General features: G+C 39.5%; 1 protein-coding gene across 1 annotated transcript; it reads left to right on the forward strand.

Moving 5' to 3' along the window:
• Positions 1–30,883: 30,883 nt before the first annotated feature.
• Positions 30,884–31,656, forward strand: LOC126608196 (transcriptional regulator SUPERMAN-like). Its single transcript, XM_050276030.1, has one exon. The coding sequence runs from the start codon at positions 30,884–30,886 to the stop codon at positions 31,631–31,633; it is 750 nt and encodes a 249-aa protein (XP_050131987.1). The 3' UTR covers positions 31,634–31,656.
• The last annotated feature ends 24,419 nt before the right edge of the window (positions 31,657–56,075 follow it).

Here is a 56,075-nt window from a genome sequence, read left to right on the forward strand (position 1 = left end):
CCTCAAGGCCCAATGGGCTTCAAATGTCAAGTCCAATAACTCAAGTTATATGACAACTTGAAAACACAAAGGGCATGAAAGCCCTATGAACCCACATGGTCGGCCATAGAGAGTATGAGGGAGAATTGGTTTTAATTTCAATTATGCCAATCAATGTAAGTGGCTATAAAAAGGAAATTATAGCCCATTCCCTCATTAGGGTTTTCTAAAGAGAGAAAAGAGAAAAACACAAAAAACTCTCTTCTTAGGAGGCTGGCCACCCTAGGAAGAATGGACTAGCATCCATTTCTTCCTAGGTCACTCATCTCTTCCTCAATGCTCCCCTTGGTGTGGAAACTTAGAGGTTCCCTTTCTTGGGAACTTGGATAATCCATTCCTTCATCCATATCCAAGAAGTCATGGAGCCAAGAAGCAAAGTTTCTCCATCCACATCCATGGAGCCAAGGAGCAAGGAGACTAAGGAAAGAAGTCCCTCACATGGGTGAATATCCTTTCCTAAGCAAAGAGGTGCTTCAAAGGTATAAAAGTTTCTCAACTCTCTTCTTTAAGATTTGAGTTGAGTCTTGGTTCACCACAGCTACTAGGCCTTGAATTCCATGGGTAATGTTTTGTTTTTTGAGTGCACAAGCATGATTCCGCCTTTAATTGTTAATTGTATGCATAGATGTTGCTCAAATTAACTTGTTTTCACAAAATTTTCCCTTACCCATAAACATGGGGATTCCAAGATAACGATGATGGAAAGGAACCCGAGGCATATTCAGACAATTTGCCAATAACTGGCCATCATATTCGGTTAAGTTACAGTTAAACGCTACACAACTCTTTGAATAGTTAAGAGGTTGCACCAAGACATCTTCGTCGATTTTTAGTAATTGCTTTACGTGTAAGCATTTTTGGTACTACGAGAAAAAATGAAACTATCATCCACAAACAATAAATGGTTCACGGACGGGGCATCCTTGCATACTTTCACCCCATAATTCGGTTCTGATTTTTCCAAGCATCAAATAGGGCCGAAAGCCCCTCCGCATATAATACATATAGAAACGAAGAAAAGGGGTCTCCTTGCCTAATACCTCATTTTGGAAAAACATATCCCACCGGCTCACCATTTAATTTGAAAGAATATGAAACAATAGACACACATGCCATCACCAGATTAATCCACCTTTCCGCAACACCCAATTTTTCCATTATTTTCTAAAGAAAATTCCACTCAATACGATCATATGCTTTAAATCAAAATGTATCATATTCTTATGAGGTTTATTGTATATTTTTGGCCTCTTTTGTACCAAAATCATCAAGAAAAACCATATAAACCGGTGTTGGCATCTGGTAATCTACTCATATAGTTTTCTAGGTAATATTATTTCTTAAATATAAACTTTTAAGATCAAATTTCAAAAATCTCTCTAATTGAATGCTACATTTAACCAAAGTTCTAAAAGACGTTAGGTACTAGTTGGGCAGTGGGCTAGGACCTAGCGCCTAGGCGTACTAGGCGGATTTAATAAATGTATTATATTTCATGTAAATAAATGTCTGCTTATACTTGAAATATATATAATTTCACCATAAACTAATAAACAGAATGACATATATATTATGAAGTATTGGAACATAATGAAAATATGGGAAACAAGGATATAATGTGTGTTTATTTAAGTATGTAACAAGTCTCTTACAATTTATTGAAACTAATAAAATGCAGAATGAAAGTTATCTATTTTCTGTCTAAGTGAGTCGTAACCTAGGCAGGTGCCTAGGCGAGTCTGGACAGGCTAGACGGGTGCCTAGGTGGTCTAGGCGGGCACCTTAGGAAGTCCAGGAGCCATTTTTTAATTTTCAAAAGCCTAGGTATTAATCGAGACGGTAACCAGCCGCCTAGGCGAGAATTTTTAGAACAATGCATTTAACTCATTTTTATACTACATTTTATATCACAATATGTGGCATTATGTGATGTATTGAATTTAATATTCAATGAGAGAGAACGAACATTAAATGAGATAAAATCACAAATTGATTGTTACAATCCATTTATTACAAAATGTTGTATGAATATCATTATTCCTCTAAATCTCAACATTCTTTTTCTTTTCTTTTTCCAAAAATGGTAGCCAATTTTCATCTTCATATAAATGAAATGTGAGTGCACAAAGAAACTAATTTGAACCTATTCTAATCCTAACACATCACCCCACTACCCTCAGGCAAGCCTAATAACTTTGTTATACCACTTGAACTAACTACCCATGATCAGCTAGTTTTATCATTGAACAAGTCAGAAGTGAAAATTCATCGAGAGCGGCCTTGACCCAAACTAATTGGCAAGAGATTAAGCTCCAGTTTCAGTTTACTCGAACACGTGATAGAAACATGGTTTCCGAAGGATGAAGAAATTTTGTCAATTAGATCTTTGATAAAACACACAGGCATAAAACTACGCCTTCAAATTAATTCCAATCAAGAAAGCCAAAACACTTTTGTTCGGGCCAGATTGTCCCTCACACAACTCCTCTTGTCTTGCTTGTCAGGCAAGGTTTGCTGGTTGGTTTACTGCAACATAAGTTTAAAATTAGTTTGAAAGGTGTCTTTGTGGGGTCTTTATTAAGCCTTTTGGCTCAAATCAAGACTAACATAAATCCGAGCATGCCATTGTTACCTTTATTTAATAGATTGTCCTTTTAGCTATTAGATTAATTGATTACTTGCGCCACAAGTCACTTAGACTTCTTGGCTCGATTGGATTGTTTACAGATGGGTTAAGTATGTATTAAGTTCTTTTGCTTGCCTTGTAAACAAGACTTTTATTCAAATATCATATGTCTGGTTATAGGAAAGTTCCTTTTTTTTAAGTGCTTTCTTTAATGGCCAACTTGGGTTAACAACAAGGAAATAAGAGTTATTAGTTTGATAGGATTAAACATACAAAAAAACCTCAAAGTAAGCAATGGAAAATGACCTTGAGACTAAGTACGATGCATCAAAGTCAGATCTACTTTACACAAATGCAAATAAAGGAAAATCGGGCAAGGTTACAACCTTGGTGGGCAAGGTTTGTCTCCTCGCAAACCATTTCTCCTTGTGTTTTTACAAAAGCAAGCACTTCTATTGAATAGAATAACAACAAGGGTCTACAAAAGGGATTTGACGGTACAAAAGGGAATATGTAGCATAGCTTCTAAAACTGACAAAAGAAAGCCTTTCTATGGTCGAAATATAACTGGAAAGAGGGCAGACAAAACAAAACTATTTGGTTTCACTACTACGTTTAACTATTTACACAACGAACAAAAGTTGGTCGCGCAAAGTGTCATTCTGTCACACAAATGTATGCGCGATGGAAACTTCGTCGTGTAGAATTCTTCGCACAAAGATTGTGAAGAAAGACTTTGCGCGACGAACAATAGCATTGGTCGCAAAAACACAGTGCGGCGGTTTAGCCTTCGTTGCACAAAATTTATAGGAACAAATGTGTTCATCGCACAAAATACCAGGATACAAATGTGGGACGACTAGTATTCGTCTCTCGAAATTTTGCGCAATAACAGTTTACAGTTGTGCGACGAAACCTTGTTAATCGCTATAATATTGATAGACGAAGGTATTTGTCGAGCAAAAATAAATTTTTTTATTTTTTTTAAATTTAATTTTTTGTTCTGTTTTTTTTTTATTTTGTAATAAAATTAAATTGCAATTAAAAAATGTAATGAAGAGAAAAATAATTTATTTAAATAAATATAAATGTATGTATAAGGAAAATGTTTAAAAAGTAAAGGAGTACAAAACTAAGAAAATAATGCGGCATAATCAACGGGGTCGTCATTCACAGGCGGTTGGAAGGTCTCAAGGTTGGGGACGGGCTTGGAGGTCGAAGGGGCAGAGTTATGGGCGTGCTCGGGTTGGAAGGGCTCAGACGTTAACGGCAGATGAAGATCCAGGAAACGAATGCCGGATTGGCTGAGGGCCTGTACAATCTGTGACATCTGGCTCTTATACGAGGCCAGCTCAGTCCTAAGGTCAGCCACCTTTGCTATCAAAGCTGTCACCTGGCTCTTTGACTGCGATGATGAAGAGGCTCTATGTTCCCGTTGCTGGCCATTCCCCATCCCACTACAATACGTCCCCGACCTCCTCTCGAGAGTCTAATCCAAGGTCTCTGTAAGGATCTGAAACCCCACATCTTTTGGGGGATCCATAAACTGGAGCGGAGTCTCAGGAGGAGGCTGGGAGTCGGACTCCTGAAGAACCAATTGCCTCTTCTCCATCATCGTCACTTGTGTAATATAACATGAAAATATTAATAATAACATTCAAATAATAACCATGATACTTGAATGCGTAAGATAGTAATTACAATTGAAGAATACTTACATGAAGTGACTCGACCAACTCATCATTGGGTCAAACATAAACGTCGCTGAATGCATCAATCTTCGGGGATTTTGAACCCCCCCCCCCCCGAATAGAACAAGATACGAAAATTGTTAGTACGAAAAAAAAATTAGTATTATTGACAAATTAAAAATTGAATATGAAAAATTTTATCATTACCTGCCACCGTGCCTCCATCCTACATGAGAAGGCCCTCGAACCGGAATGATGGAGAAGAGTCTTCTTCTCCCGATTGCTCTTGTTAGCTTTCGCCTTCTTCTGTTATACAAAAAACAAACGTATTAGTTCTAATTTAAATGAAATATAAAAAAATTCAATAAACATTGGTAAGAAATGTATAATGCTTTTAAACTTAATATAAAAAACGTACCACATAGCCAAGCTCCTGAAAATGACTGCATAGCCACACCCAATTATCTTCCCAATCCTCAAACTCCTTCGGGCAACCTTCCTCAACAGTGACCTACGGATCATCAAATGTCTCAAAATATTGGTGCAGGTCGTTCTTCCACTGCTTGTATCGTTCAATGAAGTGCATGTTGATGTACGCCAACATATCATCATTGATGTCTTCGAAATTGTAGTTCGTCTGCAACGTAACAAATTAATTACATACATTAAGTAATATAAATATATAAAATTTGAAGAAAAAATAATTAAAAGGTAGGATACTTATCGACAACTGTGTGCGCACCTTCGTCCTCACCTCGTCCAGCATCGCCTTCTAAGACTTCCATTGCATAGGGCAATAGGTTCAAACGACGTGACCAATGTCGTCAGCCAATGTGCTATGCTGCTCCGCTGTTGGTGTAGCCCGATGCCGAGCGTCATATCCGATCGTGATACGTCTGTTGGTCACTTGAGTGACCTTTGCCGTCTTTAACTAGTGACAAGGTCCCTGGGTATTTTTCTTTGCTGAAAATAAAAAATAAAAAACATTTAAACACAACAAATAAAACCAAAATTCCGGCAAAATATTTATGGAAATGTGCCCTAAAACCAATCATATGATGCTACTTTACGGACATTTCACATGTTAAACTAATCTAGTTTAATATAAAGGGTAAAGATTATTGTTTGAAGCCGTCTCATATAAATGTTATATGCTTAAACGATAAGTCCCAGGAATATGTAATTGGGAGAATATGATCTAAAGAACTTAGATTCATGAGACCATTCTCTTTCGTATACATATCCTAAACGTTTCTGATCTAGGATTGCCAACTGGGCATTGACAGTCCGTTAAGATCAGCACGTGTTATGTCTTCTCTTAGGGAGAGTGACTGGTTTCAAGTCATTGGTGTGACTAACACCAAGACAAGTACGTAGGTGCCCAATAGAGAATGAGTCCACTGAACACGATCAACAAGGAGTTCTCATACTTATCTCACATGAGAACTCATGGTTGGGATAATGCAAAGTAGTCCTTGAACCTGAGGCATCATAGTTGTCTTGTGGTTACGTCCTTGATCTTTGACTATGTCAAAGTCACTCCATCAGAGGGTGTCCATGGCATAGTTGGGGTTAAGCCACTTAGCCATGGAGGCAAGTGAATGCGTAGCAAGGGATCTCTAAACTTCAAACCGTTTGAGGGAGAATACTCTATGATATGATTAAGAATCTCTGGCCAAAGTATGAATGAGATTTAGGAATTCGTTCCAAATCACATTCAAGGTAATCATATAAGTAAGAGAATCACATTGGATAGTAGACATTAATAAACTATAAAATCAAACAATGTAGTAAAGAGTATTGTTTTAGGGAAAGACTGTATCGTATTGTAATCCTAAACTGAATAGGTTCCCCACCTCTTCTGTTTAGCTTAAGTGGCCATGACATATTGCTAGGTGTCACTCATGGTTTGTGGAAGCCCTAAAGGTGAGTAATCACTAAAGGGAGAATTGAAAGTATGTTTCAATTCACAATCAATCGTTAAGAGTAACAATCGCCCACTGCCTCGCTAAAAGGAACCTAATGGATTGTACACCGAGTAAGTTAGCGATTAAAGAAACAACAGAGATGAGTAAGGATAATTAAATGGTTTAATTATTTATGGCTAGGATTAATTAATATGTTAATTAATCAAATGAATATGTTCGTTATAGACCTCGGGTTAGTTTTGGGCCTCAAAGCCCAAAGAACCTAATATGGCCGGCTATAAGAGTCAGGGGTAGGCCCAATGGGATTTGAATGTTAAGCCCATTAACTCAAGTTGTATGACAACTTGAAACACAAAGGGCCTCAAAGCCCAAAGAACCCAATATGGCCAGCCATAAGAGTCAGGGGTAGTAAACTTGGCTTAATTGCAAGTTTGCCACTCCATTGTGAGGTGGAATAAAGGCAACTTTATAGCCATTTTATCCTTAGGGTTTCTTTCGGAGAAAAAGATGGAACACAAGCTCTCATTTTCTCTATGAGGCCGGCCACCCTAGGGAGAGATTACTACCATCTATCTCTTCCTAAGTCACTCATCTCTTCATCAATGCTCTTCCTAGTGTGGAGACTTAGAGGTTCTCTATTTTGGGAACTTGGAGAATCCATTCATCCATCCTCCACCAAGAAATCCATGGAGCTAAGAAGTAAGGAATGAAGGCCCTTTCTCTTGGATGATTAGCCTTTGCTTATGCAAAGAGGCATCAACAAAGGTATAATATTTCTCAACTTACTTTGTTCTTGAGTTGAGTCTTGGTTCACCCAACTACTAGGTTTTGAATTTCATGGGTAAAGTTTTGTTTTTAAGTGCATACAAGCATGATTCTGCCTTTAATTGTTAATTGCATGTTGTAGATGTTGCCCAAATGAACTTTGTTTGTACCATACTTGACCAATCCTGAAACTACTGAGCACCGGTCAACGTTATACCGTCAAGGACCTAGAAGAGTTTCCCTCCAACCAGGAGGCCAATCACAACGTGACACGTGTCGACATCAGAAGCCAATCATAGCGCGACACGTGTCAATATCAGAAGCCAATCACAACACGACACGTGTCAATGTCTGAATGAAACTAGAAACTCTCTTCTATAAATAGAGATCATTCTCTCACAATATTTCCTAATGTCATTTGTACTAAATCATTCACTTGTACTCACTAAAGGAGAGCTTGAACCTATGTACTTATGTAAACCCTTTACAATTAATGAGAACTTCTCTACTCCATGGACGTAGCCAATCTGGGTGAACCACGTACATCTTGTGCTTGCTTCCCTGTCCCTATCCATTTACATACTTATCCACACTAGTGATCGGAGCAATCTAGCGAAGGTCACAAACTTAACACTTTCTGTTGTACCAAAGTACCTTTCACCGATTTTGTGCATCAACATTTGGCGTTGTCCATGGGATCGACACTTATTCCCATTCTCTTCAACTTTGTCAAGCTGGTTTCCACCATTCATACACTTTTTTTTTATCAGGCATCCCTCTCCAACATGGGGAGCGAAAGAAGCCACAACACACATAATGACACCCCTCTTGCACCTAGTGTGAAGCAACGAAAGAAGGAAGGAAAGAGGGTTTCTCTTCAAGCTAAAGTCAATGAGCTAGAAGCTCAAAACAACAAGATAGCAATGAAGAATGAGGTCCTCCAAAAGCAGTATGAGAAGCTCCTTGAGATGCTCCACAAAACTATGCGTACTCAAACATGCGAGCTTGTTGCCCTTGTGGACAACAACCATCATCTGGGTGCCCCCCAATATGGAGGGTCACCTTCATTCGACATGGGTATCCCTGATGAGGAGCAAGCTAATCATCAAAACACTGATCAACATTAGACTTCTCTCAACCTAGCTGCTTCGACCCGAAGCAAGAGAAGTGGAGGAAGACACCTCCTTGCAGAAGGGTTGGAAGGATCGAAAGCCGTTTATAGTGACTGCTGAGACTTTCTAAAGCAACGTCGAGAGAATCCCCTCCACATATGCTCGAAGATCAATGACCCAAAGGTTTCTGAAAGACTCGATCCCCTCCCACGACCCAGGCCAGCTGCTAATCTAGGGAAGGAACGACAAGTCCCAGAGGAAAATGAAGGTACAGGAGACTCTGAGGTATTCCGACAGACTTGCCCTAGAAGTCAGTACGGCGAGTCCAAGGAAAAATCACACGCCCTTACTCAAACTTTCCTACTTCCAAGAGGCGATGGAGACTTACGAAAGAAAATCTCAGTGGTACATGACTCCACTTAGGACCCCCTTGTCCTATAGCTCCTTGAGGAAGTAAATAAGTTGAAGGCCGAACATCAAGCCGAGATACCTGATTCGAACCAACCCAGGCCTGGCCCTCTCACAAGAAGGATCCTTGAGACCTTCTTCAAGCGAAGACAAAACAAAAGCTTGGTTTACAACTCTATACTGGAAGAGAGGACCCAATTGAACACCTTAATCTCTTTGAGTCCACCATGGCATATCAGATGCACACCGACGAAGAGCGATGTCTTCTCTTCCCCTCCACCCTCTCTGGCAGAGCTCTAAACTAGTATTGCCGTCTTCCACCTGAGACAGTAGACTCATTTGAGGAATTGAGGAAACTGTTTGTTTCTCAACACATTTTCCAGACCGATCGCTTGCACTCTGCGGACGACTTGTACACTATTCGCCAGAAGCCAGACGAGTTATTACGTATGTATGCTGGCCATTTCAACCATGTGTATTCTTGTTGTGCCGAGGCAGACGACAAGACTGCCCTCAAAGCCTTCACGGCAAGCTTACGTGACTGTTTCTTCAAGTACATGATCAATGCCAACACTTGGAAGACTTACTCTGAGATGATGGCACAGGCTTACAACCATGCCTCTGCCGATGAAACCCCCCACAGCCAGCCCTTATTAGCAAGTAGGGAGTGAAAGCCAGATCCAACCAAATGAGAAGACCTCGACCTTCCAAACGGTAGCGGTGCCTCCCCCTACCTTACTTAATACTTTGCCAAGTCAACAGACATATCAATCTCAGGGCAAAAGGAAAGATTTCCATCCTTACCAGTCTCATTTTAGTAAAAGGAGTAAGGGACACTACCGCGATAACCAAGGGTATCGCCATGATAATCCCCGACCCCAGACAGTCAACACTGTGGGTCAAGCACGTGTCAGGTCAGCCCCAACCCCAAGGTATGAGGCATACACACCTTTGAACGCCACATGCATGGCCATTTACCCCAGCATAGCACACTTGATACCGAAGCTAAAGCTGAGGCACCCGGATTACAAGCCCACGAAGAACACAGGCACGTTTTGCTGCTACCACGACCATAACGGCCATGACGGCGAGAAATGTATCACACTTCGTGATCATATTGAAGCTTTGACATACCCATATCTAAATCATCCAACAAGGCCATGAAAAATAGTGAACGAGCTTTAAGGTCTGGCCACCAAGTGTTTCACGTGGAAGACATCGAGGAAGGTAACTATCAAAAGCCTAACTGGGATCCAATATGTTTCTACCCTGAGGAAGAAAGAGGTATCATCTACCCTCACAACGACCCACTGATCGTGGAAGCTCATATAGCCAACTTTGAAGTACGACGAATCCTAGTAGACACGAGGGCTTCGGTCAATATCATGTTTGTTGAAGCTTTCAGGGCACTTAATGTAGCTGAACACTGGCTTGACCGCTCGATTTCCACTCTGATAAGCTTCTCCGGTGATATCGTGCAACCTTTGGGGAGCATACACTTACCTTTCACCATTGGTATAGGCCCTTACACAGCTACCATTACCATTAACTTCCTGGTGGTTGATTGCCCAACGACATACAATGTCATCTTCGGAAGCACAGGCATCAATGATCTCAAGGCCATGGTATCCACACATATGTTGTTGATGAAATTTCCAACCCTATATGGCAATGGTTACATCAGAGGAGATCAACTTAGTGCACGATCATGTTACAACACTTCGGTCAAGCAACAACACCTGTCTGTGCCCAAGGAAACCCTTTCTATACATAACCAAGTCATAAAGACCAGCCCAGACGAATTCAACTTGGATCTTCACGGTGGCAACAGTCAACCCGACGATCCTCGAGATAACTCTTTCACCCAGCAAGCACAACCCGCTGAAGAGTTGGAGGAGGTCTCTATCTCAAAAGATTATCCGGATCGCATGGTGAAGATTGGTACCATCTTGTCACCACCCATTCGGTTGGCATTGATCTATTTTTTGCAAGAGAACACTGAGGTCTTCACCTGGTCATATGAGGACATGTCAAGCATCTCTCCCGATATAATCTGTCATCGCTTAAGTATTGACCCCAAGACCAGGCCAATGAGACAGAAGTGAAGATCTTATGACGCTGAACGGTACGAAGCAATGGAGGCAGAAGTTGAAAAACTCAAAGGTATAGGCTTCGTCCACGAAGTCAATTATCCAACGTGGGTAGCAAATGTTGTCATTGTTAAGAAGAATCCGACCAAGGAAAGTCTCCTGCTCCAAAAGGTCTTGTGGAGAATGTGTGTCGATTACACCGACCTAAACAAAGGATGCCCGAATGATAGCTTTCCTCTTCCTCTCATAGACAGATTATAGACTCTACGGCAGGGTGTGAACTCCTGAGCTTCATGGATGCTTACTCAGGATACAACCAAATCCTCATGAACCCTCCGTACCAAGAACACACAACCTTCACTACTGGCAGGGGACTATATTACTACAAAGTCATGCCATTCGGCCTAAAGAATGCAGGAGCGACTTATTAGAGACTGGTCAATTCAATGTTCGCCGAAAAAATTGGGAAGAGCATGGAAGTTTACGTTGATGATATGCTAGTCAATAGCAAACATGCTGACCAACATATCACTAACCTATCTGAAACTTTCACCAATCTGAAAAGGTATCGAATGAGGTTAAACCCCAACAAATGTGCCTTCGGCGTAGGCTCTGGCAAATTCTTAGGCTTCATGATAAGCCAACGAGGCATTAAGGCTAATCCCTAGAAGATCAAAGCAATTCTCGACATGAAGGAACCGGTAACTTCAAAAGACATCCAGAGCCTTACTGGCAAGGTGGCAGCCTTAACTAGGTTCGTCTCTAAGGCCACCGACATATGTGCTCCTTTCTTCAAAGCACTTAACTAGGAAGTAAGAAGTACATTACATGGACTGATGAATGTGCTGAGGCATTCAAGAACCTCAAAGACTACATGAGTAAAGCCCTTTTGCTCTCCAAACCTGAGGTTGGTGACACTCTTAAAATCTATCTGTCGGTATCGACTTCAGCGGTAAGTTTCGTTCTCATTCGAAAGGATGGTAATGTCGAACGGCCTGTCTACTACGCTAGCAAGACCTCACAAGATGCAAACACACGATACTCCAACATTGAGAAATTGGCTCTAGCATTGGTCATGTATGCTCGAAAACTTCGCCCTTACTTCCAAGCACACTCCATTATTGTGCTTACCAATCATCCTCTTCGACAGATACTTTAAAGTCCTGACACTTTCGGGCGAATGATCAAATGGGCGATAGCATTGGGTGAGTTTGACATCTCCTACCAACCAAAGCCAGCTGAGAAGGGCCAAGCAGTGGCAGACTTCATCACCGACTTCACATATCCTGTTAACATTGTTTCTACGCCTAAAGAAATGGTTTCATTACCCTCGGAAACTCATAAAATAGAACCAACAGCCCTAGCTTGGAGTCTATATGTTGATGGCTCGTCCAACCAACAGGGTTGTAGAGCAGGACTAGTCCTTACGACCCCTGACAAAGTGGCGATGGAGTATGCTCTTCATTTCAAATTCAAGGCATCAAACAATGAGGCCGAATATGAAGCCCTCCTAGCAGGCTTACATTTGGCCAAACACCTTGGGGTTAAACGAATTGATATCTTCAGTGACTCCCAATTGGTCGTTAACCAGGTCACCAAAAACTTTGACGTTAAGGATAGCTCCATGGCAGCATATCTGGCATAAACACAATTGTTGCTCAAGCACTTCCACTACCAGATCACCCAAATTCCTCGAGTGGAAAACGGTCATGCAGATGCTTTGGCTCGCCTTGCCTCAGCGGTGGAAGACAAGATTGGGAGAAAAATTCAGGTCAAATTGTTAGCAGCACCAAGCACCATGGCTGCGGAAGTGTGCAACTTATAACAAGGAGATAGTTGGATTACCCCGATTTATAGATTTCTTGCTCATGGCACCCTTCCAAATGACAAAGTTCAAGCTAAGCAGATTCGATACAAGGCTACCCGTTACTTGATCATTAATGACCAACTCTACAAGCGAGGTTTTAACCTACCATACCTAAGATGCCTTACGCCTGCAGAGGCGAAAATTGTCCTTCGGGAAATACATGAAGGAGTTTGCGAAGATCATGCTGGATCTCGATCCCTAGCACACAAGACTTTTCACCAAGGATATTACTGGCCAACACTCCACCAAGATGCCATCAGAATATCCTGCTCATGTGATAAGTGTCAACGCTATGCAACTATTCCTCACTCCCCTCCCGAGCCGCTCACTCCTATGATCAGCCCTTGGCCCTTCGTCCAATGGGGACTTGATTTGATTAGCCCAATGCCTGCAGGGAAGGGCAAGGTTCGCTATGCAATCGTTTCAGTTGATTACTTCACAAAGTGGGCCGAAGTAGAACCTTGGCAACCATTACTGAGGCAAAAATAGAAGACTTCGTATGGAAGGACATCCTTTGCAGATTCGGCATTCCTAATGCGATAGTCACTGACAACGGGCGACAATTCGACAACAATAAGTTCAAGATGTTCTGCTCTAAGTTCAACATCAACTTATGTTTTGCCTCCCCAGCTCATCCCCAGTCTAATGGACAAGTTGAAGCCATCAACAAATAATCAAGCGAACTTTGAAAACCAGCTTGGACAAGGCTAAAGGTTGTTGGCCAGAATTTGTACCCCAAGTTCTTTGGTCATACCTCACTTCGTATCGGACATCAACAGGAGAAACCCCATTTTCACTTGCCTTCGGTACAGAGGATGTTGTCCCAGTTGAGCTTGAGCAAGCAAGGTTCTGAGTCCAGAACTACGTGCAAAGTGAAAATGACAAACAACTTACCCTCAACTTAGATCTAGTCGAGGAACACAGAAACCAGGCTCACTTGAGGAATGTCGCCTACAAGCAGCGCATCTCCAACTACTATGACTCAAGGGTCAAACCTCGTTCTTTCAAAGTGGGGGACTGGGTATTGAAGAAAAGATTACTCTGCGACAGAGTCCCAAGTGAAGTAACACTTAGTCCAAACTGGGATGGACCGTTTAAAGTTGTTGGCATCAGTCGCCCTGGCTCCTACAAGCTTAGAAGCTCTGATGGCAAGATCCTTGGCCATCCATGGAAGGTTGATCACTTGAAGTACTATTACAAGTAAACTCACATTGTACAAGTGTTAAGCTTCAGCCATTCGGCATCCTATGCAATGAAGACTGTTTGGCATGAATTCAATAAAGAGGTGATTTAGACAACTTGATCCTAATCCTCTTACATTCCTAGCAATGAAACACTCGAGTTCAAAGCTTCAACATAAATGCTTCCAACATGAAACAAAGTCTAAGTATATGTCAACAAGACTATACAAATAAACGAACAGCTTCACAGTATATTCGTCCAATCATACATTTCAACACATTCATACATAAGCCAACTGTGCTTTGAAAGGGTTCAACATATTTTGTGTCATTCGACACTTGCTACAATGTGCCTAGACACTTTGCCACTCATGCCACCAACCAGGTGAAGAAGGAACTCATCTTCAAGCCATCAACCAGTGATGAAATGTACAACCCGTACTCTTCTTCATGCCACCAACCAGGTGATGAAATGTACAACCCGTACTCTCCTTCATGCCACCAACCAGGTGATGAAATGCACAACCCGTACTCTAATATCATTTGGCAACTTGCCACTCATGCCACCAACCAGGTGAAGAAGGAACTCATCTTTATGCCACTAACAAGATGATGAAATGTACAACCTGTACTCTCCTTCATGCTACCAACCAGGTGATGAAATGTACAACCCATACTCTAATATTATTTGGCAACTTGCCATTCATGCCACTAACCAGGGGAAGAAGGAACTCACCTTCGTACCACCAACCAAGTGATGAAAGCAACTCACCATTCATTCCACCTACCAAAAGACGAGTGGTACAACTAGTACATGTGAACTCCTAGCATTCACAAATAATCAAAAACCCTCAAGCTTCACAACTCAACTAGGGGAGCACTTATGCCTAACAAGAGTTACAGCTACCAACAAAGCCTTATTGCAAGCCAACAACAACTTCAGTGCATGGCATACGAAGATCAAGCTATTCAGCCTTCTTGCATCCGCTTCAAACATTTCCCCACTGTAACAATGCAAACACTACAACTCGTAGAAAGCTTCACACACTCTTGATCAAGACAGTGTGAAGCAAAATCAATTTATAGTGCCAACAAGAGCTTCATCAATGGAGGGCAACCACAATTCTCAAAAGCTTCACACACTCTTGATCAAGACAGTGTGAAGCAAAATCAATTTATGATGCCAACAAAAGCTTCATCAATGGAGGGCAACCACAATTCTCAAAAGCTTCACACACTCTTGATCAAGACAGTGTGAAGCAAAACCAATTTATGGTGCCAACAAAAGCTTCATCTACAAAAGCTTCACACTATCTTGATCAAGATAGTGTGAAGCAAAATCAATTCATGGTGCCCAACAAAGCTTCAACCTCAAAGCTTCACCTACATAGCTTCAACACCAAAGCTTCACCTACAAAGCTTTAATATATATATATATATATATATATATATTTTTTTTTTTTTTTTTCAAAAATTCGAAAATTCAAAAATTCAAAAATTCGAAAATTCAAAAATTCGGAAATTCAAAAATTCGAAAAATCGAAAAAGAAAATTTCAAAAAAAAAAAAAAATTGCCTAGGCCTCCTCTTCTTTGGGCCTAACAACTTTCATAACAAATATATATGAAGAAAGAGTTTTGGGCTACCACTTAGAAAGGAAATGCCTCATTCGTCAACTCCCTCGACCGGAGACTTGGGGGACTCCTACCATATGCTACTGCACCTTAATACTCGGAAGTCTCACGACCATTCAGTGACTTGGATTTTTTCAAGTTTCCAAACGAGAAGTTTTCCTCACTCGGGAAATTAAGGGAGCACTACATCAACCTACATGATTCACTCACAAAGCTTCAACATACAAGCTTCAACAAAAGGAAAAATTCAAATAACTTAGTGAAGAATGCCTTGGTGTATTTAACACAATATGTTGAAATGAAGCAAAGCTTGTTTATTGATATCTCCGATAAGTTACAAATATGTACACGTACATGAATCAAAATTAACAAACAAGAGGAAGCCTTCACAAAGGTTGCTCAAGAGAAGTCTCAGCAGTCGGCAGAGCCCCAGAAAGAGGAGGCATCAGAAGGTGATTATTCGGAGCCTCAGTACTAGGCAGAACCCCAGAAGAAGGAGGCATCGAAGGTTGATCATTTGGAGCTTCATTACGTGGTACAGCCCCAGAAGACGAAGGCAATAAATGTCTTTGGAACAAACCCATGAACCTCTGATGATCAAGTAAAATCTGACCATCAGATTCCTGCAGCTGGTCGAGCTTCCTCTTCATGTTTGTTGCATAGTCATGTGCGAGCCTGTGCAACTGTTTATTCTCATGCTTGAGCCCTCTGATCTCCTGTTTGAGACTTATCACTTCAGCCGCCAATGATTCAACTTGGCGGGTTCGAGCAAATAGGAGTTGGGCCATATTAGACACAGAACCTGCACACTAAACATTGAGAGCTAGAGAATCCTTAACAGCCAACTCGTCAGACCGTTTGGAAAGTAATCTGTTATCTTTGGGAGTGAGAAAGATCCTGGCCACCACTGCAGTGGTCATATCATTCTTCATCACAGAGTTCCCAACGGTAAGAGAACCAATAAGGGATAAGAAGGATGGGCGCATATGTTGTCTTGAGAATGTATGGCTGCCTCTTCACCAAAGTTCAAGTCAAAACGACGGTCGGATGGGCTAGACATTCTCAGAAATGATGAAGTAGAAATGAGGTGCAATAAATCGTTGAAGTAAGGGGAAAATTCCTACAAGCAATAACTCTCTGAATGTACTTTTTGCACACAATTGGTGCCCTTATAAAAGAAAGGGCAACAGAGCCGTTGGTTTAAAAATCGAAGAGGCAACACTCTTCGGATTCTGAAGAGGCACCATTTTCCACACGCAACATTAGCTCATCGGGTACCACATTTAACTTTGCTAAAGATCTCTGACAAAGGTTAGACACATAAATTTTGAAGGTCCATCTACCCTGCTATTACCCACAAGGGTAAAGGAATAGCACCACTACTTGATAACTAGAAAGTCCCAATGTGTGTCAACCTCCGTGCTCTGTGGCAAGGCAGACTGGCAAAAATCCCCAACCTTTACTCACATTCGAGAAAACACTCCCAACAAGATTGCTTGCTCAAAAATTGAAGAGGCACCGCTCTCCAAATCTTGAGAGCCAGACTCCCAACAGGATTACGTGCTCAAAAATTGAAGAGGCACCGCCCTCCGAATCTCGAGAGCCAGACTCCCAACCGGATTACTTTCTCAAAAATCGAAGAGACACTGCTCTCTGAATCTTAAGAGTCAGACTCCCAACAAGATTGCTTTCTCAAAAATTGAAGAGGCACCGCTCTCCGAATCTTGAGAGCCAGACTCTCAACAGGATTACGTGCTCAAAAATCGAAGAGGCACCGCCCTCCAAATCTCGAGAGCCAGATTCCCAATAGGATTACTTTATCAAAAATCGAAGAGACACTGCTTTTCGAATCTCAAGAGTCAGACTCCCAACAGGATTGCTTTCTCAAAAATCGAAGAGGCACTGTTCTCTGAATCTCGAGAGCCAGATCCCCGACAAGATTGCTTGTTCGAAAACCGAAGAGACACTGCTCTCCGAACTTCGAGAGCCAGATTCCTTGGATAAAGCTTGTCTGCAATCTTCACACGCAACTTCAGCTTTCCAGATACCACAGACCACTTTTTCAAAGTGCTCTAACAAAGTTAAAACACGTGAAGCTTGCAGCTCCCACTATATTGCTATGACTAAGAAGGGTAAAGGAATATCACCACTACTTGTTGTTAGTAAGACTCCTATATATGTCGACCTCCATCCTCCACAGCCAGGCAAACCTGCAAATAAATAAAAAATGCTCAACTTTTCTTCACATCCGAGAAGGCACTCTCAGCAGAGTCTCTCGAAATACTCAGTTTCTTTTCCTCCCGATAATACCTCTACAAACAAGCCACACCAGAGCAAGAGTATCTCATATCATTAGGGTTAAAAGCAAGAGTATCCTATATTATGTTTTTTCCCTGTCTTTTCCTTTGGCCTTGTTCTTACTTGCAAGACAAGGAGAAATAGAGCAATCAGTCAGCACTTGGAATCAAGCTTCCAGTCATGAACTGACAGCCTGGAACCCCTTGCCTGATTACTTACCTGGCATTTCTCTTGAGTACTCATCTTCAACATCTTATGCTTCCAAAGAAGATACCACATCTGCCTAAGGAACAGATAGGGCAAATGAGAAGGATACAAGGAAGCATGTGGAGACAAGCGTAATAGAACACGTGCCGATACATCCACTACTTTGTCAACAACAAAAGTATCCCATATCATCAGGGTCGAACGTACTCTAGATTTGATGGACTTGTTTTGACCCTCAAATTCTTGAGTCGGCCTTAATCTCTGGAGGAAACCAAAAAACCCTCCAGGCCAGTTCAAGAATAAGCCTGTGGAAAGTTATTTCTTCAAAAGCAAAAGTATCTCATATCATCTCTTCTCCATTTGCTTCTCCTTATCCTTGTTGCTATTTATGACACAAGGAGAAGGAGAACAATCAACCGGAAGCCGAAGTCGAACCTCCGATCCAAGTTGCTTGCTTGGAAGTCTGATTGCTTCCCTTGTCTGTTACCTCTTTCGGCAAATCTCCTAGCTCGGCGACTTGGGAGACTCCTACTATAGGGTTTTGTATCGCACTTGACCAAGCCCAAAACTACAAGTAAGTTCAAGTAAATTGATACATTACATTGTGTATCTTCATCGGTTAAAGATACCACCCCTGGATGGAGGAAAAATACTTCCAGAGAAGATGCCACAGCTACGTATGAGATAGATAAGGCAAGTGAAAATGATACCACACTTCGGTACTTAGAAGTTTCATGATTACTCAATGGCTTGGATCTTGCAAGTCCTCAACCGAGGAGCTTCCCTCACTCGGGAACTTAGGGGAGCATTGTTTGTACAATACTTGAACAATCCCGAAACTATTGAGCACCGGTCAACATTATACCGTCAAGGATCCAGAAGAGTTGCCCTCCAACCAGGAGGCCAATCACAGCACGACATGTGTTGACATCAGAAGCCAATCATAGCGCGACACGTGTTAATATCAGAAGCCAATCACAACACGACACATGTCAATGTCACAATGAAACTAGAAATTCTCTTCTATAAATAGAGATCATTCTCTCACAATATTTCCTAATGTCATTTGTACTAAATCATTCACTTGTACTCACTAAAGGAGAGCTTGAACCTATGTACTTGTGTAAACCCTTCACAATTAATGAGAACTCCTATACTCTGTGGACGTAGCCAATCTAGGTGAACCACGTACATCTTGTGTTTGCTTCCCTGTCTCTATCCATTTACATACTTATCCACACTAATGACCGGAGCAATCTAGCGAAGGTCACAAACTTAACACTTTCTGTTGTACCAAAGTCCTCACTGATTTTGTGCATCAACAAACTTGTTTTCACAAATATTTCCTTCAAGTGGTATCAGAGCCCAGGTCTAGTAGTTGGTGAATCCTTTGGGTTTTGTAGTTCATAGTCTTTGATTTGAATGTTGTAATGGTTACAAGATTTATTCTTGCTTCTTTGAATGTAAATTTTGTTAGAAAATTTGCCATCTCAAATGTTGTAGATGCAGTTCATATGAGCATGAATTTTGGAGCTAAAATTTGGTGCCATGTTTATGGGGAAATTCGGCCAAATCCAAATGGTGGATTTTTGGGTTCATGTTTGTCTTGTTAAAAGTGTTTTAAAGTGACTTTTGGAACCCCTAAGTACCCTAGGATGTTAACCCCATTTTGAGTAGTGAAAATTTGAGTTTTATTGAGTGAAAATATTCATGGAGCTCTTATGGGTTTTCATGGATGTTCTTCAATGTTCTTGCTTTGTTCATACCAAGAACAAAAAGTTTGGTGATTTGATTCAAAGTTTTGGTTGATTACATAAAGTCTTTATTTTGTGTTGGTTGGTGTGACTTTTCAATCAACAAGACATTTTTTTTTAATAAAAAAGGTGATTGGAAGGTTGTGACACACCCCGACCTAGGTAGGTCGAAGCATGCTGGCCATCACTGTGAGGTGACGACCATAAGGGTAAGTGATGTAAAAAGTGAATAAATTTAAAACTAATTAGAACTAGTTATACTAAATAGTGAAAGAATGCGCAATCGTGGGAAAAACCCACTACTATTATTCAGAGCGTAAACTAAAGTACACTTATTACATAACAGTGATAAGTTCGTACGTCTAAACAGAAGAGAATGTCAAAACTGGCGAGATTCCTCGAGTGCCACAAAGAGTACAACTATCTAGGTCCTGGAGGGGCGAAAAACAAAGTTGAGTGGGTCAGCAAAACAATACTTATACGAAATCCTTTATTTTCGAATACACTAGCCCCTCGCCGTAAAACAAGTATAGTTTCCTTAAAACCAAGGACCAAAATATCGTTAATATCGGCCAAATATCGCCGATATTATCGTTTTTTTTTAGATAACGATATTTTCACACTTATCCCTTAATTATCGTCCATATATCGTGATATTATCGATAATATCGTAACATTATTGATAATATCGTGATATGATCGATAATATCGTGATATGGGGTTATGCTTTATCGTTTGGGCTTCTGGTCCTTTTTATAATCCCTCCACCAGCTTCTTCTTTATCACTTGGGCGATGTGGGACAACAGCAACAACTCTAATCTCACAATTGTATTGTATTCTGCGCTTTCCCATTCAACAGCCACCGGCTTTATCCAACAAAATTGTATTTTTATTATGGGTAATGATCTTTTGGACTTATACGAGTTGCAATTTAGTTTTTCAATTACCCACCAAAGAATTTAAGGCTACTTCGATTTATACATTTTAGGTTGGGGAATGAGTTTAACGATGAGTACTAATTTTCTCACATTGCACCATTAGAAAAATATCATATTGATATACGTCTTTTGGTTATTTGCTAATTTGACTGTTCGCCCGAATAATGATATGATAGGCATTCGATTTATTTGTGGGCTAACGAGGGAAACCAAACTAGCACATATGAACAAAAACTCGTCATCGTAGAGCTTCGGCTTCTATTCAAATTAGTAACATGAAAGGAAAACCAATCATACAATTTAGTCTAAATGGTGGAAGTGACGTTTCTACGTCAGTCTTGTATTTACTACATCATCAATTTAATTAAAAACCTATAATTACCTAAGTAGAACCGTTCATCTCATTGTGGCGTCTTCGATTACCAAAACATAATCATGTACTATGTCTATATGATTTTGTATTAACACGTTGGATACAAATATCACTCAAAATTTTGATATGGCTTTCAAAATTGACCAAACAGTTTTCTTTTTTCTCGAAACTAGATGATGTAAAATGTGATTAACCAAATTATTATTATTTTAAAAAAATAAAGAAAAATTAGTATCAGATCCCTAGTTTCTAATGTTCATTGACTAAGATCTTATCAGTTTTTATATTTTGATCAAAGTCCCTAGCATTAATGAATTACATGTAAGTTACATAACTTTCATAACAAAAATTAATAATTGATTTAGAGTTTTAATACTCACATCCTTATTAAACTCCTAATTAATTTTCAATTCAAACATTTCAAATATATAAAAAATAAAATAAGAATAAGTTTGTACCCATTAATTTTTATAAAAAAAATTGATATGTACCCGTTATAAGAATAAGTCACTCATGTATCTTACCATGCAATGTATAAAGTGTAAAATATTGTACAAATTCATTATATATAAATGATTATGGTGTGTTTAAACTTCTTTCATTAAGTACTACATATTTTCTACACTCACAATGTTTGCCAGCTCGCTATATAATCAACTTAAATCAATTAAATACATCATGCAATGCATTTCCTTTCAATTTTTTGTGATAAACTAATAGATAATTGACTAAATAAACATCCTGCAAAGTTTCAATAAAACTTTCCAAGTTTTTCTTACAATTTCCGTGGTTTTTATTCAATTTTTATCGATATCGATAATATCCCGATATTTCCATCGAAATTTCTGTGTTTTTTGACTATTGATATTTCTGATATCATCGATATTTTATACCTTGCTTAAAACATACTACGTAGGTATGTAAACAATAAATCAACAGCATTGTAATAATAATATTATAACCAGAAATATGCCAAGTCATGATGTATCAAATGCCACAATAATATAATCATGTGATAATCAAGTCTAGCTAAGTGCTCATCCATCTAGGCTAACACACAAGTTCGAACAGATAATTTCTAACATGAACATGACTGGGTGTAATCAATATGCTATAGTACTACGATCAAGTGAAGACTGGTGCAAAAGCACGTCACATAAAAGTTGGATTGCCTAATGCAATTTACTCGACAGGACTAGCACCTAACTTGGATCCAAGGCGAGCGAATGGTGCAATGTGAACATACACGTGAAGGACTGGCCCTGGCCCTGGGGCGAGTACTAACACTGATGCAGCAAGATGAGCATGTACAAATATGTATGAATGTCATGACAGTAATATCCCAACCATATAACAACATTTATCACAATTATATAGCAGTTATCAATTATTTGGCAATATATACATAAAGTGATGTATTTATCCAATTCTAGAAACTATAAATACGTATAAATATAACAATAAATTGCCCACTCACAAGTACGTTGCTAGGTTAGCTAGCCAGCTAAGGTAGAAAGAAAGTTCGAAAGGATAAAAGGTCGTCATAGTTGGCAATTGGGACATGATTTATATATTGGAAATCTGCCTTAATCCACTTATTAATCCTAAAAGTGTATCTTACGACATAGACACATTGCAAATATGAGACAAAACTCATCAACTAATAACTCTCAAGCAAGCATGTAGCTAAAGAAAGATAAACAGATAATGCAAGCATCATGCAAACCCATAAACAAATTTAAAACCTGAAACAAAATCAGATGAAATGAAATATATCTAAAACAGAAATTAGAACAGCTTGCGCAATCATTCAACTTCTACAAAGCCTTAACTGGTGTTTTCGAGCCCTACTTTGTGTCTGAATCCCACAAAGCAAAACAGATACATGTCAATACAAACAAAGATTTCATAACGCTAAGTCCTCATACAAGTGATTCAAGTAAAAAACTTACAGGAGTTTCGCCCTTTTGGACAGGCGGATTATACTCAAGATCTCCATGCTCCGCAAACTTACAAATTGCACTACCCCTTCATCCAAATCAACATCCCTTGCAAAATACATCCAGAACTTCACAGTATTTACAAAATTCACCAATAAATTACTTGAAAAGTTCATGCACATTAACCCTGTTAAATATGATGCTCAAAAAATAACTAAACCCATTTAATTAGAGCAATGATATTTCAATACAAGATTATTTAAAAAACCAATGGTTCAAGAAATTACAGAGACAACATTGAATAGGGATAGATAGAGGGAGAGAAATTGAGTACCTGAATAAAAATAAGAGCGTAGAGACTAGATTTCCCTTTAGCTACCTTCTGATACCCTGAAATTCGATATGTCAATTGCAAGGCATATTGCTGTCCACCACATCACCAATGTGCAAAATTGTCGCTATATCCAACACAGCAGTAAGTGTAATAAAATAGTGACCATTTTGAATACGGGTGGTATGAACATAATTTATACTCTAATATCCACATCACTGTACACCAATAAGACTTAAGAAAATGTAAAGTTCCTAATGATATTTTAAACTAAAAACAAATGACCAGAAGTTCAGAACTTACAAACTAGTAGAGAAAAAAAAAGTAGCAGGACCCGGAGACATGAGTAGAGTATTAGTAGCTTGCACCGAAGCGGATATACAGGAAACAAGCATAATGCCAATGTAACCATCGGTCAGACAAATGAAAGAAGTGTTTGCCAGAGAGACCTTCGTTTTACAAAAGTCCATGCAAAGAAGGCATCATTCTCAGAAAATACTTGGTCCTGCAAATAACAATAAACCTACAGAAAGAAGGCATCATTCTCAGAAAGAACTTGGTCCTGCAAATACATGAAGAGAAGAAAGCATACAGAAAGAAAAGATTTAAACATAAGTAAACCTACTGATGAGTCAATATTATATTATATATTTCACCCTATTCTTAGTGTAATTTGGTAATTATTTTGGTAGAATTTTGATACTTTGCTTTACATTTTCAATATAGGACATTCGATTTCTTCTGGAGCAAAACGTGACCAAACAGACGAATTTTGGAGTGATTCAAATTGAAGAACATTCATGTGTTCCTTAGCTTGTTCGTGTCAAAATCTCAGCAATTTCTACCAAGCGATTATTTTCTGGAGATTAAATGAAGGAGCAGTGCACGTTGTTGGAAAGTGACGTTTCTGAGCTTAAACTGCGTTTTTTGAGCCCAAGATGACTTTGGATGGGTTCGTGACCTTTTGGAGAAGTGTTTAAAATAGTCAAAGCTTTAAATCCAGCTATTTTGGGCCAGTTTTGGAGCTGATTTGGGTCCAAAACGTGGTTGTGTAAGATTTTGGACGAATTTACCAAGTCAATTTAGGATTATGTTTCCTATTTTATTTTAATTTATTTAGTTTCCCAGTCTTATTCTAAGACCTTTTATTAGGAGGATTTTATCTAGAGTAGTATAAATAAGCCTTTTGGCAGACCTAGGGTTTTTCTCAGCGAGAGAACGCATGCAATTATTGGAGAGAAGATTTTGGGCAAAGCTTAGAGATTTCAAGACTTTTACTTTCAAGGTGTTTTCACTCTTTTTCTATTTCAATAAAGACTTTATGATTTTTATTATGAATATGCATAACTAATTTTCTTTTGCTAGGGTGAGGTCACGATCCTTAGAAAGAATATGTAATCTCTTCTTAATTTGCTTATGAATTCATGCATGCAAGTTTTGAATTGTTACTCACTGATTTAAACTATCTATTTGTTTTAATGATTCGCGACCATTAGGATATTTAGAAAAGTAATTTGATGCAATTTTGGCGGAGGACTGTCCCTAAAATTGACTAAGGCTTCTTGTGATTAATATGTGTAATCTCTTAGGATGGATGACACATTTTAAGGGTTATATGGTTTTTCAAAAGGTTTTCATAAAACTTAATGAGTCTTGCATGTTCACATTCGATCTGAACACCACGGACGGGTTGCATGTTAGATATACGTTCTATATTGGAGGTTCGAAGTAGGATATACTTTAGGAAAACCTAACCTTCAAAATATGCATGTATGGTTCATAAGTAATTAGAAGAGCTACATAGGATTGTTAGGGTGATGGTGGAACCCTAGTATCTTCTCACTTTAAATTCTAAAAATTGTTTCTTTCTCCTTCTTTAAAATTGCAGTTTTTAAGTAATCTTTTTAATTAAATTTGTTATTCTTAATTTAGGTCATTAAATCACCATTTTTCCAAAATTTTGTTCTAAATAATTAGTTGAGAATTGATTTTGGCATTAATCTATTTAAATTAATCCTTGTGGAGAACGACCTCACTTGAGCCAACTATACTACGACAATCTTGTTTCTCTTGCAAGTATTTTAGGTGTTTTCAACCCTTTTGCGTAGGTGGTAAAAATCCTATCACCTACTAAAGGGACATTTCAAAACACTTTCGAGTAAGTTCACCCATTTCCTCCATAGTTTTCAATGTTTTATACATATAAAATCAAAACATTGCAATCTAAAGTAAAAAGTACAAAAGGGTATGATAATATCACCACATGTAAACAGTACACAAATACAAAGTAAACATAAAAAGCGTAGTATGATCATAAAGAGTATGAGTACATAGGCAATGCAGATACACTGAAACAGAAAAGCCGGATTTAGTCAACTTAAGTGGTTCCCAAGATGAAACGAAAAAACTAAAAGGCAGAGCTTGCAACTGCAAGGGCAGCAAGCTACTTGTACAAGAACAATTAAGAGGTTAGCTCCCCTGAAATATTCCACGCGTGTCTCCTGTAGACCAAATCCTTATTGTCTCTCACCTTCTCAGCAAACAACTGGAACACATCTTTCTGGGTAGCTTGTTTCGGAATGGAAATCACGTGGCAATCAGCACACAATGAAAATATAGGCAGGCTATAGCAACGGAAACCAGTTGGCCAAAACCTATCTTTCCTTGAAAAAAAAATTCCAAAATTAAAATTGGACAAATATAATAATCAAGCCGAGGAGCTATATCCAAAAGAAACAATACCTTTCTCGTCACTGATTACTAATTACCTAAGGTTGAGATAATCAAGTGATAAAGAGAAGGACATTATAAGCAGTCGTGCACATTAACAAATTAAATTCATTTTAAGTATCACCATGTAGGCAACACCATCTAATTCCACAATGCAGAATATTCCAAAATCTCAGTATCTGACCTTTGTATGGATTTGTTTTGGAATTGGTGTGAGGCTGCCAACTCCGAAATTGAAGTTTGCATGCTGTAGAGAAGACTAAAATCATGCAAGAAAACTTAAATTCACAATAGAACAAAATAGAATCACAAAGTTATCATCTGGTTGAAGGAATTCAGTACTATCACAGATTCACATTCTACAGTATTTACATTATCGGAGAAAATATGAGGAATCCCGAAGTCCAAAAATTTGTTATCCTCCACTTACAATGCAATCCAATGATAAGACACAGTCCACCCACCACCCTAAAATTCGATTTAACACTAAAACCCCCAATTTCTATTTGAATTTTCCAAATTGAATCTAATTACAATACCAAAATCTTCAAATTAAGGCATTAAAGCTTGATTCTAACCTTAGAAAGAAGAAAAACAAAGAATTAAGGAAAATAAAGAATTAAGCTTGATTTTGACCTGGGTCTATACCTGCTAGCTACAGGAAAAGAATTAAGCTTGATTCTCACCTGGTGCAATCGGGAGAGGATGAGGAGAGGATGAGGATGAGGAGGAAGACGATATGAGCAAGAGGGAAGAGAGAGACCGAGTGAGAGAGAGGGCGATATGAGAGTGAGAGGGAAGAGAGAGACCGAGTGAGAGACAAAGGGAAGAGAGTTTGGGTATTAGTAGTGAAAATTTGAAAAAAAAAGCCTATTTTTAACACGCGCACCACCAAAATTATACGTGACACAGGTATATATTTTGACGTCGCGCAAAGTGGTTTTGTGCGACGATGACATTAAGACATCGCGCAAGGTATTTTTTAAAAAAAAAAATCATTATAAAAATTACTAAAAATGTGACTTTCTTCCTTTCAAATTCAATTTTTTTTTTATATAAACCCCACAATAATATATTTTTCTAACAAAAACCCACAATAATTTTTTTTTACACATATATCATTCAATTTCTTAAGTGTTATAAGTACAAAATAAATAAATTAAAATCTACTTAGTAAATATATATATTATTGAACTTGATGGGAAACGCATTGTACGAAACTAGTTTTAAAGATCCAACCGTCAAACTTGTTTGTATATGTTTTGAGATCGTATACACCAAAAATCGCAAAAAATAAACATGCAAAGATCAAGTAGAAGGGACAAAACTTTATAAACGAAAAAGCATGATTTAACAGTAGTTTTAATTCCGATTTTGATGATTTTTTTACAGCTACACTCTTGGATCCCATATGAATACAATAAACTAATTCGATCATCAATTTAAAATATTTACACAAATGAATACCACAAAATATTATGCTATACTTAATGAAAGTATAAATAAACTTCAAGTGTTAGTGAATCTATTGTTTTGATGGGATACACACTGTACAAAACTAGTTTCAACGGTCCAACCATCAAACTTATTTGTATATGCTTCGAGATCGCATATGCCAAAAAGCGCAAAAAACAAACATTCAGAGATTATGTAACGGGACAAACCTTTTTTACGACTATAAACGAAAAATCACGATTTAACGGTTATTTTAACTCCGATTTTGATTATAGCTATCCTCCTTGATCCTATATGAATACAATAAACTAATTCGATTGTCAATTTAAAATATTGGATATCACAAAATCTTATGTTATACTTACTGAAAGTATAAATAAACTCCGAGTGTAAGTGAATCTATTTTTTTTTATGGGATACGCATTGTATGAAACTAGTTTCAATGATCCTACCGTCAAACTTGTTTGTATATGCTTCGATATCGCATACGCTAAAAATTGCAAAAAGCAAACATTCAGATATTAAGTAACGGGACAAACCTTTTCAATGGCTATAAACAAAAAATCACAATTTAACGGTTATTTTAACTCTGATTTTGATGATTTTTTACAGCTACACTCTTTAACCCTATATGAATACAATGAACTAATTCGATCGTCAATTTAAAATATTTACACAAGTGGATACCACAAAAGAAAAAGGCAATGCAAGAACCCCAAAAGAAAAGCAAAAGGAAAAAAAAACAAAAAAAAAAAAACTTTGCGCGACGTAGGTACACCTACGTCGTGCAAAACAACTTTGTGCAATGTAGATCTACCTATGTCGCGCAAAGTTTTTTTTTTTTTTTTTTTTATGTGGCCCTTTTGCTTATGAGTACAAAATAAATAAATTAAAATATACTTAGTAAATATATACACCGTTGAACTTGATGGGAAACGCATTGTACGAGATTAGTTTCAACGATCCAACCGTCAAACTTGTTTGCATATACTTCGAGATCACATACGCTAAAAATCGCAAAAAGAAAACATTCAGAGATCAAGTAATGGGACAAAACTTTTCGACGGTTACAAACGAAAAAACACAATTTAACGATAGTGTTAACTCCGATTTTGATGATTTTTTTACAACTACACTCATTGATCCTATTTGAATACAATGAACTAATTCAATGGTCAATTTAAAATATTTACACTAGTGGATATCACAAAATCTTATATTATACTTAAAGAAAGTATAAATAAACTAAGTAGTAGTGAATCTATTGTTTTGATGCGATACACATTGTACAAAGCTAGTTTCAACGATCTAACCGTCAAACTTGTTTGTATATGCTTTGAGATCGCATATGCCAACAATCGCAAAAAAATAAACATTTGGTTATCAAGTAATGGGGCAAACCTTTTCAACAGCTATAAACGAAAAATCACGATTTAACTGTTATTTTAACTCCAATTTTAATGATTTTTTACAGCTACACTATTTAATCCTATATGAATACAATGAACTAATTCGATCATCAATTTAAAACATATACACAAGTGGATACCACAAAAGAAAAAGGCAATGCAAGAACCCCAAAAGAAAAGCAAAAGGAAAAAAAAAAAACAAACTTTGCGCGACGTAGGTACATCTGCCTTGCGCAAAACAGCTTTGCGCGATTCATGTGTACCTACGTTGCGCAAAGTTTTTTTTCCCCCTTTTGCTTATGAGTACAAAATAAATAAATAAATTAAAATCTACTTAGTAAATATATATACCATTGAACTTGATAGGAAACGCATTGTACGAAATTAGTTTCAACGATCCAACCGTCAAACTTGTTTGTATATATTTTGAGATTGCATACGCCAAAAATCCCAAAAAACAAACATTCAAAGATCAAGTAATGAGACAAAACTTTTCAACGGTTATAAACAAATAATCATGATTTAACGGTTATTTTAACTCTGATTTTGATGATTTATTACAGCTACACTCCTTGACCCTATATGAATACAACGAACTGATTCGATTGTCAATTTAAAATATTTACACAAGTGGATACCACAAAATCTTATGTTATACTTGATGAAAGTACAAATAAACTCTTAAGTTTTAGGGAATCTATCGTTTTGATGGGATACGCATTGTACAAAGTTTTTCACAACTAAAATTCTCAAAAGTTTTTCACATTTTTTTAATCATGAATAACCCTCCAACTCACATTAAGAAATTGAAACACTTGACAAGCCCCAATTTTCATAGAACAAAGAATGAACACATCTATCACTACATTAATCATGAATTTAATTTCCGCATATTTTGATCTCAACAGGTAATTAGTCAATCACAAACAAACAAAAAAGATCAAATTTTCAATACAATCATATATAAAAAATGGAAGAATACCAAAATTTCAAAACAGTTTTGCGTGACTCAGGATTCACCTACATCGCGCAAAACAGCTTTGCGCGATGTAGGTGCACCCTGTGTCGTGCAAAGTTGGGAAAAAAGCTGTAAAACATTCTTGGTTTGGCGCCAAAATCTTGTGCGATGCACTAAACGTCGCGCAAACGTCTTTGCGCGATGAAGATTGGCGTCGTGCAAAACGGTTTTGCGCGACGCCAGTCTTTGTCGCGCAAAGTGTCGTTGCGCAAAGACTGTTTGCGCGACGAAATTTGCTACGTCGCGCAAGTTGCCGTTGCGCAAACATGTTTTTGTACTAGTGAGTGCACTTCTCTATCGGTGATTGCTTTTGGAACAGTGAGTCACCATTTTGCTTTTTGTTATTTACCTATCCTTGCCATGGAAAAGTACTTTTTCACCGCGGGTTAGCTGCCCTCTACTCCTTGTCACTTCCATCATTGGCTTGATGCCTATTAGTTGCCAAATAACCATATTTAAATCCACCCTGGGCTGCTGCCTTCACCAGCCCAAAACAAATAAGCTTTTTGCACACCTGGGCTTTAATTGAATTGAGCCCAATATTAATTATCCCCCCGAACAATCCAACAAGTAAATTTCCTCGTTCTCTCGTATACCTTTTTTGTTTTTGAGGTGTTTATTTATTTGGCCGAAAAAGAAAAATGCATTGATAGTTAGAAATAGTTTTTAGCTTAAATGACTAATAAGACAATATACCCGAGGTTCTATTTTCATGGCTCCTCCTTTAGTTCGCTTCTATAAATTAAATAGACATAATTAAGGACCCATCTCATTAATTTATTTCGTGCTTGGGAAATTTGAACCAGTAAACACACATATGGATTGACGTTGAAGCCAAAGTAACTGTCCTGGTATACAGAACATAGCCAGAGGTGGCCTAAGTTATTTAAATGTGTATTGCACTAAAATCCAACTGCTTGTTGCCCAACTTTGGTGATACACTCGGTGTTAGGGTTTCATTTTGTCTCCACTATCTCCTCTCCTAAGCCCATCTCCCTATTTAATCCGTTTCACCATTTGCTTCCATATCAACTCATGCATCAATATCTCTCTATATATCTTAAATGTTAGTACAAGTACCATACTACCATGGCTAAACTCGGTCTTTTCTCCCGGACCGATCTCCAGAACTTAGCTCTCTTACAACAAAATCAACACCAAACCCAGTTATCAAGCCCTAATTTGGTCCCCAAAGCCTGGATGTGGAACCCTAAGCCAGTTCAAGAACCCGAAGATGACTCATGGGAGGTGAGAGCCTTCGCGGAGGACACTGGTAATGTAATGGGCACCACATGGCCTCCAAGGTCTTACACTTGCACATTTTGTAGAAGAGAATTCCGATCCGCCCAAGCCCTAGGCGGCCACATGAATGTGCACCGCCGCGACCGGGCTCGCCTCCACCAATCCCATCCTCAGATGAACCCGGCAGCAATCTCATCAGCTTCCACTACCTCACTCATAATCCCAACTCAAGAATTTGTGAATTCAAATGGTGGATTATCCCTTGTTTACCAATTGCCAAGCCCTAGTAGTATAAATGGTGCATCCTTCAATACTGTGACAACTTGGATGAGCTCAAGTAGCACAAATGGTCATGGTGTTGAGTCATTACCATCCATTCTTCATTCAGTTTCACCCAATATTCCACCCCATGACTACTTAGTGTCAGTTGTGCCACCAGCTGGAAGAAGCAATTCTAATTCCCAATATTGTCACTCAAACAAATCATCAGCTCATGATGATCCGGAACCCTCAACGTCCGGAACAGAAAATGGCAATTTTGAAGAGCTTGATTTAGAGCTTCGGCTTGGGCATGGTCGACCGGCAATACCATCTTGATTCTTCGACAAACAAGAAATTAAGGGACGATTGATATACAAGCTTATTAAGGCGGGTGTGTCTGCAGCTAGAAGTTGGAGACAATTCATATATATATATATATATATATATATATATATATATATATTCATGTGTATGTCCGTAAGAGTAAGACGCAGTATACCCTACCTAGCTAGCTTTCACAGAAACCTGTTTGAGATTATTTATTTATTTTGTATGATTATTTTCTTGTTTGATATAACTAATTATTCTTAAGTTTTGAGAGTTTTGAAGCTCGTTACAAATGTAAGAGAAGAATTAAGAAGCCACTAAAGGCATATAATACCTTAATTATAACTAATAAATTCAAAGAAAATCAAGGTTTTATAATTAATTCTGGAATAAATTTGTATATTTTATATTTTAATGAAACAAAATGTTTTTAGTAGTAGTGATGGAGTGAGATAACAGCTTGCAGTGCAGTGTCATTTTCTGTTACAGATTTCTGGGTAAAGACTAAGGGGTCTCTGTTATGCTGCTGTCTCTGCGCATACATTTCCGTGGGGATTATTTCTATGTACGTGTATTAGGGCTTAATTTCCATAAAACCACAGAAATGCCAATTATCCCGAAAACCAAGTCCTGATTTGAGCATTTGATTGGTTAGCCAACCATTAATAATTGCATGCATTAAAGGGGTTCCGACTTCCTAGTCATTTCTGATAAATTCATAGAAGAGTTCATATATATCATGGTAAAATGCATTTACTTATGTTCTGATCTACGTGGATGTTGCCGGCAGAGAAACCTTATTTCCAACATCTTTTATTATGAAGGGTTTTGTGTTCCAATATACAGTTAACTTACACCACCAAATTATGATATTTCAAATGTTTTATTCGTAATCATTCTCCTCTATCATATATATTTCAAAATTTAAGATTTCCAGTTTCAATAATACAAAAAAAAAAAAAAAAAAGAAACTAGAACATATTCGTTTGATATGAAAGGAAATATATGTGTTCCATATTCAAAAAATTAGACCAGTATTCGTCAAGACCACTCTTTCCACACTTAAAACATTGTTGGCTATTATGTGGTTGAGTTCGGCCTTACTTTGTAACCCTTCTCAATTATCCTCTAACAAGAAATATAACGGCTCCAAGTCTACCACCCCAGTAGTTCCACCCAAAAAGTTTCACTTTTTCAGGATTAAGTTTTGTCCTGATCTATCAGCTAACAAACATATATTATTACTTTTTAGAAAATCATGACAGGTGAATAGCTCATACGTACAACAGAGAATGACCAGCTTCCTCCTCCTTCTAATTACGTTGTAATTTCAAGTCAGGATGTCCTTAATCATATATTATCTAATCTATGTGTACCACAAAATACATTTGTTCATAACCATCTATGTTTTAGCACCTCTTACAAATCAGCTTAGGAAATCGGTCATCTAAACTATACCAACATATATAGGTTGTCTATTAAGAACGATACGGTACTGATGGAAATCAAGTGGCTAAAATTTGTGGGAGGAGCCTAAACTCTGCTCCTATACTAGTTTTGGAGCCTAAACCCTAGTACAAGAGCAGATGTAATTTCGAAGTGCGAGCCATAAAAAAGTGTCAGGCTTACTAATTAAACAACACATTTGAGAGCATCTCGAATTGGAGAATTGAAATTTGCATGAATACTCTTTTTTTTATTATTATTATTAACTTTTTTTGTAAAAGATGACACAAAACGTTTTAAGATTACTTAGATACCCAATTTTAGCGAAGATTAAATTTTCAAACCAAATTTGTAAATTAAATAATATGTTATCAATAAGAAATCGGCACATTAATTGACGCTTGATTAATAATCCAATAACCAATAACCACATCATTTGGTTTATACAATTTGATTTAAAATTTTGATCTTTCTAACATTACTCTAGCCCAAATTTATGTAGCAAAGTATATATGGTAAATAAATATTCTTGTAAAAGGAAAACAGTAATCTATTACACGATGAAAGCTGCTTTTTGAGCCGAAGCACTTGTCTATAAAGTGTGATCCCCTAGCTAACTTCCAGAATCTTGAATAAGATCATACGAACATTACATTTGACTAGAAATCCAAGGTTTACAAATTCTTAAGTTTTCTTTTTCCCTGCAAGACTAGCAACTATGATTGTCAGACTAGGTCCCAATGTAGGCCAGGTTTGAAGGACGTACTTGTTGTCGATGCAAATTTCCACCGTTTCTAATTTTGGCGAAAATGTACCTGTAAAACAATCAACACCTTTGATCAAATACCTAAGCCTTACGCGCTCACGAGGTGAGGGGGGGTTAGGCCAATGGATTTACGATGCCTAAGTTAGTTTCTCTAAGAAGAGTAAAGTGTTTAGGGCTTTTAGCAGCAGCAAAAGCTTTTTAAATTTGGTAGAATATGGGGTATATATAGGAGAGGGCCGGCCATAGTGTTAGAGTTTTATCCTACACATGGCGGCATCCTATTGGCCAAGGTTTATGGAGAAATATTCTCAAGATATTAACTAGGAAATAATATCTTGAGATAATGAAGTAATTATCCCTATGTCAATCTTCAGTTGGGAATCTATTAAAGATAGGATTTGGCTAATTAATCCTTATCTTTAATGCTTTGACTTTTTGTTGTCAAGGGCAGGTGAGCTGTGGGCAGTCGTATTCAGCTGCTGAGACCTTCAGGGGTGTGAACTGCGCGTGAGAGTATCTGAGGAGTATGCCCATTTAATGAGGGCAATCTTGTATTTCTTGAGCAAAAATCCACTTGTCACCTCTAGAATTTTTTGGATTATTTTAGGCTCCACAAATGCCCCCATACCTACTGGGCTGTACGTAGGAAAAAGGCAGTAGGTGTAGAAATTCAAAGCTGCATGGGCTCGTAGAATTGTTTCCTAATTTGAACTTGATCTCCTTTCTCGATTTGGAGACAGACTTCTTCTAGGAAAAGGAAACCAATTGCCCCCAATACCTATTTAATTCTACCTTAAGCAGAGGATTAAATAAATTTGGAGAACAATCATTATTCCAACAAGGAAGAGAGAAGCCAGAGGAAAATTTCGCCCCCTCCCTTAGCTTTCTTCTTCTCTTGCCCTTGCAAAGAGTTGTCTCCCGTTGTTGTTCTTCTTCTCCGTGCCACACCAAGGTAAGAAAAATTTGAATTTTCTTCTTCTTGATTTTTTGGGAGTCTTAGGACTTGAAAAATTGGCTCGCCAAGGGTCAAAGAGGTGTGAGTGACGTGGCAGGGATGCCACGAGGCTGCTGTGCTGCAGTGGTACGGTGATGGAGCTCGGCTGGTGTGGGCCAGGTGCTCAGCTCGGCTTGGGCCAAGGTGACAGGTGTGTTGGGGCGTGAGGCTGGGCAAACTGTGAGGCTCTAGACCATCTAGGCTTGACCTTGGCGCGTGCCAATCATGGAGAAGTAAGCTCAAGCCTACTATGGTGGGCGGAATGGAGAGAGAGACCGGCATGGGCTGGGTCTTTCCTCCAAGCAGGTTGGGCCAAGAGGCCTTGGGCTGTATTAGACGTGCTAGGCATGAGCGATAAGTGGCAAGGGTCCTGGCCATGAGGCCTAGTGTGTTGTTGGGTTCATGCGGTTTGGGCTCTCTCTGAAGGAAAGAGAGAGTGAAGGCTCGGCCCTCTTGTGGCCGTGTGGGTGAGTTGGGCCGTGGGGCCTGGCGCAGGGCTCTACAGCCCTTTTTTTTTCCTTTTCTCACGAGCTGCCTTCTAAATATTTTTCTTTGTACGTTTTGCAGAGATTTTGAGATGTCTTCCTCTGATTGCAAAAGCGACGAATACCCTCCACCTTTTTACCGTCAAAGTGGATTTCCTTAAGACGTACAAGCATGCAATTCCGTCAGGGGTTCGCGTCAAGTGGGTGAAAGACAATAGCGACCATGAACCATGTGATGAGGGTACCACTACTAGGAAGAGGACTGTCAAATTCCATCTGTATTACTTCGTGTTGGGATTTACTTTTCCAATGTTGCGTCTTTTTAAGGAGGTGATCTGCTCCATGAAATGTGCGCCTGCTTAGTGCTCCCTGAATGCAGTTCGTGCGATGGTGGGGTTCTCGAACTTTAACAGGTTCTTTGATCTTGGCTTGACCATAAATGAGTTATGGTACTTCTTTGAAATCGACCATAAGAAAGGCGTGGGGCAACTAAGGTCTCGCCATAGGCTACTTGATGCTTCCTGCAAAGGTGATCATGAGTGGGCGAGAGATACCTTGGAGGTAAGTAGGGAGTGGGAGTCTGACTCCTCTCTTGAGCTATGTGTTCCGACTGTCTTTATTAGTGGTAAGTGAACTACTTCATTCCTGGCTTGCGTGAATTTTTGTTGAGTTGCTCCATGACTTTAGTTTACTGATCGTCTTTCTTACTTTGTGTAGATTCAGAATTTGGCTAAACTCCAAGAACTTCGGTCAATATGAAGAAAGTGCACATCGCCTTGGGCATTTCTGCTAAGCATCTTGAGTGGCGCTGGCTATTCAGTCCTTTTCGCCAGGAGAAAGGCGGGCTGCCTTCGAAGGAAAAGATAAAGAGAATAAAGGATGAGGTGCTTGCTCGTCCGATCGTTGTTGTATAGCCTACTGCCAATAAGGCTGGAAAGAAGAAATCTTCCTCACCTGTTTGTGAGCCTTAGGCCTAGAAGAAGCCAATGACTTCTTCTGCCGTTTGCAGGGGCTCATCTATTGCTATGAAGCTTGTCATCGATTTGACTTCTCCTAAAAGGAAGAAAAAGACCATTGAGTCTGAGCCTATAAAACTTGCAGCTCTGAAGGTAGCCATGACCATTGCTGAGAGGATTTCCTAGCGAAAAGGTTTGATGGTGTCATCGATGTTTGGGTTTGTGTCGAAGCACACGTCAGGAGCTAAGTTCGATTCAGCTTCTGAGAGGCTCGCCGCTATGAAGATCGGGAGTAGATTCTACTGCTAAGGTGGCACTTGGGCATGTTCCTTCTTCCGTTGTAACTGATTCGTCTGTTGAGAAAGGGAAGTTTGCTCACAAGGGCAGTTATGAAAGATCCACCGAGTTTGAAGCCAGGGAGTTTCCTGAGATCTGTGCGTTGCTAAAGGTTGACCTGTTTGAGGAGTTAATGTATGCACTAATTTTGTTGATAGTGTTGGGAAAGTTATCTATGCCCGAACTCTTTTGCAAAGCATCATACCTACTGGATAAGGTCCTCTATGACTGCTACAATGCATAAGACTTTGATCATGGCAGTTGATTCTATATGCATTGATCATGATGTTTGTCAAGTGTGCTAAGGAGGTTGAAGTGGTGTTGATGGCTCAGCTGTGCTCGGCTGTTGAAAAGATTAAGAAGCTTGAATCTGAACTCGCTGTTTTGAAGGGGTTTCATGTCTCTGTCTCTACCCCACTTCTATGCAGTTGGAGATCGCTCATCAGGAGATCGCTCATTTAAAGGCTAAGCTTAGTGCAACTCAGGCGATGTTGGAAGTTGCAGAGAAGGAAGTCAATCGTGTTGCACTTATGGTCAAGGACTTTGAGCGTGTCAATTCGGAGCTAAGATCTGATTGTTTTACCAGGGACAAAGAGCTTGTCTTCATGCATACTGAAATGTCTCGTCTCAAGAATGTTGCCAGTACGCTTGAGTCCAAGGAAGTAGATCTGCAAGGTGCACTGTCTGCTAGCAAGAACTTGAAAAAGGAATTGGGTAAGTTGCAGGGTGCTCACACTAGGCTTGTTGATGAGAATCTGCAGCTGAAGAATGAGAAAGCTGGTAACGAAGTGGCACTTGCCTCTTGTCAGGCCGATTTCTACAAGCTTAGCTATATAGATCATCTTCAGGGTAAGTCGTCGGATTATGAGTTTTCCGAGAATGACTTCGAGACTTTCTTCATTTCTCCAGTTGATCTGCTTGACTTCTCATTTGAAGCTGCATTTGGGTGGAGCAGCTGAGGGTCAACCAGTCAAAGTAGGGGCGGCTAAGGATGAGTTGATGAGAGCTTTGCCTAATAGAAGAGATGCGGCTGCTAAAGACGTGGTAATCGAGGGACTAGTGGCTACGTATGCTGTCGATGAGTAGTTTTTTTTTTCTTAGACATAGGAATTTTCTTCTTTTCCTTTTCGTTCTGCTTTATTTGAACTTTTTTTGCCTCAATCCAGATTATCAATTTGTTAGAAATTTAATAAATAGCTTTCCTTGCTTTGCTTTAACCTTCTATTTCACCTTGTCTTTTGTAAAATTTAACCGTAGGACGGGGGGCTAGGTGAGCTGCTTCAATGAAGCAGTCGATCATACGTTGTCACTTAAGTTTTAGTTTTGGCTTTGTTGCTCAAGGAACATTACCTGCAAGAGGAAAAAATGCAAGATTTCTAACTTACAGAGCTGACGGCCGAACTTATAGCCTCCAAATAAAGCATATAAGTTCGCGTAATTGCTATAGTTGTGAATCTCTGCTTTAGCAGCTACACGAGCCTTGACCTTCCCAGGGCATGTTGTGAAAATTTTAATTTATAGAGCCGGCGACCGGACATGTGCTTCTTATAGAAAGCAGAAAAGTCCTTGTAGCTGTTATAGTTGTACATTTCAGCTTTAGGAGCTACACTAGCCTTAGCCCTCCTGGGGAATGTTGCAAAATTTTCAACTTATAGAGCCGATGACCGAACACGTGCATTTTGTAGAAAGCAGAGGAGTCCGCGTAGCTACTATAGTCAAGAATCTCTGCTTTAGCAACTACATGAGCTTTGGCCCTCCCAGGCCATATTGCACAATTTTTAACTTATAGAGCCGGCAACCAAACACGTGCTTCTCATTGAAAGCTGAGGAGTCCACGTAGCTGCTATAGTCGTACATTTCGACTTTAGTTCTTGCATGACTTGAGCCGTATACCGTCGGCCAGAGGTGTTGCTTTTAAATAAGCAGACGAGTTCGCGTAGTCATAGCAGGTGTAAGTCTCTAGCGGTTGTTGGGTCGTCGACCATGCGTCTTGCTTACAGAAGTAGACGACCCGCGTGACCATTTTAGGCGTTGTCCCTGGCTCTCAGAAGTGTTTTAGGCTTAAGTGTAGATGAAATCGTGTCTCAAAGGTAATATCCTTCCGAGTTGCTGGTCCTTTAATCTTCTAAGCTACACGTAGCTTGATACGGATCTCTTTGCAACATTTTATAATCAAGTTACGTTCATGAAGACTTGCACATCAAGGATGGACCATCTAGTCACATGAATTCTTTTATGGGCAGGGATCATACACTTAACGTCTCTTCTAGTTAAAGATCCGGGCTCCCACGAAATTGAATCCTTCAGCCGGCTAAGTCTTTTTAAGAAAAAGTCTATTGTTGCCAATTCTATAAGTAGTCCAGCACAGGTAGTCGATGCATTCACGGGAAATTGAGCAGTCGTAAAACTCATCCATGTCTAGATATTCCAAATTAGTTTACCTTCTCGCGCTGGAAAGTAGAACCAGATGGGTGTCGGGGAATTAGTTTACCCTCTCGTTCTGGAGAGCATTCGTAGATGGGTGTCGGGGAATTAGTTTACCCTCTTGTTCTGAAGAACATTCGTAGATGGGTGTCGGGGGATTAGTTCTTGCACTAAAGAGCATATCCATATGGGTTCGGGGAATTAGTTTACCCTCCTGCGCTGGAGAGCATACGTATATGGGTGTTGGGGAATTAATATACCCTATCGTGCATGAGAGCATACCTAGATGGGTGTCGGGGGATTAGTTTACCTTCTCACATTAGAGGGCAAACCTAGATAAGGTTTTGAGAGAACCTTCAGGTCGTTGGGAAGCAACAGGCAGCGAAAATGTGGTCTTGAGAATGACCTGTGAACGAGAATTCCGTTTCACATGTAATAGCATGCTGCCTTCATCTGGAGCTTCTTGGACTCCAATTTGTCTACGAGGAGCGTTCTGCTGACTATGTAGTTGATGATGGGATCCTGCCAACTCGGAACTGTGTTGATTTGTGCCACCTTGACTACTGGTTCCTCATCTATGCTCAGTTTTTCCAAGTACTCGACCGAGATAAAGTACTTGACCTGATAGTCTAAAGCAGAGCCTAGGCCTGCTAGTGCGTCTGCGTGATCAATTTCTGCTCGTGGAACCTGAATGAGTGTGTATGCCTAAAACGTCGCTAGCTGCTCTCGTACTTTCTCGAGGTATTGGGCCATCCTCGGATGCTTTGCTTCCTACTCCCCTGAGGTTTGGTTGGTGATTAACTTGGAGTCAGAATAAATCGCGAGCTACTTCACTGCTAGGTTTTTCACCAATTAGAGACTTGCAAGTAGGGCTTCATACTATGCTTCGTTGTTTGATGTTTTGAAGCTTAGAGTAATCACCTACTCGAGCATCAAACCGTCTGGGATAATGAGAACTAGGCCTACTCCTGATCCTTGGTAGTTCAATGATTTGTCGGTGTGCAAATGCCAAAAATCTCTTGCAGGTGGCTGCTGTGACTACGGTGTTCTCAATTGCCATTGGGGCATTTCTGTTGAAATGTCCGCCAGTTTTCATGCCTTTAACGTCATGTGTTTAGATTGTGCGAAATATCGCATCATGACAATGACTGCATATGTCTGAAGGTATGGCTTGAGCTTTTGGACAACTAGCGCCAAAATCAAAGTTTTAATTTTTAGGTATTTGGTATCTACATCGATGAGAGCTTTTGAACTGTGGAATATAGGTAGTCAAGCCCCCAACTCTTCTCGTATGAGGGTATAACTCATTGCTACTTCAAATACTACCATATAGATGCTTAGGTCATCTACTGCTTTCGACTTGGACAGTAGGGGAGGTGATGTTAGCTACTTCTACAAGTCCTGGATTGCTTTCTCGCATTTCTCATCCCATTTGTGTCTCTGTGCCCTCTTAATTACCTTGAAGAAGGGCTTGCATCGATCAATGGATCACGAGAGGAAATGATGTAGTGCAGCTGCTCGCCAGGTCAGACCTTGAATCTCCTTTATAGTAGAGGGGACTTCATATCCAGGATAACTCAGATCTTCTTTGGATATGCATTCGGCGTGGTCTAACCATTGCTTAAGGTCAAGGAAGGTGTGCTTGGCGTCTTCTTCCGGTTTCTATCTTGATTCATCTGTCAAGGCATTGCCTAGACATGGCCTGGTCACCTTTGATCTCTCTGACTGCTCCTTTCGGGATGTGAAATTAGATTTTATGATACTTGATCGAGGTCACAGCTACAATCTTCACTAGCCATGGTTGGCCTAGAATCCCATTATGGGATGATGGGTCGCTGATGATCATGAAGGTCAACGATAAGACAATTGAAGGGTTGGTTATGTTGAGTGTGATTGTGCCAATGACAATTGAGGTAAGTCCATTGACTCCGGTCAAGACCTCTGTTTTGCGTTTGATCGTGCTTTCCAAGCTCATTTTCTAGATAACTGATAGTTGTAGGATATTGACTAAGTTGCCATTGTCCATCATAATTTTGTCAACGATGGCGTGGGCTAGTTGAGCAGAAATCACTACGGCGTCATTATGGGGATAGTTTACTTCCTCAACGTCATGCTTGGTGAAGCTGACGATTGGTCCAAGTACAACATTTATGGCTTGAACCTAAAAAATCAATCTCATTTACTGGATCTTCTTCTTCTTGGAACTGTTGGTGGCCCCTAGATCCTCGGATTCAGCAAAGATGTTGTTGATTCAAATTGTCTTAGCTAGGGTTCGGATTCAGCATCTGCTTTGGCCTGTCGACTTACTGGTCGCACTTGCCTTCCTTCACGAACTTCTCAAGGTACTTCATATATGTAGTGCAGTATTGGTTGCATGCCTCAGACCTCTATGGAATGCGCAGTACTTTGTTTAGTCCATCTTGGAAGTGTCACCCCTTATGGGTTGCAGCATCTTGAACCACGACTTGTCCTTAAGGTCGCAAAGGATCTGGTTGATCGGGACTGAGAACTTAGTATACATTTTGGGTGCCGTGCCTCATTTCGTCGGGGATCGATCCTTGTGTTTGCTTCATGGCTTTTTTTATCATTGAGCAGTTTATTACCCTCCTTCTTCTGAGCTGGTTCTGCGTCTTTAGGCGGCTGAGTTGCCGTTGTCCATCATAATTTTATCAACGATGGTGTCGGCTAGTTGAGCAAAAATCACCAAGGCGTCGTTGTGGGGATAATCTACTTTCTCAGCGTCATGCTCAGTGAAGTTGACGATTGGTCCAGGTACAACATTTATGGCTTGAACTTGAAAGATCGATCTCACATGTTGGATCTTGTTTTTCTTGGAACTGTTGGTGGCCCCTAGATGCTCGAATTCAGCAAAGATGTTGTTGATTCGAATTGTCTTAGCTGGTGTTCAACTTCAACATTTGCTTTGGCCTGTCGATATACTGGTCTCACTTGCATTCCTTCATGAACTTCTCACGGTACTTCATCCATATGGTACAGTCATTGGTTGCATGCCTCAAACCTCTATGGAATGCGCAATACTTCGTCTGGTCCATCTTGGAGGTGTCCCTCTTATGGGTTGCGGCATCTTGAACCATGACCTGTCCTTAAGGTCATGAAGGATCTGGTTGATCGGGACTGAGAACTTGGTAAACGTTTTGGGCGTTATGCCTCTTTTTGTAAGGGATCGGTCCCTGCGTTTACTTCATGGCCTTTTTTTGTCATTGATCAGTTTATCACCCTTTTTCTTCTGAGCTGGTTCTGCGTTTTTCCGCTGCTGCTCAGGCAGCTTCTGGGAACGTTTGACCTTATCCCAAAAGGAGTGTTTTTCTTTCAAAGTATAAGAATCTGCCAAGGTCAAGTTCTCGCCCATGATCAGTTTTCCTAAAAGTGGGTGATCTACTAGAAGCCCCTTCTGAAAGGCTAAGCTTCCAATGCTGTTATTGAGCGGTATGACTTCTTCGATTCCTTCTTCATGTTGAAGAGGTGGTTAGACTTCTTCTTGATAGAGCGCTAGGACGAATATTCCTTAATGAAAACCAAGGAAAGTTATCTGAAGTTCCAAATTGATCATGGTGGCAAGGTATGAAACCAATCTTGCACCTCGGCTTAGAGCGTTGTGGCAAAGATTTTGCACATGAGGGCGTCATTGTTGGCATAAAGGGTCATGACGCCTTAGTGGTGCATCAGGTTCTTGTTTGGATCTTCATCTTCTTTGAACAAGGTGAAATGTAAGGGTTAAACTTTCGCGGTGGTTCCATCTGCTCGATCTTATCTGTAAATGGTGACCTGCTTATGTTGGCCACGTCTCTACGAAGGGCATTGTTGGTAGTCTCAATGTGCTGGAATTCATGCAGCTACTCTACTACGAGCCTTTGTACTTCCTCCAAGATTTGTGCTTGGTAGGGCAGCGAAGCCTTTAACTGCCCCCAATATTGACCTGCTGGTCCATGTTGCTATACGACATATCCTGCTCGCCTATGCCTCGGTCGAGGTGTATGTGGTTTATTCTATGTGTTCGTCGTCGCGCTTGGTGATGACTGCCAGTGGAACTTAAGCTAGACTACTCTCATGCTCTCCTTGGTCTTCATGTGGCTGTTTACTTCGGTGCCTCGTAAGATGATCTCCATATGGGCCTAGCCTCGTGTGGATGCTTCACCTGGAATGCCCTCAGTGTTTATCGGAGTATGAACCCAACCTTGAATGCGCATTGACTCGTGAGCTAAGTTGGGAATGAACGCTTCTCTGCGCATTGAGGCGGGAGAAGACGTTTTCCCGAGGGCCCAAATGAGAGTGCACATTACCCGAATGCATGGTTCGTGGTGGGCTGAGTGGCTTTTTACCGAGACGTCGCTGGAATGAGTCACGTTCTTCTGCCCTTGTCCTGCTTCAGGACACCTCGTCTGGGGTGCGCTATGTCTCGATGCGCTCAAGAAGCTAGTTCACCAAGGTGGTCTGCTACGCGAGTGTGCTCGTCAAATTAGCAACTTGTTGGGCATTCCTGCCAAAAAGTGGGGTGAAAATAACCCTGGGTCGATCGCGGGACCGGTGGTTGGAATCTAGATCACCGAAAGTGACCTCGGATTGGATTAGGCTGTGGGCTGGGTCACCGGAGCGGGTCACGAGGCAGGCCAACCCGGCTGGATGGCTAGGTTGTGCATTGAGCAACGTTAGGCTAGCGCATAGGTCACCTATCATCGAGCCTGTGCAACGCACTGGGCTAGCGCATGCCCTTCTCAGGTCTGGGTTGCATCTGCACAAGTAGTGCTCGGTGTTGAGCTTGGGCAGTGGCGGTTTTGGCTATTGGCTGGGCTTGAGCTGCTGCGGCTTGAGCTGTTGCGGCTTTGGTTGCCTGGCTGGCGGCTTAAGCTGCAGCTTAGGCTGTTTGGGCTCAGCTTGTGGCTTGAAAATCCTGGGTATCATACTTGTGAGCCACAAAATTGACCTGGGCCTCCTGCCCAAGGTTTTGAGAATTGGGCAGCTACAAAGGCAGCGATGCTGCTGTATGTGTCATGGCTGCTGGGTCGTAGCAACGGTGGTGGTCTAAGTTCTATTCATTGGAAAATTCACAAGTCAGGGGTGTGGGTTTGTCTCCCCGAAACATTACATATTTTGCTCCTTTCATGGGACTTTGATAATAAACTGCATTAGCATGAATCTTATTTTCTTCTTATCCCTTGCTTTCTTGTTCACGAAATAAAATTTTAATATGACAAGTCTTTCCAAAGTAAACAAACTTTTAGAGAAAATGAGTACGGAGCGAAATTCGAGTAAGCTTGTGGGCTGGGACAGAGCTTAAAGCCCATTGGTAACGTTGATTCAGAGAAACGTCACCTCCAAAACTTTGTATTTATAAAAAATTCCATTACGATATTTGGAGTACCACCTTACTTTGGTACCAGGCATTAAAAATTAACCCAAGGTAAACCTTTTGCTTCGCATTTGCCAAAATGCATTTATCGGACTAAGGATGAGAATTGTACCTAAAATAATAAATATTTTCACTTTCTTACCTTGGATTTTCATGTTTGCAACGTGATGCTAAGGTAGGATTTTCTTCTTCGAATTCCTTGTCCATCCGTAGTGAATCCTAAATGAAAGTTTTTTAGAGACTTGGTCATCTGCTTGTGAGTCGAAAATACTTTTAGAATCCTTATCAAACCCTATGCATCAAACTTGAACATTTCTAATCGGACTATCATGACTGAATTGGTCAAAGCATTTCAACGTATCGAATCTCTGTTGGGATAAAATTCTTCTGCAGATTTCCTAGTCTGGATGCCCCCTTCAGACCTGCTGACACATGGTGTCACAAAACACACTTTAACTTAGTATGTTGGTTTGTAATAGAAGTAGTACTCAGGGTCGGAGTTTAGAGCCACCCTCGGGTGATTTCCAGATCGCCCTTTTGACTATTCTCTCAAATGGCATAGAGGCTAGGTTTGAGTGTTATAACCCACAACCTTTCTAGTTGCATAAACGTTTCGGAGGTTGGATGGTGCATTGGACTTCCGAGTCATGCCGCATATGCCTATGCCCATAGCCCGTCAATCATAACTGCACTTATTATAGCTTAAGTCTCCCAAGATGCTAACTGATCGATACATAATGGGCTAAAAGAGACACATCTGACAGTGTTACTTTGAGTTTTTAGACTTGCAATCATGCGCAATTTTCAAAGTCTATGTTTTTTGCTTAAATGATCGAGGTATTCCTTACATCGCTGAAAAAACAAAAAGAGCAAAACAAAAATTGAACATAAAATGAACAAACTGTAGAATTTCTTTATTGATAAAAGAAATAGGATTGTTTGACAAAATGGGTGTGATTGAATCCGGGATGGATTGCCTACATAACTCTAGGAAGGAGAATCAAATTACTGGTGTAGTTATAAGAAAAAATGGTATAACGTAAGAATTACATCAAGGATCATCTTTGAGAAGCAGTTTATGATGGGCTAATAGGGAGATGATTTCTCTATGGACTTGTTTTCCCATAGACAGTGACGTTGTGATTGAGTCCGGAATGGACGACCTACATATACTAGGAAGGGAATCAAACCGCGTATAGTGCAGATTGTACGTTTAGGGGTAATATCGCTTAAGCTTAGCAATGTATCATTTTTAGTGATCTAAGTTCTATCCATGCGCTGCAAATAATAGGTTCCATATCCTCTTGCTTTGATGATCTTATATGGTCTTTCCTAATTTACCCTGAGCTTGCCTTCTCCCAGCATCTTTGTATTCTCGAAGATTTCTCTTAGGACCAGATCTCCAACTTGCAAGCTCCAAGGTTTGATGCCCTTGTTGTAATACGATCAAATATGTTGTTGGTAGGTAGTGAGTTAGACATGGGCGTCTTCTCGTTGCTCTTCTGCAACGTATAGGTTTGTTTTGAGTGGGATGATAACTTATGTTTTGTAAGCCATTGAGTATGATGTTTTGCTGTGGCTTTTCGAACTACTGTATTGTATGTCCATAAGACCATTGGCAATACTTTTGGCTATTAGTTTCTTCTCAAGTCTTTTCTTCAAACATTGTAAGATGATATTGTTTAAGGCTTCTACCTACTCATTGGCTTACGAGTATCTCGGAGTGGAAGTGAGATGACAAATTCCAAGCTGTTTGTACCAATCTGTGACTTTGGAATTGGTGAACTGCAACCCATTGCCTGTGAGTATAGTGTGCAAAATTCTGAATCAGTAGATGATGTTCTTTCAGACAAATTACTTGACAGCTTCGCCGGTGATCCTTGGCAAAGGCTCCACTTTTACCCACTTCGAGAAATAATATATTGCTACTATTAAGTATTCTCTGTTTCCTTGGGCCTTGTTAAGAGGTCCAATGAGATTAATGCCCAAGGAAGATTGTTGGCCCAAAAGGCACTAACATGTTTGCATGAAAGGCCATGACCCTGTTAGAGTACTAAGTTCTTTTGCATGTTGACGGTTTATAAGTGCGTACCTTTGACATTTATCGTAAGTTTGGGCGCAGCTAGTAGCATCTTGTTGTATGGTAAGCCAACAATATTCCACAGTTAGTGCCTTTTGGGCCAACGATCTTCCTCCAACATGTTGCCACATACTCCGGAATTTGCTCATGATTTGCAAGCCTACCTCTGAAATGACACATAATAGGAGCATCAATAAAGTTTCCACGGATGACTATGTACCTTGAAGCCTTTTAGACTAGTTTTCTGGCCAAGTGGCAGTCTTCAGGTAACTTTTCATCTTGGATGTAGTTGGTGGTTTTGTTCATCCAGCTTTCGAGTGTCGATGATAGAAATTACCTCTGGCTCTGTGTCGTGGACACTTAGAGTTGTAAGGTATTCAAAGGGGATCATTTGTCGAAGGGAGTAGTTGAAAGCGAGGCTATGTTTGCAAGTGTGTCGGCATGGTTGTTTTCTCCCTTTAAAATTTTCTAGATTTCATATCTTTCAAATTTATCAAGCAACATCTTGACTTTGTTTAGTTAAAACGCCATTATGGGATAATGCATGGTGTAGTTTCATGTGTCTTGGTTGACTATGAATATTGAATCGTAGTAAATTAACAATTCCTTCACCTGGAGTTCATTTGCCACTCTTAATCTTGCTAGAAGCACCTCATACTCTGCTTCGTTATTACTTGCCTTGAATCCGAGCTTCAAGGTTTGCTTGAGTGTGGAGCCGTCTAGCATTACTATGACCATTCCTACCCCCGCTCCTTTTATGTTCAATGATTCGTCTATGTAGAGTTTCCAAAGGCGTGGGTTCTTAAGTAATTCTTAGGAGTTCATGGTGCTTAAAGTGCCTTGTGCTGTCGGGGTGAATTATGTGACAAAGTCTGCCAGTGCCTGTGCTTTGATCGAAGTTATGGGTCGATAGATAATCTCGTGTTGTCCCAATTCGATGGCCCATTTGGTGACTCTGGATGATGCGTCAAGGCTGTGTAGAATTGATTGCAATGAATACTCCGTCATGTAGACTACTATAAATGATTGAAAGTATAGTTGAAGTTTCCTAGCTGCTATTACCAACGCAGTGATGAGCTTATCTATTTTTTAATATCTAGTATCTGGTTTGAGAAGAGTTTTTGACATGTAATACACCAATTTATACTCCTACGAGTCTTTTTGAATCAGAGTTACACTCACTGCGCAATCTGATACATCCAGATATAAGTACAAGTCATTTCCGTCGACTAGCTTGGGCAACAATGGGGGTTTGGACAAGTATTCATATAACTTTGCAAAGGACTCTTCGCACTCGTCCATTCAAAGTAGGTCTTTACTATTCTTTATTACAGTGAAGAAGGGTTTGCATTTGTCTCTGGATCACGAGAGGAATCGGTTGAGAGTGGTCGTTTTTCCTATCAAGCTTTGTATCTTCTTCACAATTCTAGCCGACTGCATCTCCATCCTAATCTGATTTGGGTTGGCCTCGATTCTGCACTTGGTGACTAGGTACGAACTTGCCCGAGGCTACTCCAAAGCTGCATTTTTTTCCGATTTAACTTCATATTGTACTTCCGATGTAGACCAAATAATTCCTGGATGTAAGTCAGGTGGTCCTTCTTTTTTTCTGTTGATGACCATGTCGTCTACATAGACTTCCATTGTTTCTCCAATCTTTTCTTTAAAGATTTGATTGACAAGTTTCTGATAGGTTTCCCTTGCATTCCTAAGACCAAAGGGCATAACTTTGTAATAGTACATACCTCGGTCAATGACGAATGATGTTGACTCCATGTCTGAGTAGTACATCTTTATCTGATTGTACCAGAGTAAACATCCATGAAACTTAGTATCTCGTGGCATGCAGTTGAATCCACCAGCAAGTCAATCCATGGAAAAGGATACGAATCTTTTAAACATGCCTTGTTCAGGTCCGTGCAATCGATGTATACCCTTCATTTGTCATTTTTCTTCTATACTAGGACAACGTTAGCCAGCCAATTCGGGTGGTGTACTTCAACGATGAAATTAGCATCGTTGAGCTTGTCAATCTTGGCTTTTATGATATTACTTCGTTAAGTTATGTGATTCCATTTGTGTTGCATGATCAGTCTAGCAGTTAGGTCTAGATAAAGGCGATGGCAGATCATAGAAAGGTCGATTCCTGGCATATCTTTTACGGACCAGGCGAACATGTATTTGTTGGCTTGTAAGAAGTTGGTAAATAACTTATTCTCCTGGTCATTCAGTTGTGATCCAATCCTGGCTTTACATTCATGTTTATTGAGATCTAAGTTGATGTATACGGCATGCTCGTCGACTTCCTACTCTGGAGTGTTATCATACTGGGGGTCAAAGTCCAAGTCAAATTCTATGTAGCTTGTTTATTAACCTTTGGCTGTGATTTCTATGTTGACTCATCCAAGGGAGAGCTGGAGCTCTACTATCCCTTTCGAATCATGTTCATGTTTTCAATAGCATAATAGCGCGTCATCGCTTAATCCCCTTTTATTTCTTTTACCCTATATAGAGCGAGGTAACGACGTAGCTGATGGTAGGTAGATGGAACGGCCTTCATCTTGTGCAACCAGTTCCATTCATGGCATTATAATGAGTTAGGCAATCCATAATGTGGAAAGTCACCAGATGGTTGTAGGGTTCTACTTGAATTGCTAACTTTACCATCCTAGAGACCGAACAGTGGCTCCATTGAAGGTGTGGAGGATGGTCTTCCCCTTGTTGATGCTATCAAGAATGCCCATCCTTTCAATGGCATCCTTAAGGATGACGTTTACTCTTGTTTTGTTGTCCACCAAGATTCGGCTGACCATGCGTTAGAGATTTGTACCTTGAAGGCAAGGGCATTGTCGTGAGGTGAGTGGACATCTTCCAGGTCTTGATCAGAAAACATCAAAATGTTCGATTCGAAAATAGTGGTTTGTTATTGAAGCCACCATTCGAGGCTCCTTGCAGGGCGCTTTTCTTTCTTTCCAAGTATTTCCAAGATATTCTAATTAGCCATTTATGCAACTTACTATGGGGAAGTGTTTCTTTTCCAACTACTGGACAAGATGAACCCCTTAAAGCATTATGAATTTTTTGTGATGTGCTTCAGAAGTCTGGTCATCGGGGTGACCTGTTAGGACTTACATCAACAATTTATGTTGGAATATGGTCAGGCATTACCTAGACCGATGCCTCCTTAAACTGGGAGACATCATCTTCCAAATCTTCCACTAGCGTCTTCAGGTCGATGAGTCTTGCTGGTTCTTTGGCTAATGGGCTCTTTTGAAAGTCTTCTAGGAATAGACATATCTCCATCACGTCTTCCGATATCTGATTTATGGCAGAAACTCCATTGGTCCCACTATCAACATTTTGTGTGGGGACGGCACGATCGTTGCAAGATGATTTGGGAGGAATCTCTATGGAGGTAAAGTGATTTGGTCGAGAGGAATATGAGTTATCTTTCAATGAAAGCATCAATTGTTGGAACCAAATTCACACGCCATCGTGAATGGTTGAGATGCGCAAATTGGAGTAACCTGTAAAAGAGCAAACAACCATGAGCAAGCCTAAGACTATCGAGGGGTGTGTTGGCCAAAAGTTCCTCAATGATCAAGTTAGTAAGCAAGTATAAAACTCAAGCGGTGGGTAAGAGAATTAAAGGGTGAAGATTGCGTTAGCAAAGACGAACTAACGAGTACAAGCTGGTGTTGTCGATGAACTTTTTTTTCAGTTCGACTTGAGAGAGGTGGGGAATGTGACGTTCCTCGCTACTACAAGAGAGGATGATACTTGACTAAATAGATATAGATACAAAATGAATCCACGTCGACAATTCCGCCTATCCCAAAAAAATCAGGGTAAGGATCTTTATCTTTGCCTTGAATCATTGGGTTTAGACATTACTTCGGTGATCTTTAAATCATTTCAAAATGGCAACAACATACCATTTTTCGTGATAAGCGGAGAATAAAAACCAAAGTATAAATGAGAGGAACAAAGGATTTTAGAGGAGATTGTTCATCTCCTAGTGGAAAGAAATTGATAAATTCTATTTACGCTTATGGAATTTTGAATAGAATATCAAAACAAAAAGTGATTCAATTTCTACCATTATTATATTATGATATTTTGTTCCCACAATCAAGACAATTGGCTGAATCCCGTGAAACCATTTCATAGAAGTTCATTAATATCTTCTTTTTATAAAGGAAATCAACTTCGATTCTTGAATAATCCACATCACTTCTGCTTCTATTGTAACAAAGGATTCCCTTCAATTTGAATTAGCAAAATCAATGTCTCCTTGCATAATATGGATTCCAAACATTCATGATCTGGATGGGAATGAGTCGAATTACTTATCCCTTGGTCTATTAGTGAACTATCTCACAATGGATTGTGAAAGATGTTCCACTAAAAATATTCTTGCTATTGCTTCGACTCATATTCCCCAAAAAGTGGTAGGTGTATTTATAACGGCTGAGAGAGAGACATTTTTAGGATAGAATCATAGTTCTAAGCCGGGAGAATCCTAGAGGATATCTAGAAGTAGATATTGCAACCTCTTTAGGAGTGTGATTATTTTCTTTTTGTTGTTTTGTATATAAAATATTGATTCTTTATCCACTTGGCATCACTTAATTGACCTTGTGGATCATATATGGGTGCACTAATAGTTTTCTTAACAGTGTTAGATAGTAAAGACAACATTGATGACTAAAGTGAGAGATAAGGGATGATATTGATGAGTTTTGAACATAAAGAACCAAACTGATGAGTTGATAAAACCTAAAGGACCATTTGTAATAAAAACCCTCAACTATATATTTGTACCATATACCCTAAATATATGTGCGAATGTCTTTTTCTTCATTAGTTAAGGATCTTCCTATATATGATCTATTTGGGCCTGAAATAACAAGTTGGGTTGTTGAACCAAGGACCACGATTCTCAGCCCAGTAAATATCTTTCAGCATAGTGGGCTTTTAACCCACGAATAGGATTGGTTTGACCAAAGTCCTTATGAAAGTAGGATTGTAGAAAGCTTAAGTATAAAGGTGGCTTGATTGAATCCTACACGAATTGAAATTTCCAAGTATAAGAATAAGCCCTAGATAAATATAGATTACCCCAAGGATTAGAATGCCTACGTGATCAGATAAAGATGAAGAATCTCATAATGGGACTAGGTCAAGGTCTTGGTGAGAATCAAAGAGGCTGAGTCTAGATGGAGATGAAGTTTCAGCTGAGAGGGGATAAGGAATATCCAAGTAGATGTTGAGCATACATAGTCCAAGTAGGACTCTACCTCGACAGGCCTGTTTATCATGAAAGCCTCGCCTATAAATGGAAGAGGCTTTGCAACATTGAAGCCCCCTTCAGCTCAACAAATAGCTTGCTCTACATGAAAATCCTATCTTTACTCGAAACCATTCTCACATTTTTTGAGAAAAACACTAATTATCCTAACCCTTTCGTTAACACATCTTCAGTTTGGACTAATAATACTATGTTGACAACCGGCGACATCTTCATTTTGGACTAACAACACTGGAGTAATAAAATTAAGTGGAAGAGGCCACTTCATTAGCTTCCCAGAGAAGTTAAGTCTTCAATGATTGGTTACTCGTCTGTTATTTAGTACATGTGTCCTTACAACCTAATACCGATTTGGTGCACCTATATACTCACAAGTATAATTGAGGTAGTTGAACCTAGTGCAAGAGATCCTGAACTTCACTGTGATCTAGGCAACATGTCTTCAGGTTCTAGAACCCAAGGCCGATACGTGTTCCTTTCTTGGTTATATTCACTCAATTACATAAGTCAACAGCGCATTTGACACCATCACCATATCTATTCTACTCACTCGACCGAACTCGATTGCAAGTTAGCACACCACATAGGCTTTGTAACTTTTGGGGTCAACATGATTAGACTTACTAACTAGTTAATTAACTTCATCCTTAATTACTATCTACCGAGTAATATTTTTTGCTTGTGAAACGTATACAAACAATAAATAATTGGGAACTTTAACGAAAAGCTTCTGGTACTATTCACTTTAACGAAAAGCTCCTGGTACTATTCACATTAACAAAAAACCACATTTTTATACTAAAAAGTCAATCCTGGTACTATTCACTTTACCCTTTATTTTGTCCTTATCGTTAAAACTCAAAGTTTTCAAGTCATTTTCATTAGTTTTCCTTAAATAATTAACTCTGCACTCACAATAATAAATTATAAAGGGCATTTTATATTAGCACCTCACAAAATGTTGAATGCACCCTATATTAAAATTTAATATTAAATGACTTATTTACCCTAGTATGCAATGGCAATTTTGACCTTATAAGGTTCTCAAAAAAAAAAAAAAAAATTCTATATACACCCCAAATCACTTTTAACGTATTATTTATCTTCTTCAACTATCAAAACCCTTCCGACCTTCCATTGTTGAACAAAACCCTAACCAATCAAACTACAACCATGTTGATTGAGAAAAATTATTTTTGACGAATGAAACACGAAATCAATGTTTTGGAAGCTTCACATGAGGTAAGACTTCATATTTTTTTTATTGTTTTAGTGATTTTGACGACATCGATAATTATTTAATCTTGCTTTTGATGCGTTATTCAAGCTTTTATGTTCGTATTCATCTTTTAGGGATCACATGGATTACATGAAGAATTAAACACCTAAAATTATCACCAAATATTCAAAATAGACGACATGGGTTTTAATGGTGGAATTGAAAACAACCCACATATGCTTTAAATCCCAGGCGGCATTTTTTTGTCAAAATTTTAGTCGGCATTATTTGTCCAAATTAAAAGCTTTACATGATTTGAGAAATGTAGGGTGTATAGAAAATATGGGATGCATATAAAAATTGTAAGGTGTATATTAAGAATGTGGGGTGTGAGGGTATAATGGGAAAGTATGTGAGGTGTATTAAGATAATTTTTAATTGAAAAAGCAAATGTGGGGTGTATTAAGTATGTGGGGTTTATTTAACAAAACCTTATAAAGTCAAGGCATGATTATTATTGTTTTTTTTAATAAAAAGCAAAAATACTACTCTTGTTGTAGGCATAATTTACTGAACAATTATGAAGGCCATAGAGAGAGGGAGAGAGTGTGGCATAGAGAGAGAAGAAGAGAGATGTGTAATTGTGGGTATGTTCTATTCCACCACATTGTGCTCTTCTTTATAGTAGTAGGGAAGGTTAATTCCTTTCCCTTTAGGATTACAACTCTTAATAGGTAATCAACTCCTAATAAGAATATAAGAGATATTCCTAGATATACTAGGATTTACACAATCACATTCCTAATCTAATAGGACTGCAACACTCCCCCTTAAGTGTGTAAATACTCAAGTAAATGGCGCATCAGGTCTTCAGCGATGAAGTAAGTACAGTGGATGAAGTTGTTGGCACAATGAGCAAACGCGAGTCTTAGATCAACGGAAGAATGCATAAAACGTAAAACTCATAAAACCTTGCTATGGTAAAACCCAAGGTGGGAGAAAACCCATAGACTAAGAAGAAAAGTGAGAAGTTGCATTAAGTCAAAACTATATGTCTGGTAAAACCCAAGCTTCTGGAAGGTTGACTTCGGTAATGACGTCATGTAGAGGTCGGCAAGGTTGTCTGGGATCGGCTTGCTTGACTTCAATCTCCTGATGCTTTGCTGATGTAGATGTAGACGCAATATGTCTTGGGGTTGACTTCGTTGATGCATCATGGCTTGGTCAGGTTGATATATGCGGCATAATCTTCATGGATCGTCGTTGGGACTCAATGATGGATGAAAACAACAAGTACTTGGAATATGCTCAACAAGAACTCCTAACCATGTCTCACTTGTGGCATAGTGAAGTAAGGTGAATCTTGGAACGATTTGAAGATTTCACAACTAAAGTCGTATCATGGACCTCCAAGATATTGCAATATCCTTAACAGTAAAAACATAACCATTTGAGGATTTTGCCTTGTGCGGGTTTGATAAGTAACCTGCATCAGCATAACAAACAAGGCAAGCATCATTTTGAGGATTAGGGGGGTTGGATCCGCTCGAGATGCGTTGGGATTTGCCCTTGTAGTACCTTCAAGGTACGTCTTTAATGCCAATTCAGTGGTTGCATGTAGGCACGGTGCTGCATCTTTACCAAGAGATCAACAACGAAAGAGATGTCTTGTCTAAATACAATGGGCTAAGTACAATGAAGCGCAAAGTTGAACTTAGATATGAAATTTCGAATTCCATAACCTTTTCAAGGGTCTCATTTGCATATAATGTATGGACGATCATAGGTATACTCAAAGGTAACACATTCGGGGTGTAGTTTGACTGGTAGACCAAAATACCGTCAAAACAATGCTTCAACTTCAGGTCGAGGCATAAACGAGTTTTCCCAAGATCCTTTATCTCAAATTCCATCTTCAGGTGTGAGGCAGTTTTCTCAAACTCTTCCGGAGTCTTAGTGAGATTCATATTAACGACATAAACTGTAACTCGAGCAATTCAAAATAAGACTTCATAGTTTAACACACAAGGGCATAATTCATATCCCTGACTGATCAAATAATCACTTAGATGAGTATACCACATCCGTCAGATTGTAAGTGAACGCCTTAAACAAGTTAAGAGGGTGTTCCGTGGTTTTGGAACTATTTGAACCAGTCCATGTAATTCTTCGGGAACTTACATGTAACTCTCTGTATCTATATCCCTATGGAGAAACATTAATCATATTTCATAATGCTACTATCAATCACGGGACGTTTGAGAGAAACCTTGCGCCGTAAGGCTTGCATCATATCACACTATTTCATTAATCTCATAACGGTTCCTTTCCTACTTGTAACATATCAGGGTTACCTTGGGCAGTGTAGGAACGACAGGTCAAAACACACTTTGGTAAGGAATTTGACCTGGATTGTAACTTTAGTTGTCCAATTAGTTCTACGTTGTCCATTTAATCAACGGAACACAGTTCGATATCATCGCTTTTCATTTATGTCGGTAGCTATTATATAAGTGAAAAAATAATCTATGGTAATCTCATTTAAGTTCCATTTAGCTCATCCAAACTAGTATACTGGACCAAGAACTTTAAGTCTTGGAGTAATCCGGATTAATCTCATGAAATGGAAATGATTTGAGACAACGATCGAGTTTAGATTCATTGTTGTGTTGTGTCTTCCTCTTCCAGGGAAGTGAATCCTACGAACCGAGTGATCTGTCATGCTCCAAGCCAAGACAGATTGATTGGCTATCCGCCGGTGTACATGATCGTCCAACAGGGGTTTCCAAATTGTCTAACAGGGGTGGTACACCCTCTAGGGATGTTGACTCAAAGTCCGTTAAGTACATCTATCCTTCCAGGCATGTGTGCAACTAATATATGATCTCGTCACTTTAGCTAGATCAGAGGAATGCGTCTGGAGCAACATTCTGAAAGCTAGAATTCATCGCACTTGCTTATCATATTTGTGCGGTATGGGGATTAAGATGAGACATAGTGGGCATCGTCCACGCAAATTCATGTCGTTCTCCATGAACATTGATGTTCTTATCTCCCCCTAACGGT

Source organism: Malus sylvestris, chromosome 16 (genome assembly GCF_916048215.2).
Source record: "Malus sylvestris chromosome 16, drMalSylv7.2, whole genome shotgun sequence".
Lineage (NCBI taxonomy): Eukaryota > Viridiplantae > Streptophyta > Magnoliopsida > Rosales > Rosaceae > Malus > Malus sylvestris.

What these genes read in the sequence shown, in the direction of transcription:
- LOC126608196 (XM_050276030.1), top strand. Translation starts at nt 30,884, where the DNA reads ATGGCTAAACTCGGTCTTTTCTCCCGGACCGATCTCCAGAACTTAGCT.